The sequence below is a fragment of the Gopherus evgoodei genome, chromosome 4 (assembly GCF_007399415.2).
Source record: "Gopherus evgoodei ecotype Sinaloan lineage chromosome 4, rGopEvg1_v1.p, whole genome shotgun sequence".
Taxonomy (NCBI): domain Eukaryota; kingdom Metazoa; phylum Chordata; order Testudines; family Testudinidae; genus Gopherus; species Gopherus evgoodei.
Window position 1 is genome coordinate 150,217,977 of NC_044325.1, and position 68,404 is coordinate 150,286,380.

The following is a 68,404-nucleotide window of genomic DNA, read 5'->3' on the forward strand; positions in this document are numbered from 1 at the left end:
AGGGGGCTGTGGGTTGGGATTGAGAGGTATCACCTGGGCTTTCCGCAGTTCATCACTGGTGGTAGAGGGTGCATCCAAGAGGAATGGGATGGGCTGGCTCTGAGGTGTGGTGCTGAGCTGGAGGAGGGAGGGACTGGGACTGAGGGGCATTATGTGTGCAGTGTGGGACCCTGACCCTGGGATCTAACTCCAGACCTGGTGTCCCTGGTGTTCTGGGCAGGGAGCAGCAGTGGCTGTGGGCCCCTGCCATGGGTGATGCCATGGACTGTAGAGGATGGTCCGAATCGACCCTTCAGTCTTAAACCCTACAGCCCTGTGACCTGACCTGGAGCCACTCAGGAACCAGCCCCGGCACAGCAGCAGCCTCTGCCCAAGGTACTGGGTGCCCAGCTGTGGAGGGGAATGTCACAACTCATCACAGCAACTCAGTGGGACCCGCCCCATTGGGAGGTTGGGGTCAATAGAGCTAAAGATGCTTTACACCAGCTGGGATCCGGCCCATTGACCCCAGCTGGGCGATGCCCCATTTTGTCAGATGCAGGATTCTGGGGCTGACACGTATTTTACAGTGTCAGTGTAGTTTGTGATTTGGCCAATTCCACGGCCTGAAGGATGGGGAGGGACTGTCTTCTCTGGGGGCCTCAACACACTTCCCCCCCCTCGGGAAACTCCCCCAGCAGGCAGAGTGCCACACTGGTTAGCAGGGCAGGACCCTGCCTGGTACCAGGCAGCATGGCACAGCGGGCAGTGGGCTGGAAGGACCCAGCTCATTGACCTGGCAGTTCCTCAGTGCCCAATGCCCCTGGGTGCTGCATGTCAGAGGCACTTCGGCAAAGCTGTGGGGTCGGGGAGGCCAGGGCTGCGGGTCAGGACTGAGAAGCGCTGCTGTCCGTTGCATGCCCCTGCTCTCCTCTCCCCACACACATCCCCCGCCCCTGCCCCTCCCCCTAGGACCAGCTGCGCACTGGCTCAGGGCGTCCCTGCAGATAAGCATCTCCCCACCGAGCTGGGCAGGTTTCACAAGGGCATTTCACACAGTAACGGCTGCGCTGGGACCCCACACCTGGGCTGTTCTGATAACCCTGGAGCCGTTTCACCGCAGGCCACAGCGCTGGGTTTCTGGCCAGGGAACGGGGCAGTAGCCAATGGGCTGGTGCCATCTACTCTCTGAGTGCCAGCGTTGGGGTTCCCTCCCCTGCCCCTTGGGGGCAACCCCTCAGAGCCAGGGATCCCCACACTGCCATGGGACCCCGCCCAGTGGGGCTGAGACTGAAGTGGGGCGATCACCCAGAGCCTGGCGCGTGGCCCTTCCTTGTCTGCGGTGAACAGGGGTGCTGGGACCCCTCAGCCTGGGGGGGACTGGCCACTGCTGAGCCCTGGGGCACAAATGTGCTTCCTCCACTTCCCATAGTGTCCCCCAGCACACACACACTTGGCACTGATGCCCATGGCAGAGTTCATCTGGCCCTGTGAGCCCCATTTCCAACTCTCTGGAGAATGTGGAGGCATGGGGGCACCAAGTGGGGCTAAGTGGGGCCTCTGCTGTGGAGCTGCTGTTAGTCCAAGCAGAGCTTCATAGACTCCAAGAGCAGGCAATTCATTGTGCCCTCTGTCTGTGCTCCTGTGTCACACTGGGCACCGGCCCTGCCCAGGGGCTCCTGCCTCCCGCCCCAACCGAGCCAGGGCACAGCCTCTGGAGAGAGACCCCAGACTGGACTGAAAGTATCTGAGTGACGGAGCATCTCCCTGTCCCCCCCAGGGGAGTTGTCCCCAGGGCTGTGAGTGCCGGGGTTACCCCTGCACCTCCTAGGACCTGCCCAGTGAGTAGCCTGATCAGGCCGGGCCTTGGCCTGGTGCATCCTGGGAGAATCGTCAAGCGGGGAGGTTAAGATGGGGTTTAGCTGGCTCAGTGGGCAGTACAGCAAGTGGGAGCCAGGACACCTGGGTTCTTCACCTGGTTTGCACCCACCTGTGATGTCACCATGGGTCAGTCACATCCCAGCCCTGTGTCTCAGTTTCCCCTGCCCACCGTTCTCCATATAGACTGTGAACTCTTTCGCGTAGGGGCTCTTTCTTGCTTGTTGTATATGCAGCACCCAGCACAATGGGGCCTGATCTCGGCTGCTATCTGGGCAGCACCTGGCACAATGGGGCCTGATCTCGGTCAGGGTCTGGGCAGTACCCAGCACCTGGCAGTTACAGCTCTCCATGGGGTCCTGTGTCCAGGCTCCTGGCAGTGCCCCTGTTCCTTGCCAGGTCCCAGGCCTAGCTTTTCCCCAGGGCAAGTTCTGCAGCTCTCTGACTCTGAGCCGGCGCCTTCAGGCTGCAGCACCCCACCCCCTCCCCATTTCACCCTGTGGTGCAACACTGAGTGAAAATGCTGCCTCTGTTTAGAGCTTCCTGCCCCTTCCTGGCACGCTGCAAGCTGAGGGGCTCTGCAGTGACGCACCCCAGCCCACTCGGACAGGCTGAGATTGAGTAGTCACTGGTCCATGGCCTCTGAGGGGTCGTAGGTCGGCCTGGGAAAGCCAGGCTAAAGGCGGAGGCAATTCGCTGACAATCAACGCCCAGTGACCTCTTCCTGGTGGGAGCTTGGGCCTGTCCAGAACAGCCAGTTCAGCCAAACTTAAATATTAGAAAATCAGGAGCTACAGTGTGAAGATAAATGTCCACGTAACCTTAGCTCTGCCCTCTGGAGCTGGCTGGAATCACTGGCAATTCTCTGCCAGGCGCTCCAGCTGTAGTCACTGGGCAGGTGTCACTGTACTGAATGGAGGAGAGCTTGGCTGCAACTGCTTGGCAGAGCTGTGATGGTGACATGAGGTGCCCTGAGGAGCAGTGCCCCTGTAAGGTATATGTGAGCCCCTCTCCCTGTTCCCGCCTCCGTGCCCCATGATCCACCAAACAGCCATCACGTGGTGTGGGCTTGGAGTTCCAAGCCTGGCTGGATTTGAACCTGCAGTCTAGAGGCCAAAAGTCTTCTATGCCCATTAGTAACTGTGGACTCTTTGGTTTGAAGGCTGTTATGTTCGCCAGTGAGACCTGGTCTACACCTAAAACTTAGGTCGACTGAAATCACGTTGCTCAGAGGTGTGAAAAATTCACATGCCTGAGACACATGGTTAAGGCAGCCTGACTCCTGGGTGTAGATACAGGGAGGCTGGTGGAAGAATTCTTCCAGCGATCTAGCTACCACCTCTCAGAGAGGCGGATTAACTCCAGCAACAGAAAAAGCCCTTCCATCCTTGTAGCAAGTGTCTACACTACAACACTACAGCAGCAGAGTGTCTGGATCAGACTGTACCGGCCCAATCAGTCTCGCCTCTGTCACCTGGACAGGGGCAATACTGTGACAGCGTTCAAGTCAGTCAGGAGTAATGAAGGGCGTGGGTTTTATTAGCTAAGCTCAGAGGTCGTTGTTCCTACATTGCTTGTTACTAAAACATTCTCAGAAGCATTATACAATCCCAGGGATTTACCCACACCCCTACCCCAGTCACCTTTCAGTTTTAGAAACCAATTGCTAACAGTGCGGAGAGGCAGGGCCCCCCCTCCTGCCATCTGACAAGAGAAGGGAGAAGGGGGACAATTGTACCAGAGCCCCGTGCTCAGGCAGCCCCCCAGAACATGTGGTGGGGAAACACCCATGTTAACACCCTCAACAGTATCACAGCTCGGAGCCCATATGAGCCCCAGGCAGGAGCAGCCTAGAGGGCCCTGGTTCCCATGTGGGCGGGGGGGAGGAGGGCAGTTGGAGACAGGCATCTCTGCAGCCTCCCTTATGAGCCCCGTGGCCCAGCCCCTGCTGCACTGCACCCCATGAGCCACTCTGGCCCCAACACACCCCATCATCTCTATGTTCCAGTCCCGACCCGACCTGTGGAGGGGAGATGCTCTCTCCACACACACACATAGTCTCTGTGGTCCGAGCTAAGCCGCTGACAAACCACAGAGACTAGGTGAGTGTGGATCGGCGCCTCACTCCCACTGCCCTTTGGGTCTCCCTGTTTCCCTGGGAGATTCAAGCTCTATGAGAAGGCACCAGGAATCTTCCAGGGATAAAGATCCACTCGGTCTCCCCAGCCTATGCCACACTGCCTGTTGCCGGTGGCCAGAGTTTCTCCCTAAACACATCACAAACACCCTCCCACAGCCCACCCTACACTGCACACCACCACCATTAGTGTCCAGTTAAGAGTAGATCGTCTGGGGACTCCAGCTTCTGCACGATTATGCTTGGCAGGTGTTGGGTCTGGCAGCTCTGATCCTGGGCTGGGTCCTGGAGTTGGGTTTCAGAGAACTTCCCTTTGGAGCCCAGTTTATGCAGTGAGTGAAACTTGAGTCCTGCTTAGCTGTACCTCATCCAGTCATTGTAAACGGAAGTCCTACAGAACGGTATTTTTCACCGATCCCAGCCCATTACGAAACAATTCTTTACCCAATGAAACCCCACCACCTTAGTTGATTTAAATCTTGAAAAATTAGTTATGCAACAGACAGAAACAATCAAAGAACCAGACAGACCCTACAGATAAACAATAGAGAAGTGGGGACCACAATGGCAAAACAAGAGACTTATCGATCTCACAACCACAACGGCTGATAAGTGATTTCTTGCCAGACAGAACGTGTCGAACAAGGTTTTCTTCAGAGATCTGATGAGCTGTTTCTTTAGCTGGTGATGGTGGGTGCTATTAGGACAGGAGCCTTCTTAACAGCCTGATACATCGCTGTTTTGATGTGATTTAGATGGAAGGGGATGATGTGATGTTCTGCTTCTTACAGACCTTACAACACAACCAACACCCCCCACACCCAGTGTACTCCCCCGTCATCTACAGCCCCACGCACTCCCTAAAGCCTCCAACCTCCAAACACCCAACGCCCCACACACCCAGTGTATTCCCCCATCATCTACAGCCCCCTGCACTCCCTAAAGCCTCCCACCTCCAAACACCCAACACCCCCTACACACACACCTCACACACACCCTCCCCTGCATTGCCCCTGGCTCCCATCTCTCAGACAGATGCTCCCACCTTTGGGTGAAGCTGCTAGAGCCAGTGCAGAGGCTGACAGGCAGCCCTTAGGGACCCAGCCCTCTCTCCCCAGCCTGGTCATGTCCTTCCCCACTTCCCTCTGGTTCAGCCCCATGGAGAGTGCAGGGTCCTCATTGTCTAGTGCAGGGCTGTTTTATTGTGGGGAGTCACAAGCAATGACAAAGAGCAGGGGATGGGGGCTGCCCCTCCTGGGGAGATGGGGCAAGGCTGGGAGCAAAGCCAAGTCCAGGGAGCAGGGGCGCCTCCGGCAGGGTGGAGCAAGGAGTCCCAGCAATTGCAGTGTGGGCAGCAGGACCCCGTGGGGGGAGCAGCCCCCTCAGTACTCGCAGATAAAGGGAAGGCGAGTCTGGCAGCTGACATTTCTCCAATGTCCACCTGGCAGAGAGAGAGGGGTTAGTGCCCGCCCAGCTGGCACCTGGCACCAAGCAAACCCCAGCTCCCCTCGGCCCCAGATCCCGGGACTCCACCTAGGCCTGGCTCCCCCGGCCCCAGACCCCGGGGCTCCACCTATCCCCGGCTCCCCCCAGCTCCAGACCCCAGGGCTCCACCTAGGCCTGGCTCCCCCTGGCCCCAGACCCCGGGGCCCCACCTAACCCCAGCTCCCCCCGCCCCAGATACCGGGGCTCCACCTAGGCCCAGCTCCCCCCAGCCCCAGACCCTGGGGCCCCACCTATCCCCAGTTCCCCCCCAGCCCAAGGTCCCACCTAGCCCTGTTCCACACACCCCCTCTCTGCCCCAACCCCCAGGGCCCCACCTAACCCAGGCTCCCCTCGCCACTCCAGCCCCCAGGGCCCCCCCAACCCGGGCTCCCCCCTCCACCCCAGCCCCCAGGGCTGCACTTAACTCGGGCTCCCTCCTCCACCCCAGCCCCCAGGGCTGCACTTAACCCGGGCTCCCCCCACCACCCCAGCCCCCAGGGCCCCACCTAGCCCAGCAGTCCCTGACCTGCAGTGCACAGGGCAACACAGGTTTGCCCAGAGCGGCTGGGGTTCCCCCTGGCCCAGTTGGAGAAGTCCCAAGGGGTGTCGTCCATCCAGCGGGAGAATGTTCGTCCGCCCTGCAAGGCGGGGGGGCTGGGTAGGATCAGTGTTGCCCCATTTGCAGGGCACCCCGGGGACCTTCCCAAGCCAGCAGCCAGCGGAGTCCAGGGGCTAGAGCGGGGGGCTATGGGCTCACTGGGTCGGGGGCAGAACCCTCACTTGGTGGGGGGCACAGGCCCCAGGCACCTCATGGGCAGCCAAGGTCAATGGGCCCCAAGGAGACTCCCGGGCATGGAGAGGGCTGGGACAAAGCCCCGAACTTCCAGAGACCCCCAGGGCTGGCTCACGGCAGGCGGGCAGGGCTTGGCCTGGGGCTGCCTGGAGCTGGGTCCTGGCTGGAGATACAGAGCTGCAGTGGGGGATGGGTCATCCTCCCAAAATAGGGAGTTTGGGGAGCCCTGGGCTGGGCCCAGGCCGGGGTGGGTGGAGCAGCAGGGCCAGACGATCACTTTACCGAGGAGGAGGTGATGCCCCCGACCCACACCTGGCCCTGGTTGGTGTGGGCGCGTGCTACTGTGCGCAGTTGCTCATTGGCCGAGTTGCTGTGGATGGAGGCCAGGTGGCCGCGGAAGATCCTACTGCACTCGCTCTGTGGGGAGAGAGAGGGTGGGGCGCAGCCACAGACTGGCCCACGGCTGCTGCTACATGCACCATCGACTGCCCCCCATCCTCCAGCCCCACGCACCATCTGCTACCCCCCTTCCTCCAGCCCCACATATCATCCGCTGCCCCCTGTCCTCCAGCCCCATGCATCATCCGCTACCCCCTTCCTCCAGCCCCACACATCATCTGCTGACCCCATCCTCCAGCCCCACACATCATCCGCTACCCCCCATCCTCCAGCCCCACACATCATCCGCTGCCTCTCCTCCTCCAGCCCCACGCAACATCCACTGCCCCCGTCCTCCAGCCCCACACACCATCCGCTGCCCCATATCCTCCAGCCCCACACACCATCCGCTGACCCCATCCTCCAGCCCCACACATCATCCGCTACCCCCCATCCTCCAGCCCCACACATCATCCGCTACCCCCCATCCTCCAGCCCCACACATCATCCGCTGCCTCTCCTCCTCCAGCCCCACGCAACATCCACTGCCCCCATCCTCCAGCCCCACACACCATCCGCTGCCCCCCATCCTCCAGCCCCATGCACTGCTCCAACACCTCATGAGTCAGCCCCATGCACCATCCAGTGCCCGTCACACCCCATCCTCCAGGACCACGCACCATCCACCACCCCACACACCATGAGCCAACCCCATGCATCATCCTCTGCCCCCACACCCTATCCTTCAGCCTCATGCACCATCCACTGCCCCTGTCAGCCATGCCACACACCCTCCACCACCCACACACACGAGCCAGATCTATGTATCTTCTGCTGCCCCCCATGCTCCATGCACCAGCCCCACACATCCTCCACCACCCACATGCACCATGAGCCAGATCCATGTATCATCTGCTGCCCCCCATGCTCCATCCGCCAGCCCCACACACCCTCCACCACCCATACACACCATGAGCCAGCCTCATGGCACATTCACAGCCCCGTGCATCCCATCCACCAGCCCCACATCCTATCCACCTCTCCCATGCACCATCTGTCAGCCCTATAGATCATCCACTGGCCCCATGCACCACCTTTCCCTGCCCCCTTTCCCCTCTACTCACCATGGCCCCATAAAAGGTCTGGTCCTGTATCACCACTGAGTAACGAAGCCTCTTGCCCAGTGCACCTCTCCCCATGAAGCTCTTGTTCTCCCCAGATCCCAGTGGCTCCAGCTCCCCGGGCTCCTCCTCCAGATCAGAGCTGCCCTGCTCGGTTGATACCTCCTGCTCCAGGGCACCCTCAGCTAGGTGGTGAGAGAGACCAATGGGCCCTTCCAGCCCCATGGTGCACCCCAGACCGCAAATGACTGGGGAGAGGAGAGATGCCCCCATGGCTGCAGGGACCAGGCGGTACAATGGCAGGGGTTGGGGGGCATGTACACAGGGTCTGGGTCACCCAGGTGCCAGGACAGAAAAGGGTGGGGGTTGGAGGACCTAGTGTCCAGAATGCAGCAGGGTTGGGGGTCAGTGAGAGCACACGTCTGGGAATAACTGAGCCCTGTACTGTCTGGGCTGGGATCTCACCCAAGCCCATGGGGCCCATGCAGTAGCCCTCTGTAGGGGGTCCCCTTTGGGGGCAGTGGCCTGTGGGTCAGGGTCCCCCCAGGGCTGAGTGAGGGGCTCCATCCAGGGGGCACCAGGACTTACAGAGACGGTGACTAGAGACGGTCCCCAGCAGGGTGAGCGCCAGAAACAGCTTCATCTCAGGCAGACCTTAAGGGAGACACCAAGAGACAGAGACAGATTAACACCCCCCAACACACATACAGCTAGGCGCTGCCTAGAGCTACCCGCCATGGAGCCCACACTGACCCCCAGCCTGGAGCTCCCTGCCATCGTCATCAAGCCCAGACTAACCCCCTGCACTTAACGCCCCTCCCCTCCTCACCTCTCATCTTTGACTTCCTCCTCCAGCCATCACCTCCCCTTATATTGGGCTGGAGCAGGAAGCTGGGGATGGGGAAAGAGTCACTATCAGCTCCCAGCCCCTTGTGCTTCCCCCCCCCTGCATGACTTGTGACCCCCCCACCCCCAGTCTGGGCTATGACCCACAAACTGCCTCACGTCTCCTCCTAGGGGCCATCACAGACTATTAGGGTTGGAAGGACCTCAGGAGATCACCTAGTCCAACCCCCTGCTCAAAGCAGGACCAATTCCCAGACAAATTTTTACTCCAGTTCCCTAAATGGGCCCCTCAAGGACTGAACTCACAGCCCTGGGTTTAGCAGGCCAATGCTCAGACCACTGAGCTATCCCTCCTCATTGGGGGTGGGGGGCGGTGGGGGTCTTTAAAACTGGCAGTCTACAAAGAGCCCCCAACTCCACATAGACCATATGGGGTTCTGGGTTCACTTCCCTCCTAATGGTAGCAGAGAACTGGATTCCCAGCCACTCGGGGACCTGCTTTAGAGAGGCTCAGGATGTAAGGCTGGTCTAGCAGGGGGCTGTGTGGCAGGACTGAGGGGCACCAGCAGAGCTATGATCAGGGGACCCAGGGCTGGGCTAACGGGGCTGCGGTTTGGGATTGAAGGGAACCGGCAGAGCTGGAGGGGGAGCTTAGGACTGGGCTAGCAGAGGGTTGCAGTTCAGAATTGAGGGGCACCAGCAGAGCTGTGGTCAGGGGACCCAAGGGCTGGGCTAGCAGGGGGCGGCGGATTGGAATTGAGGGACATCACCTGGGTTCTCTGCAGTTCACCGCTGGTGGTAAAGGGTGCATCCAAGAGGTATGGGATGGGCTGGCTCTGAGGTGTGGCACTGAGCTGGGGGTGGGGGGGACTGGGACTGAGGGGCATTGTGTGAGCCGTGTGGGAACCTTGGTCCTGGGATCTGACTCCAGACCTGGTGTCCCCAGTGTTCTGGATAGGAGGCAGCAGTGGCTGGGCGCCCCTGCCATGGGTGATGCCAGGGACTGTAGCGGATGGTTCAAATCGACCCTTCTGGTCTTAAACCCTACAGCCCTGTGACCTGACCTGGAACCACTCAGGAACCAGCCCCGGCACAGCAGCAGCCTCTGCCCAATGCACTGGGTGCCCAGCTGTGGTGGGGAATGTCACAACTCATCACAGCAACTCAGTGGGACCCGCCCCATTGGGAGGTTGGGGTCAATAGAGCTAAAGATGCTTTACACCAGCTGAGATCTGGCCCATTAACTTGCTGGCAAGTTGACAAAACAAGGAGTAATGGTCTCAAGTTGCAGTGGGGGAGGTTTAGGTTGGATATTAGGAAACACTATTTCACTAGGAGGGTGGTGAAGCACTGGAATGGGTTACCTAGGGAGGTGGTGGAATCTCCACCCTTAGACATTTTTAAGGTCAGGCTTGACAAACCCTGGCTGGGATGATTTAGTTGGAGTTAGTCCTGCTTTGAGCAGGGAGTTGGACTAGATACCTCCTGAGGTCTCTTCCAACCCTGATATTCTATGATTCTTCTATTATTCTGTGATAATGGAGCTATGGCCGATTGACACCAAGCAGGATCCGGCTCATTGACTCCAGCTGGGCCGATGTCCCATGTTGTCAGGTGAGGGATTATGGGGCTGAGATGTCCCTTAAAGCACCAGTGTAGTTTGTGATTTGGCCAGTTCCACAGCCTGAAGGATGAGGGGACTTCCTTCTCTGGGGGCTTCAACACACTCCCACCCTTCCCAACCTCAGGAACCTCCCCCAGTTCACTCTACACCAAGTAGAGTGCCACATTGGTCAGTGGGGTAGGATCCTGCCAGGTAGTGGGTAGCATGGTGTGATGGAGTAGGGATTGTCTGTGTGGGGGATGGGAGAGCGGGCGATTACTTTAGGTGAGGGACCAGGACCTAAGCCTGTAACCTGAGCTAGGGAGCAGGGAGGTATGTCAGCACCTTTGCCCGGGAAGCTGGACAAAGGAAGGGGCCGGATGGAGGGAGCTGAGTTTAGTTTCGGTTTTGGGCTGGGTGATTGGAATTCAGGGGACTAAGCTTCCTGAGCCCCAGAAGGACTTGATTGAGGGGTCCTGGCTGTGCCTACAAGCTCTGCTGTAACCTGTATTCCTGTTGTCCAATAAACCTTGTGTTTTACTGGCTGGCTGAGAGTCACTGTGAGTCCCAGGAAGAGGGGTGCAGGGCCGGACTCCCCCACACTTTATGACACATGGCACAGTGGGCAGTGGGCTGGAAGGACCCAACTCACTGACTTCTGGCAATTCCTCAGAACCCAGTGCCGCAGGGTGCTGCGTGTCAGAGGTGCGCCAGCAGAGCTGTGGGGTGGGGGAGGCCAGAGCTGGGCTAGCAAGGGCTGCAGGTCAGGGCTGAGAAGCGCTGCTGTTATTGCATGCACCTGCTTTCCCGTCCTCACACACATCCCGTCTGCCCTCGCCCCCCAGGACTAGCCATGCCCTGACTAGATAAGCATCTCCGCGCCACGCTGGGCAGGTTTCACAAGAGCATTTCACACATTAGCGGTCATGTTGGGACCCTGTGTCTGGGCCACCCCGATAACCCCAGGGCTGTTTCACCACAGGCCACTGCGCTGGGCACCCGGCCACAGAGAATGGGGCAGTCCCCTCCCTTCCTCCACTGTCACTCTCAGAGTCAGGCCCCCCTCTCACTGCCACGGGACCCTTCCCAGTGGGGCTGGGACTAGAGTGGGATGATCACCCAGAGCCTGGCGCGTTGCTCTTCCCTGCCTGCAGTGAGCACGGGCCCTGGGATCCCTGAACCTGGGGGAGACTGGCCAGTGTCGAGCCCTGGAGCACAAATGGGCTCCCCTCACTTCTCATAGTGCCCCCCCACTGAAGCTCCTTGCAGAGTTCATCTGGCCCCATGAGCCCCACTTCCAACTCCCTAGAGAATGTGGGGGCTGAGAAGGGGGGTCTGCCACAGAGTTGCCTTTAGTCCAAGCAGAGTTTTATAGACTTGAAGAGCAGACAGGCGTCTGTCTGTGCTTCTGGGTCACTAGCCCTGCCCAGGGGTTCCTACCTCCCACCCCCACCGAGCCAGAGTGCAGCCTCTGGAGAGAGACCCCAGTCTGGACTGAAAGTATCTGAGTGACGGTGCATCTCCCTGTCCCCCCCCAGGGGAGTTGTCCCCAGGGCTGTGAGCGCTGGGGTAACCCCTGCACCTCCCAGCACCTGCCCAGTGAGTAGCCTGGTCAGGCCGGACTTTGGCCTGGTGCATCCTGGGAGAATCGTCAAGCGGGGAGGTTAAGATGGGGTTTAGCTGGCTCAGTGGGCAGTACAGCAAGTGTACAGAGACTCCCCCATCATCTACAGCCCCCCGCACTCCCTAAAGCCTCCAACCTCCAAACACCCAGCACTCCCCACACCCAGCGTGCTCCCCCATCATCTACAGCCCCTCGCACTCCCTAAAGCCTCCAACCTCCAAACACCCAACACCCCTCACACCCAGTGTAATCCCCATCATCTACAGCTCCCTGCACTCCCTAAAGCCTTTGACCTCCAAACACCCAACACCCCTCACACCCAGTGTAATCCCCATCATCTACAGCTCCCTGCACTCCCTAAGGTCTCCAACTGCCAAACACCTAACACCCCCCACACCCAGTGAACTCCCTTGTCATCTACAGCCCCCACACTCCCTAAAGCCTCCAACCTCCAAACACCCAACACCCACCACACCCAGTGTATTCCCCCATCATCTACAGCCCCTCGCACTCCCTAAAGCCTCCAACCTCCAAACACCCAACACCCCTCACACCCAGTGTAATCCCCATCATCTACAGCTCCCTGCACTCCCTAAAGCCTTTGACCTCCAAACACCCAACACCCCTCACACCCAGTGTAATCCCCATCATCTACAGCTCCCTGCACTCCCTAAAGCAGCTGTCCTCTAACTGCGTGTCGGGACCACATTTTAATGGTGTCACCAGGGCTGATGTTAGACTTGCTGGGCCAAAGCCGAAGCCAGAGGGCTTCAGCCCTGGGTGGCAGGGCTCAGGTTACAGGCCCTTCACCTAGGGCTGAAGCCTTTAGGCTTGGGCTTTGGCTTTGGCCCCCAGCCAAGGGCGATGGGGCTTAGGCGGGCTCAGGCTTTGGTCCCAGTCTTGGGGTCTTGAGTTAATTTTCGTTGTCAGAAGGGGGTCGCGGTGCCATCAAGTTTGAGAACCCCTGCCCCTAAAACTTCCAACCTCCAACCACCCAACACCCCCCCACACACACACCTGCATTGCCCCTGGCTCCCCTCTCTCAAACACATGCCCCCACCTTGGGGTGAAGCTGCTAGAGACAGTGCAGAGGCTGACAGGCAGCCCTTAGGGACCCAGCCCTCTCTCCCCAGCCTGGTCACGTCCTTCCCCACTTCCCTCTGGTTCAGCCCCATGAAGCATGCAGGGACCTCAGTGTCTGGGAGCAGGAAGGAGCGACACCCGGGGTGATGAGTGAATGGCTGTTTTATTGTGGGGAGTCACAGGCAATGACTGAGAGCAGGGGATGGGAGCTGCCTCTCCTGGGGCAAGGCTGGGAACAGAGCCTAGTCCAGGGAGCAGGGGCGCCAAGGTATGCAGGGACATGCCTATGGCCAGAACGCTAAGATTTTTCCATGCCATTTGATGGATAGCTTGTCTTTAAAACAAAGAAAGCAGAGGCCACATGGCAAGAGATTATAAAAGGTTGATGCCTCATCTCCATCTTGTCTTCAATCCTGCTTCTGATCTCTGTAGGGACTTTGCTACAAACCGAAGCTCTGAACAAAGGACTGAATGACCCATCCCAGCAGGGGATGTACTCCAGAGACTTGATTTGAACCTGCAGTTTACTCCATCACTGTTACAAGCCTGAACTAAGAACTTTGCCATTACTGTATGTAACTGATTCCATTTAACCAATTCTAGCTCTCATCTGGATTGTCTGAGGGAATTGCGTGTATGACTTGTGGTTAGCCAGTGGGGTAAAACCGAAGTCCTCTCTGTTTGGCTGGTTTGGTTTGCCTTGGTGTGCAAAGGAGCCCCAGCCCTGGGCTGTAACTGCCCTGTTCTGAGCAATTTGTCCTGAATTAACTCTCTCAGAAGGGTCCCACCAAGGGTAGCATCATTACAGTCCCTCAGTCAGAAAATGCCAAGTACAGTTCTACTGTCCTTGATTCACATAACCAGGATAATAACCCTTCATTACTCCTGCCCCAACAACAAAGAGACTGGGGATCCCACAGCAGACAAAGAGGCTATTTGGGCAAGCAGCTAGACAGGATGAGTGTGCCCATGCAAACGAGATCAGCCCCTGAAGTCCTTTTCCACAGCTCACCACCAGCTGTCAGGGGAGAGCTCGTTTTGACTCTGCTTACACATTTTTACAGTGCAAATATTTGGAGTAAAGATAATACACACTTTGATTTCAGTTATAACACAGAATACAATATCTATGAAAATATAGAAGAACACCCAAAATTTTTAATACATTTGCACTGGTATTCTATTGTTAAAGAGTGCGATTAAAACTGCTGTTAATTTCGATTACTTTTTAAATCGCGATTCATTTTTTTGAGTTCATCGCATGAGTTAGCTGGGATTAATCGCCTGCCCTAGTTTATACTCCAGGGCGGTGGGGAGAGCCTGTGAAGATGGGAAATAGGCTATCTGCCCTTGAGTGTGTCAAGGCTGATTCCACACTCTGGCACTCAGAAAAGGTAAATTTTATTAAAAACTAAAAGACAGAAAATACATCTGGAATTTAGGCTTTTGCTAGATTTTGAAAGAGCAACATTAAGCACCAAGAATAGCTTTTTTGGGGTGCAGCTTAAAAGTCACAAGCAACCAAAAGCAGCTGGGGATTAGCACAGAGGACTCCACAAGCCAGAATAAAGAAATAAACCTGATTGCATCCAGCTAAACATTCCCTATCCCAAATATTCCTTCTAGGTCTGGAAGATGAATTTTCATACCTGGTTCAAACTTTACACAGCATTCCTGCTTACAGCATTGCTGCTCCATGTCTCCTTCTGCGGAGAACAACAAAGGGAAAGTCCCTTTTCCAGTTTTAAAAAGTTCTACCTTCCCATTGGCACTTTTGGTCAGGTGCCCACTTCCTTTTCTTTATCTGGGGGACTTTTTTACCCTTTACAGGTAAAGCAAGCAGAGAACAGCTACCAAGAGGGATTTTCCAAATAACTGGCTGGCTAGGTGTCCATAAAAGGGAACTCCCCCCCACACACACACACTTAATTTATCACCCCCCAAATCACAGACGGTGCTGGCCAGCCTGGTTCAGGTCAGGTCCACACCAGTGGGGATTTCATCCTGGAGGTTTAGGAAACAGTGTTAATAAGTTCCATGCACCTCTAATTTCACTAATAATTACATGAAGAACTATACTGTACTTTTTACATTTCAAGGACTACAATGACTTAGAATGAAGGGACATTTTTACATGGCTGTTTCTGGGAAACTTTCCCGGGAGAGTACACCAGCCACTTTGTTAGAGGCTCCTGAAATGTGTTATATCTCAAAATCAAAGTCCTGAAGAGCTAAACTCCACCGAAGAAGTCTTTTGTTAGTCTCTTTGACTGTGTGAAGCCACTTTAGTGCAGCATGGTCAGTTGAAATGAAACCTCAGTGATGTGGACTGGCCAGAGAGGGGCCTTGACCTAGTCTTGGGGCTTGCGCATTGTGACATCATTGACACAAGCTGGGGCCGTATAGATCAGTGGCTCTCAAATGTTTGTACTGGGGACCCCTTTCACATAGGAAGCCGCTGAGTGTGATCCCCCCCCTTATAAATTAAAAATACTTTTTTATATATTTAACTCTATTATAAATGCTGGAGGCAAAGTGGGTTTTGAGGTGGAGGTTGATAGCTTGCGACTCTCCCATGTAGTAACCCCGTGACCCCCGAGGGGTCCCAACCCCCAGTTTGAGAACCCCTGAACTCAGCAGTGTGAGAAAAGGGCCAGTCTAGCTGGGCGTCTTACAGAGGCACAGCGGTTCCCACAGCTCCCAGACTGCACCCAGGGTGACAACCTGTCACAGAAGGTAAGTGGCAGATGGCATCATGAGTATCAGGGTCTGTACAAAGGGGTGCTAAACAGAAGAGCCTCTGCTGTGAGAAATCTCCTCTCCCCAACAAGGCGCACAGACCAGGGGCAAGTCCCCACAAAGCTGCTCTTAGCTGAGCGAAATGGCTGGCACTTCCTGGTGGAGCGGCCTATGGCAGGGGTGTGACATTGACATAAACTGTGACCATATAGACCATTGTTGCAACCAGTGTTATATATTTGCAGCAAAGGTAGTTGTGTGAGGTGTCTAAGACAAGGCTATGATTTGCTGGTTATGATTATGCTGTCTGTGTGCATGTATCATTTTTGTATTTAAAATTATAAGTATTGGCTCTTTACTGTCTGTATTTCAAACTTGTGCTATGCTTCTGGGTGACACCCCAGACAGTTTAGCATCAGCACTGCCCAGCCTGTTTGATGGCCCATTAAGGACCATCGGCCATACGACTGACCCATTGAGAGACAGCAGATATGCCTTGTGACTCAGCAAGGTATGCAGAGACATGCCTATGATCAGAACGCTAAGGTTTTTCCATGCCATGTGCTGGATAGCTTGTCTTTAAAACAAAGAAAGCAGAGGCCACGTGGCAAGAGATTATAAAAGGCTGCTGCAGCTCCTCCATCTTGTCTTCAATCCTGCTCGTGAGCTCTGGATTGACTTTGCTACAAACTGAAGCTCTGAACAAAGGACTGAATGACCCATCCCAGCGGGGGATGTACTCCAGAGACTTGATTTGAACCTGCAGTTTATTCCATCACTACTACAAGCCTGAACCAAGAACTTTGCCATTACTGTATGTAATTGATTCCATTTAACCAGTCTTAACTCTCATTTATATTTCTTTTTTTAATGAATAAATCTTTAGATTTTAGATTCTAAAGGATTGGCAACAGCGTGATTTGTGGATAAGATCTGATTAGTATATTGACCTGGGTCTGGGGCTTGGTCCTTTGGGATCGAGAGAAACTTTTTTCTTTTACTGGAGCATTGGTTTTCATAACCATTCATCCCCTTTACGAGTGGCACTGGTGGTGATACTGGGAAACTGGAGTGTCTTTGGTGTGTCTTAGAGGTGGAGAACCACCAGACTGGGGCTGTGACTGCCCTGCTCTAAGCAATTTGTCCTGAATTAATGCTTTGAGAAGTGTCCCATCAAAGACAGCATCATTACACGGAGGCTGCAGCTCTCAGTTCGTTCTGGTTGGGCGTTTCTTAGCCCTTTGCTTGCTGGGAATGTCCCAGGCGCAGGGGAACCCCAGAACTGGACCTGGTCCCCACTAGTGGGCTCTGTAATAGCATCAACTCCCCTTCCTGATTCCATCCCTGGGTGCAGGTAACCCCAACCCCCTCCCCCCTGGCCACCTTTTGTCTGCCCCCCCACACCCGTCACTGGCCCAGCCTAGCGGAGCGTGCAGGGCTCTCTGTCCTGGGGCAGGAAGGAGCGACACCTGGGGGTGATGAGTGAAGCACTTTTTATTAATGAGCAAGGGTGAGGGGCACAGACTTGCCCCTGGGGAGCTGGGGCAGGACCAGGAGCAGAGTCGAGTCCAGGGAGCAGGGGCGCCTCCAGCAGGGCAGAGCAGGGAGTCCCAGGCCTGCAGAGCGGAGGGGGCAGCAGGGCCCCGTAGGGGAAGCAGCCCCCTCAGTATGCACAGATAAAGGGCAGGCGAGCCTGGCAGTTCACACTTCTCCATCTACCACCTGGCAGAGAGAGAGAGGTTAGTGCCCTCCCAGCTGGCACCTGGAACGCAACCCCAGGAAACCCTGGATCCCTTGTCCCAGACCCCCATATCCCCACTAATGCCTGATCCCCTGCCCACACCTACAGCCCCACCTACCCTCAGATCCCCTGCCCCACACCCTACAGGCCCACCTACTCTTGGATCTGCTGTTCCCTGGCCCCATGAACCCTGGATCCACTGCCCACAGATCCCCCGTTCCCCTGCCCCAGGGCTCTTGTTCCCTGAGCAGTGAATAGATCCCCATCTCAGCCCTGTCCTGCCCCAGAGAGCTGCTCACCTGTGGTGCACAGGGCGACACACATTTGTGAAGCATGGCTGGGGTTCCCGCTGGCCCAGTTGGAGTAGTTCCAGAGACTGTGGTCGATCCAATGGGAACGCAGACACCGGTGCTGTGAGGGAAGGGGCTTGGTTAGGATCGGTGCTGTCCCATCGACAGGGTGCACCGGGGAACCTCCTTCGCACCCCCCACCTCTGAGGGGCTGGGACCATTGCTTGGGCTGGGGCCAGGAGCCCTTCATGCATTGGAGTCGGGCGGTGGCTGGGGGTCATAGGAAGGAGTTGGGATTCGCTGGGATCAGAGTCAGGCACTAGGGCTGGATGCACCCAGCATGTGCTGGCAAGAGGTCCCAAGAAGACTCCCAGCCATCTAGGGTCAGCTGGACCCACACCTGAGCCGCACAGGCCCACCTCCCAGGGAGCAAGGGGGGCGTGGCCTGGGGCTGCCCTGAGCGGGGTCCCGGCTGGGGACACACCGAGCCACAGCGGGGGATGGATCCCCCTGTCCGGGCTGCATTGGAGGGGAGGCCAGCCTCAGAGCTGGTAGGGCCCTGATAAGAAGGGGGGTTCTGGGCCAGGCCCAGGCAGTGGGGGAATGGGGGCAGCAGGGCCGGACACTCTCCTTACCCAGCGGGAGGTGTAGCCGCCAATCCACACCTGGCCCCGGTTGGTGCGGGCACGTGCCGTGCAGCGCAGGCGCTGGTTGGTCGCATAGTTGTGGATGGAGGCCAGGTGGCCGTGGTAGCAGCGGGCACACAGGCGCTGTGGGGAGAGGGTGAGGGGGACATGGGGCATCCACCAACAACCACCCCATGCACCATCCCCTACCTCTATGCCCCCTATGTCACCCCTTCATCCCTTCCACGGCCCCTATGCTGCCTCCACCACCCCCACGCCTCCTCCACTGCCTCCACCCTCGGAGGTGAGCCTGTGCCCCCCATTACCCCATGCCACCCTCCACCACCCCCATATCTCCTCCACCGCCCCATGCCTCCTCCACTGCCTCCATGGGCTCCCCATCATACTTATGCCACCCCTCCACCGCCCCATGCCCCTCCACCACCCCCATATCTCCTCTACTGCCAGCATGGGCTCCCTATCACCCCTATGCCACCCCTCCACCACCCCATGCCCCCTTCACTGCCCCCATGTGCCATCCACTGCCCTTACAGCCCTCTACTGTCCCACTGCTTACAGCCCTCTACTGTCCCTCCTCCACTGCCCCCATGGGCCCCCCATCACCTGTGTGCCCCCTCTACTGCCCCCATGCCACCCCTCCACCGCCCCATGCCCCCTCCACCACCCCCACGTCTCCTCCACTGACCCCATGGACCCCCGTCACCTATGTGCTCCCTCCACTGCCCCCATGGGCCATTCACCAGCTCCATGGACTTCTCACCCCACTTCCTGACCCATCTGTGAGTCCTCCCCACCGCCCGTCCCCTTGCTCCAGTCACCTGGGCTGTCCAAAATGGCTGGCAATTGTTCACAAACACATAGCGACAGGTGTGGCCCCCCTGGCCAGGTACTATCATCCTGAAGCTCTCGCTCTCCATGGGGCACGGTGGCTCTGGCTCCCCAGGCTCCTCCTCACCCTGTTCAGCTGGTACCTCCTGCTCCGGGGTGCCCTCATCTGAGGGTGGGTGCGAAAGACACCAGTTGGCCCTTCCAGCTGCAAGATGCAGCCCAGAGCCCAAACAATCCTTTGAGGTGGGAACAGATCTAGCGGCTGGGGACACAGGTGTCCGGGATAGAGGGTCAGGGTGTCTCTGGTGGGTCAGGGGACCCTGGTGTCTGGGACAGAGAGGCTCAGAGAATCATTGCAGGGCCAGGGGACCCTGGTGTCCGGGCTGCAGAGAGGCAGAAGGTTATTGGGGGCAGGGGCCCCAGGTGGCCGGAACAGAGTGGGGCTGGGGGCTAGTGAGAGCACAGGTCTGGGGTAACGGAGCCCTGTACTGTGCTTGCTGGGGTCTGACCCAAGCCCATGGGGTCCGTGCAATGTCTGCTGGCGGGGGCGGGAAGGTTCCCATTGGGGGCAGTGGCCTGCGGGTCAGGATCCCCACAGGTTGTGGGAGGGGCTGTAGCCATAGTGACTTGGGCCCCAAGACTTACGGAGCTGGCGAGCAGAGACGGCTCCCAGCAGGGCAAGTGCCAGGACCAGGACCAGCTTCATCTCGGGCAGATCTGGGGTGGCAAATCTCTGTGAGACAGAGACAGATTAACCTCCCCATCCAGCCCCCCCCAGTCACTAAGCCCATACTGACCCCCCCCGCGACCTAGAGCCCATCCTCCTCCCTCCACTTAGCTCGCACTGACCCCCCTGCACCTAGGGACCTCCTGCCACTGCACCCTACCCTACCACCAAACTCCCATGGGCTGATGACCACCTTCCAACCAACTCAGCCTTTCCCAACTAAGGTGGGGCTGGGCCAAGCAAGGGTGAAGAAGAGAGCCCAGGGCCTTGGGTCAGCTGGGGGGAGACAGGTGAACTGTCACTCACCTGCTCTATAACACAAGGACAACAGGCTATGGGCATCCATTGACTGTGGACAGACGGTGGCAGAGAGAACCCAGCATGTGCTGTTGGCCTGTGGAACTCCCTGCCACAGGATACAAGGGGCTGAGAGTGCTGAGCAGTGCCAGACCTTTCTGGGCATCAAAGCAGCCTCAGGAGCCAGCAGTGAGGCCTCATGACCTCAGGGTCCAGGGCAGGAGCTGAACAGCCCCCAGGGTCAGGCAGGGATCTGCCCCTGCCACAGAGAGGTGAATTAGGGCAGTCACTTTCCCAAGGCATCCAGAACTGGCTACTGTAAGAGTCAGGCCCAGACCAAGTGACCCCACTCTGAAGCAGCTCCCCATCACCACCCATAGCCCCTGGGGTCACCAGAGAACCTCCCCACCTCTATGATGGCTGTGAGTCCTCAGCGAGCTCCAATGGATCCAGCCATCCCAGCCCCTTATATAGGGCTGGAGCAGGAAGCTGGGGATGGGGGAAGAGCCATTATCAGCTCCCAGCCCCTTGTGCCCCCCTCCCCTCTGCAACGGAAAGCTTGCGACATCCCCACACCCAGCCTGGGCTCTGATCCACCAGCTGCCTCATGTCACCCTCTAGGACCATCAGAGGAGTTTACAAACAAGCGGTCTACAAAGTACGCATAGACCATAGGGGGTTCTGGATTCACCTCCCTGCTAATGGTAGCAGAGAGCTGGGCTCCCAGCCACTCAGGGACCCACTTTAGAAAGACCCTGACTGTAAGGCTGGGCTAGCATGTGCTGTGGGTCAGGAGAGAGGGGCACTGGCAGAGCTGAGGCAGAGGGGAGCCAGTGCTGGGCAAGCAGGGGCTGTGGGTTGGGATTGAGGAGCACTGCTGTCAGCTCCCCCCATCACCAGCCCACTCTCGCTGGCTCAGGGCATCCCTGCAGATAAGCATCTCCCCACAAGGGCTAGGCAGGTTTCACAAGAGGATTTCACACAGTAACGGCTGCGCTGGGACCTCTGAGCCAGGGGAGCCGGGGGGGGAGGACTTGCCTATGCTGAGCCCTGGGGCACAAATGGGCTCCCCCCACTTTCTATAGTGCCCCCCCCACACACACAGCTGGCACTGATGCCCCTTGCAGAGTTCACCTGCACCTGAACCCCACTTCCAACCCCCTGGAGAATCTGGGGCTCTGGGGTCCCCTAATGGAGGCTGAGCTGGGGGCTCTGCCATGGAGCTGCCTTTAGTCCCAGCAGAGCTTCATAGACTCCAAGAGCCAACAGCCCATTGTGCCCTCTGTCTGCGCTTCCGTGTCACACCGGGCACTGGTTCTGCCCTGGGGCTCCTGCCTCCCGCCCCGATAGAGCCAGAGCACAGCCTCTGGAGAGAGGCTGGAAGGGAAGACTCCGAATTATGGCTTTTTTCTGGGGGGGAGGGGGCGCCCTGTATCTCAGCAACCCCTCAGGCCAACAACGCCAAATTTGAGTTGCTCACCCTACCCTATGCGCCTATAAGGCCCAGCACATTTCAAGCCAATCCACGCCCCAGGTGGATTTTGGAGTACTGAGAAGATTCACAGAGTCAGCCTTTAACTGACAACAGCGTCCTGCTGCAAACTACAGCCTGTCTGGCAGAAGGCTGACAGGAGCGCCCCACTCAAGGGGCTGTACTGTGAGATCAGAGCGGTGGGACGGGGCCCATCTCCCAAGGGGACGCTCTCAGCTGAAGAACACCCCGCGGAGATGAAAACAGCCCGAAACAATAGCTCTTAGAGGTCTCAGCTGCTCCCTTCATGTTTGCGGGTGTTCCCATCCCTCTGGCCCAGGGCTGCAGAGCCTGTGATACGCATCAAACGTGTCCAGTCTCAGCTCCTCAGCACTGCGTCCTCGGAGCATGCACCAAAATGGCAGAGCTTAGACCAATTTACACCCGCTATGGCTCATTGATGTCAGCTGGAGGTCTGGCTGTTTGACACCAGCTGGGAGCCTGCCCATTGGCTCCCCCAAGGGAGGCCTCCATTCTGCCAGGTGGGGTGATTCTGGTGCTGTCACTGTCCTTAAAGGGTCGGCGAAGCCTGTGATGGGGCCGATTCCAAAACCTGAGTCCTGGGGCACCCAGGAATTGTTGCATCCCTCCCCATATGGCATCAGGGAAAACTCCTGCTGAAAGGGCAACTACCCCATTGACCTGTGGGCTAGAGTCTTGCCTGGTACTGGTTTCAGAGAGGTAGCTATCTGTATCAGCAAAAACAACAAGGAATCCTTGTGGCACGTTAGAGACTAACATTTATTTGGGCCTAAGCTTTCATGGGCTAAAACCCACTTCATCAGATGCATGGAGTAGAAAATACAGTAGGAAGATATATGTACAGAGTACATGAAAAGATCAGGGTCGCCTTACCAATTATAACAAGACAATTCAATTTAGGTGGGCTCTTTACAGCAGGAGCAAAAAATCACTTTTGTAGTGGTATTCAGAGTAGCCCATTTCAAACAGTATATCTCTTCCTACTGTATGTTCCACTCCATGCATCTGATGAAGTGGGTTTTGGCCCACGAAAACTTGTGCCCAAATAAATTTGTCAGTCTCTAAGGTGCCACAAGGATTCCTTTTTTTTCTGCCTGGTCCTGGGCACAATGGGACAGCGGGCACTGGGATTGCTGGCATGCTGACATCTGGCAAATACTCTGCTCCCAACACCACAGGGTGCTTGCGCATGGGAGAGGGAGTGAGGGACCATGGCACACCTGGGTGTGGGGGGAGCTCAGGGCTGAGCTAGCAGGGGGCTGTGGGTCAGGGCTGAAGACAGTCTGCAGGGCTTGGTGTGTATGGAGCTTAGGGCAAGGTTAGCAGGGAGCTGTGGGTCGGGGTTGAGGAAAGTCGGCAGGTTGGGTGTGTGTGGAGCTTAGGGCCAGGTTACCAAGGGGCCATGGGTTAGGACTGAAGGAAGGTGCAGGTAGGGTTTGTGGGGAGCTCAGGGCTGGTCTATCAGGGGCCATGGGTTGTGGTTGAGGGAAGTCTCTGGGGCTGGGTGTGTGAGGAACTCAGAGCTGGGCTAACAGGGGGATGAGGGTTGGGGATTGAAGGAAGTTGGTGGGGCTGGGTGTTGTGGGGAGCTCAGGGCTGGTCTAGCAGGGTCCTTTGGTCCAGGCTGAAGGCAGTTGATGGGGCAGAGCACGTTAGGAGCTCAGGACTGGTCTATCGAGGCTCTGGGTTGGGGTTGAGGGAAGTCTTTGGGGCTGGGTGAGCAGGGAGCTCAGAACTGGGCTAGCAGGGGGCGTGGGTTAGGTTTGAGGGAAGTCCACAGGGCTGGCTGTGCGAGGGAGCGTGACAAACATGAGAATTTTCTGTAATAGTTTTCTCAGGAGCAGGCATCTCCATTCCCCCGTTGGCCTTGGCACGGCCACCTGCTGAGTGCCAAGGGGTTCTCATTCTTCTCCTGTCACAGAGCCATAGTCACAAGGCCTTTGACTTGGTAGCTGGCTGTGGTGGTAAGAATATGCCATGACGAGCTGGCTGCAACTATCACTTGCCAACACAGACAATGACCACAGCCAATGACTGACTGTACCAGCCGGCGGCCCCAGCAGGAGGAACGGGTGTAAAACCCAAGTGCCTCTGGCTATGATCCAGGCAATCATAAAGGGGCCCAAGGCAGCGAGGGGTCCCCTGAAAGCCAGATCTGGCTCGCCTGGCATCAGCTGCTCCATCCTGCTCACTGTCCTCCGTACAGTGTGACCTGGCAGGTAACATATGTGGGAGCTCACTGGTAGGGGCCCTGGAGTTCCTGTTGGAGTCCCCCGGGACAAACACCATCACTGTACCTAGATGGATAGAATTTGTCTCCCTAGCCATGTCTACACTGGGGGTTAGGTTGGCCTAGTTGTGGCGCCCGGGGATGCGTGCTTTTCTCACACACACACACACAAAGACACACACACACACAGGCATGGCTGGGGAATCTAAATTTGGGGTGTAGGCCTGGGTGAGCTCAGCAGGGGGCCCTGGACTGGAGGGGTCAGGAACCAGCATTATCAGGACAAGGTTCCCAGACAAACAGGAGCTCAGCTCGGGGCAGAGGCTGTGTCTATACTACCTAATCTGTGCCAGCACAGCTCCCAGGGTAGACATAGCATAGGCCAGCGGAGGAGCCTTTCCTACTGCTGTAGGAATGCCATCTCCCTGAATGGCATTCGCTGGGCCAACGGCAACACCCATCCATCGACGTAGCTGAGTCCACTCTGGGGGTTGTGCCAGCATAGCTGTGCCAGTATTTTAAGACTAGACCAGGCCTGACTGGCAAAGGGACGTAGCGAGTCAGAGCCACAGCATGAATTCAGTCTCTGTGCCAAGTGAAGCTGGGGCAAGGCTGCCCGGTGCTGATGCAAACACAGGATGCGGTGAAAAGCCTCTGAACCGGCGGGGAGAAGGAGGCTGGAGCCATATGGCCTGTCCATGGGGAAAAGCACGACCCCTTGAGGGGGCTGGGCAGGAAGAGGCAGACCCAGGAGACCGGGGATGGGGCATAACATATACCTTGTGAATCTGTGACACGGAGCCCAGGGCTGGGGGGTGCGGGCTGGGATTGAGGGGCACCGGCAGAGCTGGGTGTGTGCCTAGGGACGGGCTAGCAGGGACTGCGGGTCAGGACTGAGAAGCACTGCTGCCAGGCACAACCTCCATCCCACCCTCATCACTGCCAGGCTCTCCGGTAGCACTGGCTCAGGGCGTCCCTGCAGATAAGCATCTCCCCGCCGTGCTGGGCAGGTTTCACAAGGGCATTTCACACAGTAACGGCTGCGCTGGGACCCCACACCTGGGCTGTCCTGATAACCCCGGGGCCGTTTCACCGCAGGCCTCAGCGCTGAGCACCAGGTCACATGCCCCCTGAGTGTCAGCATTAGCGTCCCCTCCCCTGCCAGCACTCCCTCGTAGTGTTGCCAAGCCTCCAGGATTGTCCTGGAGTTCCCAGGAATTAAAGATTAATCTTTAATTAAAGATTATGTCCTGTGATGAAATCTCTAGGAATTCATCCAACCAAAGTTGGCAACCCTGCTCTCTGGGGGTCCCTGCCTGGTGGGGCTGGGACTCAGGAGCTGTAAACATGCCCCTCAGACACTAGCGGACCCGGGATCAAGCTGCCCAGTGCCCTGGCACCAGCCCTGTGCAATGCTCCTATCAGTGCCCAGACCAGGCTGTGGATTGTGCTATGACCTGGCCTGTCCTGACCCTGTCCTGTGCATTCCCACCACTGCCAGCTCCAGCTTGCCCCAGCCATGGCACAACCTGCCCATGCCGCTGTCTCTGCCCTGGTCCCCACTCTGCTCCCTGGCTCTCGCCTGGCGCAGATGAGCTGTGAGAACAAGGGCAAGCAGAGAGCAGCGCCTGGGGCCCATCCTGGGATATAGGGGATGGGAGGACAGTCCCAGGCAGGGACTAGGGGGGCAGTGGGGCTGGCCATTGTGGGGGATGGGAACACAGTTCCACTCATGGCTGGGGGGGCATAGGAGCTTGCCATGGTGGAGGATGGGGGGACAGTCCCACGCCAGCCTGTGGGGGGGGGGGGCAATGTGGCTAGCCATTGTGGGGGATGGGGGCACAGTTCCAAGCAGGGCTGGGGGCACAGTGGGGCTGGCCATTGTGGGAGACAGGGGCATTGTCCCACACAGGGCTGGGGGGAAGTGGCGCTGGCCATTGTGGAGGATGGGGGGACAGTCCCACGCAGGGCTGGAGGGGGCAGTGGGGCTGGCCATGGTGGAGGATGGGGGATAGTCCCAAGCAGGGCTGGAGGGCAGTGGGGCTGGCCATGGTGGAGGATGGGGGATAGTCCCAAGCAGGGCTGGGTGGCAGTGGGGCTGGCCATGGTGGAGGATGGGGGCAGAGTCCCACGCAGGGCTAGGGGGGCAGTGGGGCTGGCCATTGTAAGGGACAGGGGCACAGTCCCACGCAGGGCTGGGGAGACAGTGGGGCTGGCCATTGTGGGGGATGAGGGCACAGTCCCGCGCAGGGCTGGGAGGATAGTGAGGCCAGCTGTGGTAGAGGATGGGGGGACAGTCCCATGCAGGGCTGCGGGGTGGGGGGGGCAGTGGGTCAGCTGTGGTGGGACCCTGGTTAGTTTTAGTAGCATCCTTAGACCCACAAGCAGCTGAACACCCTCAGTAGCCCCCTGTGGGTGTCCAGCGTGTAACCCTGCCCAGCCCCCTCCATCAGGAGTGTCTCCCCCAGAGATGGCCCCAGGCCTCAGCACCTGTTCCCACCTGCACCCCTCCCCAGACTGTCCCTCAGGGATCCGGCTCAGAGCTCTCTAGCCAGCAATGTCCTGCCAGCCCATCTCACTGGGCCCCTGCCAGCTCCCAACCAGCCCACGGAGCCCAGCCACAGACGCTCCCCCCAGCTCATGGGCAGCTGGAGTGGGGCCCAGCTGCTTTCACCCACAAGGAGTCACAGGGAGCCCCAAGAATCACATGGAGGGCTGAGATCCCACGAGGCCTTTGACTCAGAGGCAGAGGCCCTAGGCACTGTCATGGCAACAGGAGCTGGTGTCCAGCCACTCAACTCTCCCAGCCCCACGCGCCCTGGAGCAGGAACTCGAGCTGGGGGATCATCTCCTCCCAGCCCTGGGTTCTCACATATCAGTTACCGAGATCAGGGTCCCATTGTGCCAGACACTGCACAGACCCCCACTGAGATCAGGGCCCCCGTTGCAGGCCTGCCGACAGAAATTCTGGGCCCCAGGGCAGAATGGTCAATGGCCCCCCTAGAAAGGGATGGCCCAGCATGGCATTGCCACGTGGGCACGGAGCTGGACCACGTGGAGCAACTGGTGCACACACACACAAGCAATGCCCATGTAGATGCTGTCCGCCTGACATTTGAGCGGTGCTGCACCTGTACTGGCTGCTGCCCAGTGAGCTGCTGCCGGCTGTACTGCTGGGCGCACTCCTGGCATGACCAGGGCTTTCGCATGCCCACCTGGCTGCCTTCGCCACTGCCGGTATCACCCCACATGTGCCTAGGAGCCCGCCCAGGTGATTGCCCCCTTTGCTCCCCGACCCGTCGGCAGTCCTGCCCCATTGTGCCAGCTGCTGTTCAGATGCGAACTGAGATTGTGAGTGTGCTGTGCCAGGCGATGCCCAGAGGGAAAGGCCTGGTTACCTGAGCTCTCTGTTGACATGACATTAGCTGGCAGGTGCCCTGCTAGCTTCCTGCACCTGCCGGGGAGGTCGAATGGAACAGAAAGGCCTGAGACCCAGTGGCATTGCTCCCCCAGCAGGTCCCTTGCCTGAGAGGCCCTGAGAGCTGGGGCTAACCCAGAGAGGCCTCTGTCCTGCCCAAAAGGGGTTGCCTCCATGGGAGACAGATGCTCTGCTTCGTATCCCAGCTGGGGCTGCTGGCTGAGCCTGCCAGCGGAGGGGCTTGGGGCTGAGGGCGAACAGGGCATGCACTAGGCAGAGGCCACCAAGCCCTCTCCGGAGGCTGCACCGAGGCCAGGGGATGAGGAAGGCCTGAGCTCTGGCACAGAGGATGGAGATGCAGAGGGAGCCGGGATACATCCAGCTGAGCCAGGGGTCTTGGGGCAGTTGCTTTTGCCCACAGTCGCATCTGCCCTGAGCTTGGCATTGCCTGGCCAATGATGGACGCCTCTCTGCTGATTCAGTCCATGCTGCCATGCGTGGAAAGGGCCCTGCTGTGTTACTGCAGGACCTCCCAGCCCGCCATGTCTCCCTGATGGGGCAACACCTCTGCCCTGGGGGTCAGGAGCCAGCTGGACCTGCTGCCAAGACAAGGAGAGAACCAAAGGCAGGAGGGCCTGTCTTGGAGGTGCGTAAAGAGTGAAGCTGTGGGCCTCGTCAGCATCACGGGTGCTCCAAGAGAGACAGATCACAGCCTGGACGGGGCTGGAGGGGGGTAGTGAGCCAACCCTGCCCCAAGGGAGCGGATTTCTGAGACAAGGTGGTTCCAGGCTGCAGTGGCCAAAGCCCAAGTGAGACCCGATAGCCAGAGATGGAAGCTAGAGAGATTCAGGGCAAACCTAAGGGGCAGGTTTGAACAGTGAAGGGGATTCTCCCTGGAGACAACTTGCCCAGGTGGTGGCAGATGCTCCCTCACTCAGAGTCTTTCAGGGCAGGGTGGGGTCTCTCTCCAGAGTCTGTGCTCTGGCTCCATCGGGGCAGGAGGCAGGAGCCCCTGGGCAGGGCTGGTGCCTGGTGTGACACAGGAGAGCAGACAGAGGGCACAATGGGCTGCCTGCTCTTGGAGTCTACGAAGTTCTGCTGGGACTAAGGGCAGCTCCATGGCAGAGCCCTCCACTCAGCTCCCACATGGGGTCCCCCACATTCTCCAGGCGGTTGGAAGCAGGCATCAGTGCCAGCTGTGTGTGTAAGGGGCACTATGGGAAGTGGAGGAAACACATTTGTGCCTCAGGGCTCAGCACTGGCCAGTCCCCCCCAGGCTGTGGGGTCCCAGCACCCCTGCCCACTGCAGGTAGGGAAGGGCCATGTGCCAGGATCTGGGTGATTGCCCCACTCCAGTCCCAGCCCCATTGTGCACCAGCCCATGGCAGTGGGGAGGGTTCTTGGCTCTGAAGGGCTGCCCCCCAGGGAGTGCTGGCAGGGGAGGGAATCCCAACACTGGCACTAGGGGAGTAGATGGCACCAGCCCATTGGCTACTGGCCCGTTCCCTGTGGCCAGGCACCCAGCTCTGCAACCTGCGGTGAAACGGCCCCAGGCTTATCAGGACGGCCCAGGTGTGGGGTCCCAGCGTGGCCGTTATTGTGTGAAATGTCCTTGTGAAACCTGCCCAGCACAGCGGGGAGATGCTTATCTGCAGGGATGCCCTGAGCCAGTGCGGCCGGAGAGCAGGGCAGTGATGGGGAGTGGGATGGAGGTTGTGACTGGCAGCAGCTCTCCTCAGTCCCGACCCACAGCCCCTGCTTGTCCAGCACTGGCTACCCTCTCTGTCTCAGCTCTGCCGGTGCCCCTCTCTCCTGACCCACAGCACATGCTAGCCCAGCATTATATTCAGGGTCTTTCTAAAGTGGGTCCCCGAGTGGCTGGGAGTCCAGTTCCCTGCTACCATCAGCACGGGGGTGAATCCAGGACCCCCTATGGTCTATGGGGAGTTGGGAGCACTTTGTAGACAGCTCGTTTATAAACTCTGCCAATGGCCCCTAGCTGGCAATATGGGGCAGCTTGTAGGTTGGAGCCCAGGCTGAGTATAGGGATGTCACAAGCTGTGGGGTGCGGGTGCTGGGGGTGGAACACAAGGGGCTGGGAGCTGATAGTGACTCTTTCCCCATCACCCAGCTTCCTGTTCCAGACCAATATAAGGGGCTGGGATGGCTGGAGCTGTCGGAGCTCACTGAGGACCCACAGCCATCATAGAGGTGGCGGGGGATCTTTGGTTGACCCCAAGGGATATGGGAGCTAATGGGGACCTTCTCCAGAGTGGGGTCACTCGGTTGGGGCCTGGCTCTTACAGCAGCCAGTGCTGGTTGCCCTTGGGAGGTGCCTGCCATTATTCACCTCTCTGTGGCAGGGGCAGATCCCTGCCTGACCCCAGGGGCTGTTCAGCTCCTCCCTTGGAGCCTGAGATCATGAGACCTCACTGTTGGCTCCCGAACCTGCTGTGATGCCCAGAAAGGCCTGGCACTGCTCAGCACTCTCAGCCCCTTGTATCCTGTGGCAGGGAGTTCCACAGGCTAGCAGCACGTTAGAATTTTCCTGGCTGCTTCTGTCCATAGCCCATGTGTGCATGTACCCCTTGTCCTTGTGAGTGAGAGCCCCTCTGATCGCATATAGAGGCAAGGCCCCGGGTTTCCTCTGTCCCCCTTGGCTGGCCCAGCCCTACCATAGTTGGGAAAGGTTGCCTTGGTTGTGGGGTGGTCATCTACCCAGGGGAGCTTGGTGGTAGGTTATGGCTCAGTGATTGGGGGGTCCCTAGATGGGAGGTCAGTCTGAGCTACATGGAGGGAGGGGGTGGACTCTAGGCAGGGAGGTCAGTCTGCGCTCAGTGATTGGGGGGTCCTGGTGGAGGGGTCAATCTCTCTCTGTCTCACAGCCCCCCCAGATCTGCCAGAGATGAAGCTGGTCCTGGTCCTGGCACTTGCCCTCCTGGGGGCCGTCTCTGCTCACCAGCTCCGTAAGTCCTGGGACCCAAGTCACTATGGCTACAGCCCCTCCCCCACCCTATAGGGAGCCTGATCTACAGCCACTGCCCCCAATGGGAACCTCCAGCCCCCCCCCAGCAGACACTACACGGACCCCATGGGCTTGGGTCAGACCCCAGCAAGCACAGTACAGGGCTCCGTTACCCCAGACCTGTGCTCTCACTAGCCCCCAGCCCCACTCTGTTCCGGCCACCTGAGGCCTCTGCCCCCAATAACCTTCTGCCTCACTGTAGCCCGGACACCAGGGTCCCCTGGTCCTGCAATGACCCTCTGAGCTTCTCCGTCCCTGACACCAGGGTCCCTAACCCCTCAGTGACACCCTGACCCTCTATCCCGGACACCTGTGTCCCCGGCCGCTAGATCTGCTCCCACCTCCAAGGATTGTTTGGGCTCTGGGCTGCGACTTGCAGCTGGAAGGGCCAATTGGTGTCTCTTGCACCCAGCCTCAGATAAGGGCACCCCGGAGCAGGAGGTACCAGCCAAACAGGGCGAGGAGGAGCCTGCGGAGCCAGAGCCACCGTGCCCCATGGAAAGCGAGAGCTTCAGGATGATAGTACCTGGCCAGGGGGGCCACACCTGTCGCTATGTGTTTGTGAACAATTGCCAGCCATTTTGGACAGCCCAGGTGAGTAGGTCAGGGGCACAGGTGGTGAGGAGGACTCGCAGATAGGTCAGGAAGTGGAGTGAGAAACCCATGGAGCTGGTGAATGGCCCATGAGGGGAAGTGGAGGGGGCATGAGGTGGTGGAGAGGTGACATAGGTGCAATGGGGGGCCCATGGATGCAGTCGAGGAGGTGTGGAGGTGGTGGAGGGGGCATGGGCTCTTGAAGGGGTGGCATAGGTGCAATGGGGGGCCCATGGATGCAGTTGAGGAGGTGTGGAGGCAGTGGAGGAGGCATGATGGTAGTGAAGGGGACATGAGGTATTGAAGGGGTGGCATAAGGATGATGGGGAGAGCCATGTAGGCAGTGAAGGAGGCATGAGGACAGTGGAGGAGTTGAAGGGGTGACATGGGGGGCATAGGGACAGTGGATGGTGCACGGGGGGGGTGTGGCGGGTGGACGTGACTCTGTGCCTGGGCCCTTACTGCCCCATGTCCCCCTCACCCTCTCCCCACAGAAACTATGTGCCCGCTGCTACCACGGCCACCTGGCCTCCATCCACAACTATGCAACCAACCAGCGCCTGAGCTGCATGGCGCATGCCCGCACCAACCAGGGCCAGGTGTGGATTGGCGGCTACACCTCCCGCTGGGTAAGGAGAGTGTCCGGCCCTGCTGCCCCCATTCACCCACTGCCTGGGCCTGGCCCAGAATCCCCCTTCCCCCCCCCCATCAGGGCCCTGCCAGCTCTGAGGCTGGCCTCCCCTCCAGTGCAGCGCGCGGACAGGGGGATCCATTCCCCACTGCTGCTCAGTGTGTCCTCAGCTGGGACCCTACTCAGGGCTGTCCCAGACCATCCCATTTGCACCCTGGGAGGTGGGCCTGGGTAGCTCAGGTGTGGGTCCCAGCTGACCCCCAGATGGCTGGCAGTCTCCCTGGGGCCCAATGACCTTGGTTGCCCATGAGGTGCCAGGGCTGGTGCCAGGGCAGAGACTGGTGCCAGCAAGTCCCAGGTACTTCCCAGCAAATCCAGAGCCCCTCACTGTGGCCCCGGGCTGGCTCCAATGCAGGAGCAGCTCCTGCCCCAGCCCAACCGATGGCCCCATCCCCTTGGGGGCTGGAAGGGAGGGGATTTCCTGGGGCACCCTGCAGATGGGACAGCACGAATCCAACCCCAGCCATTTCCCCCAGTTCTTGCATGTGCACCCCCGCTGGGTCGACCACAGTTCCTGGAACTACTCCAACTGGGCCAGAGGGAACCCTTGGCAGTTTTGGAAATCGTGTGTCGCCATGTGCACTGTAGGTGAGGAGCCCCCTGGGGCAGGACAGGGCGGAGATGGGGATCTATTCACTGCTTGTGGGAACAAGAGCCCTTAGGCAAGGGAACCGCGGATCTGTGGGACAGGGGTCCGAGGGTAGGTGGGGCTGTGGGGTGTAGGGCAGGAGATGAGGGTAGGTTGGGTCATGGGGTGTAGGGGAGGTGGGGCTTTAGGGCGTGGGGAAGGGAATCCAAGGGCAGGTGGGGCCATGGGACAGGGCATCTGAGGATAGGTGGGGCCGGGGTTTTGGTGCAGGGGATCTGGAGTTAGTGGTACTATGGAGGTCTGGGGCAAGGGAGCTGGGATTTGCTGTGGGCTGGGTGCCAGGTGCCAGCTGGGAGGGCACTAATCCCTCTCTTTCGGCCAGGTGGTCAATGGAGAAGCGTCAGCTGCGGGACTCGCCTGCCCTTTATTTGCGAGTACTGAGGAGGCTGCTCTCTAAATGGGGTCCCGTTGCCCCCACTGCTCTCCTGGCCTGGGACCCCCACTCTGCCCTGCCGGAGGTGCCCCAGCTTCCTGGACTCGGCTCTGCTCCCAGCCTTGCCCCAGCTCCCTGGGGGGGCAGCCTCCACCCTTCGCTTATTGCCTGTGACTCCCTGCAATAAAACAGCGCTAGACTCATCATCCTTGGGTATTGCTCCTTCCTGCACCGGGACACCGAGGACCCTCCCTGGGGCTGGACCCGGGCAGAGAGAGGGCAAGAGGTGGCCTGCGGGGAGAGGGGCTGGGGGTTACCCCCACCCAGGGATTGAGTCAGGAGTGGGAGTTACCACTGTACCGGGCATTAGGGAGCCCACTAGTGGGAACTGCGTCCAGTTCAGGGGTACCCCCGCCCCCGGGACATTCCCAGCAAGCAAAGGGCTCAGAAACGCCCAGGCTGCAACCCTGCCATAGGCCGCGCAGTCAGAAAGTGCCAGCCATTTCATTCAGCCAAGAGAAGCTTTTGGGGGGACTTGCACCTGGTCTGTGCGCGCCGTCGCTGGGAGGAGATTTCTCACAGCAGAAGCTCTTCAGTCTGGCAGGCGCTGGGCATGGGCATGCATCAGATTCAGACCAGGAACAGGGGGCATGTTTTTTACATGGAGGGTTCTAACTCCTACGTCCTCTTCCCCTGGGATGGTGGGTTCTCCAGTGCCTGGGGCCACCAAATTAAAACCTGACTTCTGTCTCAGACAATAAGCCATGCTGGAGCCCCTTGGGGGGCGCTGGGGGAGGTTCAGGCAGTCAGACAAGATGGGGACAAGCCAGGCAGAGCAGGCCAGGGGCCTCTGGTGACCTCTGGAGAAGGCTAAGTGCTGAGCTGGGTTAGTTCCTCGTTAGCGTTTATGTGATTTCAGGAAGGAAGGCCCCAGGGTGTCCCATTCCCTCACTTTTACAAAGAAGCACAGAAATAAAATCTCTGCAGTAAAAGAGAAGGAAATGAGGGGATTGAAATAAACCCTGCCGATAACGGGAACTATAATACACTTCCTGCCCCCACTCCCCCTGCCATGCACGCTGGGCGCAGGGAGAGGAAAAGGCTGGATTTATACTGATCGGGCTATACAAAAACCTAGAAAATCAAGTATCTGTAAAAATAACCCAACATGACCCACCACCCTGCCGCTGGAGAGAAGCGAGTGCCTGGCTGGAGCTGATGGTGACAATGCTGGGCTGGAGGGACACAGCTGGGGATTGGCTGGGGCTCAGCCTGCACTCCTAATTCTCTTTCCTCATTCCCTTTTCGGGGGGAGCAGCCCCTGAAGATCCCTGCTGGGGGTGGTCAGATGGAGGACTCCACCCCAGCCTTTGTCAGGGTCAGGGAGGGTGAGTCAACATGTTGCTTTTCCTGCTCACTCTCCCGGCGCTGGCACTCCCGCAGCACCACCAGCGGACTGACGAAGGCCAGGAGGATGACGATGATGAGGCCAATGTTCACCTGAATGGGAAAATCAGGTTCTGAACAGCACAGAAAGTGGGGGTCAACAAAGTTCCCCCAAGTCTGGTATGGGGCATCCCCTGTCTTTCACTGCAGGGTGTCAATAAAGTTCCTCAGGACCCGTATGGGCACCCCATCTCTCACTGCAGAATGGCAATAAAGTTCTCTAGGCCCCAGATGGGGCACTCCTTGTCTCTCACTGTGGGGTGTCGATAAAGTTCCTCAGGCTCTGGATGGCGCACTCTCCATCTCTCACTGCTAGATGTTAATAAAGTTCCCCACCAGGCCCTGTAAGGGGCACCCCTCGTCTCTCACTACGGGGTGTCAATAAAGTTCCCCCTCACCCCAGATGGGGCACTTCCTGTCTCTCACTGCGGGGTGTCAATAAGGTTCCCCCTCACCCCAGACGGGGTACTCCCTGTCTCTCACTGTGGGGTGTCAATAAAGTCCCCCCCCGGCCCTGTAAGAGGCACCCCCCATCTCTCACTGCAGGGTGTTGATGAAGCTCCCCAGGCCCCAGATGGGACAGGACACTCACATAGAAGGGGTCGTCGCTGAGCGGTCCCTTGATGAGTGCAAAGCAGGGGTACTGGAGGAGTGACACCATGGCTGACAGGCCCATCACCAGCCCATAAAGCTTCCCGAAATGTTCCAGCGGGAACCTGTGGAGAGCCGACCCAGTGGGGGGGGCAGTGTTACAGATGAGGGGGGAGGGCACTGCTGTGAGACAGGCCAGAGGCGTACCCTCCCACTGTCCATTGCAGGGCATCTCTGTGCCCTGCCAACCCTCCCCTCTGTGCCCTGCCAACCCTCCCCTCCAGCCCAGCTCTGAACCCCTGCCCCACTGGTAGCCCCCTGCCCCCTCCATGTCTAGGATCTTCCCTCCCCCAGCCTGTGCCCCCGGGTGACTCACGCGATGGCCAGGAAGGCGGCGTTGCCCCCATACAGGAAGGAGCGGCTCAGCACCTGCAGGATGAAGGTGGCGTACTGCACGGGTAGCACTGGCACAGAGGCGCACACCGAGAAGGCTACACACTGCAGCACTGTCACAGCCAGCGACAGGACGCAGGAGCGCAGGTCGGCCAGGGAGTCCGAGCCACCTGACAGACAGGAGAGACACTGGCAAGAGGGAAGGGAGAGGTATGGGGCACTGCTGCAGGGAAGCTCACAGCACCAGGGTCCCGGATGGGCACCGGCAGGAGCAGCAGCGGGCAGAGCTGGGTCCAGCAACTGGTGACAGACGGGGTGATTACCTTTGGCACTGCCATCCTTGCTCCTCCCACGCTTGTGTCGGTCTAAGATGAGCCCATTCCAGGGGGCGCACAGGACCCCACAGAGCTGGGTAAAGGCGAAGGCATTGGTGTAGGTGCTTACTGGGGACAGAGACAGAGAGCAAGGCATAATGCTTGAGACTTCACCCCACACCTCCTGTTCACTTCCTGATCCACTGGACGAGAGGGTGGCCTGCATTGGCCAGGCACTCCTGGGTCCCGCACCCAGCCCTGGGTGACCTTGGCCAAGCTACTGCCCCTCCCCCTGCCTCAGTTTCCCATGGGTGACAATAGTACCAACCTCGTCAGGTCATTTGAGATGCTTGGCAGGAAGGGCCAAGGGTTTGTACTTATTCCAGCCTCCCTCCCCTCCTCTGGAGCCTGCCCCATTCCGCCCTTCAGTTCTCCTCACTCCATCCACACCAATAAGTACAATCCCTTCATCAGACAGCAGGGGGCAGAACAGCCCAGCTCAGAGACACCGCTGCCTACTCCAGCTCCATCCCACCCCTAACCTTACCAACAAAATCTCTCCATCCCTGCCTGCTCCATTCCCTCTGTCCTTCCCTCCATCATCTCTCTCCATCCCCACCTGCTCCATTCCCCTGTTCTTCCCTCCATCATCTTTCTCCATCCCCTCCTGCTCCATTCCTCTGTTCTTCCCTCTATCATCTTTCTCCATCCCCGCCTGCTCCATTCCCTCTGTCCTTCCCTCCATCATCTCTCTCCATCCCCACCTGCTCCATTCCCCTGTTCTTCCCTCCATCACCTCTCTCCATCCCCACCTGCTCCATTCCCTCTGATCTTCCTTTGATCATCTCTCTCCACTCTCGCCTGCTTCCTTCCGTTCATCTTTCCCTTGATCATCTCTCTCCATCCCCACCTGCTCCATTCCCCTGTTCTTCCCTCCATCATCTCTCTCCATCCCCTCCTGCTCGATTCCCCTGTTCTTCCCTCCATCATCTTTCTCCATCCCCTCCTGCTCCATTCCTCTGTTCTTCCCTCTATCATCTTTCTCCATCCCCTCCTGCTCCATTCCTCTGTTCTTCCCTCTATCATCTTTCTCCATCCCCGCCTGCTCCATTCCCTCTGTCCTTCCCTCCATCATCTCTCTCCATCCCCACCTGCTCCATTCCCCTGTTCTTCCCTCCATCACCTCTCTCCATCCCCACCTGCTCCATTCCCTCTGATCTTCCTTTGATCATCTCTCTCCACTCTCGCCTGCTTCCTTCCTTTCATCTTTCCCTTGATCATCTCTCTCCATCCCCACCTGCTCCATTCCCCTGTTCTTCCCTCCATCATCTCTCTCCATCCCCACCTGCTCCATTCCCCTGTTCTTCCCTCCATCATCTCTCTCCATCCCCGCCTGCTCCATTCCCCTGTTCCCTTCATCATCTCTCTCCATCCTCACTTGCTCCATTCCCCTGTTCTTCCCTCCATCACCTCTCTCCATCCCCACTTGCTCCATTCCCCTGTTCCCTTCATCATCTCTCTCCATCCTCACTTGCTCCATTCCCCTGTTCTTCTCTCCATCATCTCTCTCCATCCCCACCTGCTCCATTCCCTCTGACCTTCCCTTGATCATCTCTCTCCACCCCCGCCTGCTTCCTTCCTTCCATCCTTCCCTCGATCATCTCTCTCCATCCTCTCCTGCTCCATTCCCTCTGTCCTTCCCTAGACCATCTCTCTTCTCCTCTGCCTGCCCTATTCTTCCGTTCTCCTCCTTCCCCCATACCCCCAGCTGTGGTAGGCTGGGTGCCCCGTACCTAGCGCGGTGTCGCGGGCAGCCAGGTGCTCCAGCGTGGGGTTGAGGGTGCCGATGAAGAGGTAGTGCCGCAGCTGCATCACCGATAGCCACATGAGGTGCCAGAAGAAGAGCTTGGAGAAGACACAGGCCCGGAAAGACATGCCAGGGGGCTCTCCATGGCCTGGCCCGGCCCCTGACTCTCCTGGGGATGGACACAGTGCACTCAGGATTAGCCCTAGGTCTGGAGGGGGTGGGGTGGGAGAGGGGTGTAGTTTCAGAGTGGAGGCTTGTGCCCAGGCGATCCAGAGAGACAGGGTTAAATGTGGGAGCTGGAGTCTCTCCTGGACTGGGCCAAGAGCAGGGTCGGAGGGCTGGGGCTGCTCAAGCTGGCTCCTGCGTTAACTTTCCATTCTCTTCAGATGTTGCAGCGCAGGCTAGTCCCTGCAGAGGCTGGGGAGGCTGCCCTGCTCCCCTTGGGGGCACAGGGCTCTCCTTGCATCCATCGCAGGTGGAGTCACCGAAGGGAGCCCGTGGCCTGCAGCAGGGGTGCTGGAGGCGCTGAGGTTTGCGCCCCAGAGGCAGTGGGGCTGAGTGGCTTACCCCAGTGACAGAGTGGGAGCCTAAAAGGGGGCGGGGTCCTCCAGGGACTCTCCCAAAGCACCAGACCTGTGGATCTGTGAGGGGCTCACTGAAGGCCATGGGGCACTTTGGAGGTGGAGGGGCATTTGGGGGGGGGCTCACCGGAAGTCATGGGGCGATTCAAGGGTGGGGGAGAATTTGAGGGGCTCACTGGAGGTCATGAGTGCTGCAGGGATAGAGGGGGATTTGGGGGGCTTGCTCGGTGGGGCCCCAGGAGGCAGAGGAGGAATTCGGTGAGGGGACTTGGCCAGCCCTACCTTTGCCCATGGGGGCTTTGCCGGCATCGGCGCCTCTCAGGCCTGGCTCCGAGCACGGGTCGCTGGGCTCGTGGGTTCCATCGCCCAGGCCTGGCCACTGCTCCTCGTGGGTACGGTAGGAGCACCCCTGCCTCCGGCACCTCAGCCTGTGGACACAGCGAGCCAATCACCGCCCACCACAGCCCGGGGCAGGGCCAGAGACAGCATCCACCCAGGCCCACCACTAGGACCAGCAACCCCCATGCAAGAGCCCAGGGCCGGTACAAGGATGTTTCGCGCCCTAGGCGAAACTTCCACCTTGCAGCCTCCCCCTGCACCGTGCCCTGCCCTGAGGTGCTCCCCAACCCCTACCCTCCGCCCTGAGGCACCCTCCCACCCCAGCTCACCCCTGCTCCGTGCACGAGCACGAGCACCCCGAGCACGCCATTGCTGCTTCACTTCTCCCACCTCCCAGGCTTGCGGCGCCAATCAGCTTAGGAGCAGGGGTGAGCTGGGGCACGGAGCGGTTCCCCTGCGTGCCGCGCCCCCCCTTACTAGCTGCAGGCGGCCCTCCCAGCGCTTCCCTGCCCCAGCTCCCTCCGCCTAAATGCCGACGGCGACCGGAGCAACCGAAGATCCGGCCGCCGCGGTCGCTGCCAAAGAAAATGGCACCCCCCAAATCCTAGTTCCCTAGGCGACCACCTAGGTCACCTAAATGGTTGCACCGGCCCTGCAAGAGCCGAGGCTTCCCAGCACCCACCGGTGCTCCCCTGCAGCACAGGAGCAGCCCCGAGGCAGCATGGCCTGGGGGCCATGGGAGAATCACTTCCAGGGGTCCGGCACCACCCAGTGCTGCCATGGGGCTGAGCCCCATTTACCCAGCAGAGCCTGTTCCCTGAGAGAGGGCAGCAAGGGTGCAGTGGGGTTACGAGACAGACTGCGATGGCAGCATCCATGGGAAGCAGATGGGGGGGCAGAGAGCCCAAACGGGGGATGGAGAGATCCACAAGAGGCAGATGTGGGGTGGAGGGGCCCATGGGAGGCAGATGTGGGGACAAAGAGGCACATGGGACACAGATGGGGGATGGACAGGGCAAAGACACCTATTGGAGGCAGACGAGGGGTGATGGGGCCCATGGGGAGCAGAGAGCCCCACAGGAGGCAGATTGGGGATGGAGGGACCCATGGGGGCAGGGGGCCCATGGGAGGCAGATGGGGAACTGGAGGGTGGGGGCGGAGGATGACTCACCCGTATGCGTATCCTGGGGGCAGCGGGTAGGGGATGTGCCACCTAGGCATCAGGCAGAAGGTGCGGGTCAGGTGCCAGGCACTGCAGGCTGAGAGGAAGAGGAACGTGGCTCGCAGGGTCAGGCCTTGCTCGTACAGCAGCTGGGGGTGAAGGATGTTGTCAGTGGGTGCATACGGGGCCAACCTGGATTCAGTGACCTGTATTGTTCTTAGGGTGGCTCCCAGAGGCTGCAGCCAGGATCGGGGCCCCCATTGTGCCAGGCCCTGCACAGACCCCCACCGAGACCCAGGCCCCTGTTGTGCCAGGCCCTGCACAGACCCCCACCGAGACCCAGGCCCCTGTTGTGCCAGACCCTGCACAGACCCCCACCGAGACCCAGGCCCCTGTTGTGCCAGGCCCTGCACAGACCCCCACTGAGATCAGGCCCGACGCAGACACATAGCAAGGGACATCCCGTGCCTTGAAAAACTCACAGTCTAAACAGAGAAGTGGAAACTGAGGTACAGGGAGGGGAACTGACTCAACCTGCCCCTGCCCCTCGTGTGTCAGTGACAAGGCCAGGAATAGCACCCACATGGCCTGATTTCCAAACCTGTGGTTTAACCACACCCACACTTCATCCTGCCCTCATGCCAACAGCCCAGCAATGACTGCCCCCCGAGTGGCTCAGGCTCTCTTCATACGTCTCAGCACAGGGCTGGAAGATCATCACAGGATTATTTCTCTCAGCAGGCCCTCGCTGCAGAGACACAACCTTAGGTTGGTTGTTCCCATGCAACACATAAACCCTGTGACAGCACATGGCCTGGAGGGGAGATGTGAGAAGAGGAACAACTCACAGCCAAAGCCAAGGGAAAGAACATGGAAGCAGTGGGAATCTCCACAGCTAGGATCTATGAAGTGCCCAGCCCCACAGGGCCCTGATCTCAGCTGGAGCAGAGCCTGTCTGTCACTGTGTGTCTATGCAGCCCTCGGCACAATGGGGCCCTGATCTCAGCTGGGCCAGGCCTGTCGCTCACTGTGTGTGTGTGCAGTGCCTGGCACAACAGGACCCTGATCTCAGCTGGGGCAGGGCCTGTTTCTCGCTCTGTGTGTGTGTGTGTGTGTGCAAAGCCTGGCACAATGGGGCCCAGATCTCAGCTGGGGCTGGGTGCTGACTGAGCTCTATCCTGCACAAGTAAGGCCAGTCTGGGGGGGATCGGAACGCAGTGCGAATCCCAGGGGAGTGCAGGAAGGGTGAGAAGAACCTGAACATTTGCGTGTCACAAGGTTTAGGAGGTGGCTATATCTAAGGAAATCCTTGCTTAATGGACCCTAAACCTGCACCTTTAATCCTGCCCTCAGCCACCATGGAGCAGAGCTGGGGTTTCCAGGAAGTGGTCTGCCCCACCCTTCCCACCCTCCCTATTGCTGTCTCCTCCAGCCACCTCCTCTCTCCCCGGATCCCGGAGCTAGGGCCCAGGGGCTCACCTTGACCACAAGGAAGACAGCGGAGGACGAGTCGAAGGCTCCATTGTAGAGGGTGATGATGGTTGAACGGTGCTTCCCAAACAGGTTCCCCACCTGGAGGAAGGATACCCCCCCAACACACCCAATCATCATAGAATCATGGACTATCAGGGTTGGAAGGGACCTCAGGAGGTCATCTAGTCCAACTCCCTGCTCAAAGCAGGACCAATCCCCAACTAAATCATCCCAGCCAGGGCTTTGTCAAGCCTGACCTTAAAAACCTCTAAGGAAGGAGATTCCACCACCTCCCTAGGTAACCACCTCTGTCACCTGGTACCACTGAGAACAGTCTAGATCCATCCTCTTTGGAACCCCCTTTCAAGTAGTTGAAAGCAGCTATCAAATCCCCCCTCATTCTTCTCTTCTGCAGACTAAACAATCCCAGTTTGCTCAGCCTCTCCTCATAAGTCATGTGCTCCAGCCCCCTAATCATCTTTTTTGCCCTCTGCTGGACTCTTTCCAATTTTTTCACATCCTTCTTGTAATGTGGGGCCCAAAACTGGACACAGTACTCCAGATGTGGCCTCCCCAATGTCAAATAGAGGGTAATGATCACATCCCTTGATCTGCTGGCAAGGTTCCCATTTATACAGCCCAAAATGCCATTAGCATTCTTGGCAACAAAGTCACACTGTCGACTCATATCATCAACATCGCCCAGGGCACCCCAATCCTGCCAGGCCACAGGGAGCATGGGCTGGGGGCTGATTGAGCACTAGGGGGCCTGGGACCCACAGGGAGCTGGATTGGGGAGGGTGGCACCATGTGGCCTGGGTTGCCTGGGGAGCTGAGATGCAAGCTCCTGGGGGACTCTGCGGGGTCAGGTTTGTTCCAAGAGGCTGGGAGGTGGGACTGGCACTATGGGATATGGTGTCCCTGCGGAGTTTGGCTGAGGGGGTACTGTGGGGTTGAAGATCCCCCAGGGAGCCAGGCTGGGGGTGCTATGGGGGCTAAGGTCTCTAGGGAGCTAGGCTAAAGGAGGGCCTGTTCTCTGCCTCCATTACTCAACTGGCAGCAGTTCTGGCAGGGCAGCTGGAGCTGGGGCACCTGCTCCCATGAGGATGCCCTCAACCCCAGCTCTCTGCTTTTCTGCAGGGGAATCTGATTCTATACATTATATATAAGTGGGTTTTTTATCGGATTCGTGCTAACACAAAAAAGAACAAAACAATCATTGGTTGCCTCTGCTGACACTGATTTTGTCTCTATTTCTGAAGCTTTCACACTTCAAGTTTAATTAATTGTTTTCAGACTTTCAGTTGCTGGAGACAGGGGTGTGAATTGGTGGCACTAGTCGCTGGTTTCTGGCTGCTAATGGTAGCACTGCACGGTGGAGGTCACGTCTGAGAAGGAACGCTAAGTTAGAAAGAGCGAACACTGTAAGCAAGCTACCCAAATGTACACAACTATTTCTCTGCTAGTACGGCTTCAAAATCATCTTCCAAAGATGCTGGACCAGCTTGCTCCAAAAATGATAATCACAGTGAAGCTATGGCTATGAACTTGCTCCCTCAGGAGAGGTCAAAAGAAAAGACAAGCGTTCCTGAAATCCAGGACAAATGTCATGATGAAAGAGAAGATCCACTTTTCCTACCACCTGTCCGAACAGAAGGCGGAGAGACAAGTCGTGATAAGGCGAATAACTTGGCCATTAAGATAAAAGAAGATCTGGATAAACAGCCTTTGATAATGGAGGAGTTTTGCAGGCAGCGTATGGAGGAAGGTCGGTGCTATTTTTGAACTGCATCCTGGAGGGAAGTTTTAAGGCTTGTTGTGACAATTAAGCGTCTCACTGAAAGTGGTTTAACATTTGGAGGAAGGAGGGACATTATCGGCTCTCCTGAAAATGGAACGTATCGAGGTATTCTTGAAGCTTTTGCCCAAATATGATCTGTGTCTACATGAGTGAGTTAAACGCTATGGAAACATTCTACTTGTTGAAAACAGTCTGCAATGAGTTCATTGAGCCAACGGGATGTCAGGTTTTGAAATTCATTGTAAGTGAAGTCAAAGAAGCCAAATACTCCTCTTTGATCACAGGTTCAACTCCTGCTATCACTCACGTTGAACAGTTATCTGTCATTGTCCGATACAGCTTACACGGTGCCAGATATAAGCATCTTGTTGGGTTTATACCCGTCAAAAGCCACATAGCAAAGTCACTCTTCCAGCCCGTGGAGTCTTTATTGGACACAAACAACACTGCTATTGAAAACTGCAGAGGTCAAGCCAAAGATAATGCAAGTTACAGGTCTGAAAAGTATGAAGGTCTTCAAGCTCAGATCAAAAGATTAAGCCCACTAGTTGGGTAGGTGCCACACACAGCTCATTCTCTGAACATAGTTGGAACGTGTAGCATTGATGCTTGCATGAGAGCCATAAACTTTCTCTGTTTTGTTCAGAAATTAAATGTTCTTTGTTTTTTTGCAGCATCGCCCAAGCAATGGCAGCATCTGTGCAAGAAGCTTACTAAGAGTGACCAAATAATTCTCCTTGTCCTCAAAACCCTGCCAAAAACAAGCTGGTCCTGTCAGGCTGAATCTTGTAAAGCAGTGTAGTGGACCCTGAGGACATTCAATGTTGTTTCAAAGAACAATGGACAACACCGAGGAAAACAGTGGAACTCAAAGGGAAGTGCAACCATCTGCACCTTATGAGTACCCTGTGGAATGGGATATTAGAAAGGTTAGACAAAACTAGCCTAAGGATTCAAAACCAAGGCCTGGGTCTTGTCATTGCTGTTCATTTGCTGCCTTCCTTGCAAGAATTTGCCACAAGCTTCCGATCTCAGTTTGACTATTTTGAGATGCAAGCGAAAAGAAATGGGAAGTGAAGGTGATGAGTCCTTCATGAAAACCACAAATGCACTGTAACACAAATACTTCCCGATGGCAAAAGTGAGGAAGGAGGAAATCGGAAGTTGAGTGCTTTCTCCTCTCCTCCACAAGCTAAGCTGGGAACTGAAAAGAAGAAGTCAACGTTATGCTGAACTGTCATGCATGCCAGCCCTGCTCGACACTGACACAAATGATCTACAGCCTCAGCTTGTCCACGAAATGGAGCATTCAGCGTTTGTAAGATACTGTGAAGTGCAGGAGGAGTATGCTCCTGAAATCATCACATTTTTGCACGAGCAAGGCCTGAGTAACATCTTCCCGACTGTTTGCATTATGTTGAGGCTGTATTGGGCTGTGCCCATTGCCAGCTGCAGAGCAGAGCGAGCGTTCTCGACGCTTGCCTTCATAGAAAATCATCTTCTGCCAACGATGGCAGAAGCAAAGCCCAGAGCTCTCGCTATGGTGGCAGCTGAATGGAATGCATTTTGCACGCTGCCGTCTGAAGGTACAATCGCTGAATTTTGCGGCACCTAAAGCTCGCAAGATGTCAGTTGAAATGTTCAGCCTTTCATTTGACTCGCTTTGTTCTGTGTTTATCCAGGTGGCATGTACCCTGCTCAGCATCTTCGCTTTTCTTTCTGTGTCACGACTGGGTGGCCCTTTCTCTGGAACCATCTCAGTGTCCCCTCCTTTTCCAAAGTTCTCCCTCCACTTGGGAACCATACTCCAGCTTTCCTGAATTCTCCCCTGTGGGGGTCTCCCACTTCAGGGGACGTTCAGTCTCTGAGGCTCTTTATAAAGGTCTGATTAATAGATGAGGGTCTTGTGGTGATGAGCTTACTCTGGATTTCCTACATCCCAGTGGGCAGCAGAAGCTTGTCAGCTGTTCCCTCTCTCCGCTCTGTAGCAAGAGAAAGCTACTTTTCCTCTTGGCTGCAGCCCCGTCTGTGCCAAGCTCCCCTTTTAACCTTGCTGCCTCGGGCTCTGCAGCTGGGCCGATCCAATAGCACGTGAGGCCAGAGGAGCTCCTGAACCTCGCCCAGATCGGGGTGGGTGCATGTCCCATCCCAGCCCTTATTCAGTCATGTACAGGACTTGTTGATTGCCTCTAAAATCCATTAGCCCTGGGCCGCCAATCTCATCAATCCAGCCTTGCTCTCCCCAGGGGGACCAATAGGAGGCAGCAAACCCGCCCCCTCTCAGTAGGCCCCTTCCTCAGTGCCCAGCTAGAGATCACTCGGCCATTGCCTGGGGCAGTTCTCACCCCATGGCTGGCACCCCCAGGAGAGCCCAGACGGAGGGCGTGGGAGGGTCAGACCTGCATGTTGGTGAGGATGAGGAGAATCCCGCCAATGGAGAGCAGACACATAGCTGGGAAAAGGATCAGCGCCGTGGCTGCAGGGGACACACAAGCACCGCATGTCAGGGAGCGGCACGCCGTAGACGCACCATATACCATACACGCCAAGGCACTGGACATGCACACAGACAGCGAGTGCAACATGCACACACACAAGGACATACACTATCCGGCTTCTTAACAAACTCCAGTGAGTGTAACACACGCACAAACATGAGATATAACAATTCCTAGCAAGTGTAGCACACACACACACCCATCTGGCCTCATAACAAACCCCAGTGAATGTCCACACACACACACACACACACACACACACACACACACACACACACACACACACACACTGTCGGGCCTCGTAACAAGCCCCAGCAAATGTCACACATACACACACACACACAAGGTAGGTGCCCAGCCACACTCGCCCAGAGGGGTCTCCAAGCCATGGTGGATCAGGACTGGCTCTCTCTGCCCAGCAGGAGGCAGAGCTGTGCCCAGTCACAAGCAGAGGCAGAGTTCCCAGCCCAGTGGGGGTGCTTCCGCACAGAAGGGCTGGGTCCCCCCAGTGCTACCATGAGGGGCAGAGCCCCACCCTGCTTGGTGCCCCAACCCCAGCCCAGGCCATCAGGAGGTGCCCTGCCCCATCGCGCCCACAGGCAGAGGCCTCACCTGCCGTGGAGAAGGCAATAAGCAGTGTGCCGCCGGTGTAGAAGGATCTGAAACACATAAACACAGGGCCATGCTGGGGGAGCAACCAAGGGGGGCAGCGAACACCCCCTCTCCACTGTGGCTTCTGTCCCACATGGGGGAGTTGCAACTCCAGGGGTGGGGGGAGCAAGGGAGGGGCTAGTGGAACGCAGCGGTGGGGTAGACAGTGGGGAGCTAGACACTTGGGGTGCAATGGGGGGCAGAGAGGGGGAGTGGAAGGAAGGAGGAGGATGGGGAGGGGGTGATGGTGGGAGAGGGATGCAGGGGAAGTCAGGAAGGGAGGGGGAGGAGGAGAGTGGGCAGGGAAGGATGTGGGACAGAGGCAGGATTTAACCCCACAGTCAAGGTGGTGGAGGGCAGGAGACAGGGCTGGGAGAAGGGCCCAAGCCGAGCCAGGAGCTGCAGATCGGACACCACAAACACTGGTTGCACTCCAGGGAATGCTGGGAGCAGTAAGAGTGGGTTGGGGGAGCACGGCAAGGCACGCTGGTGCAAGGGATGGAACAGGCGACACTGCAAGGTGGTCGGGGCAGAGCTGGGTTGGGGGCAGGGGGCTACTGCTGGGTGTTGGCAGCCAGGGCACAAAAGGCCACAGCATGGTCCTGAACACTGGGGCTCGGGCCAGCCAGCTCGTCTGCACTGGGAGACTGACTCCAGTACTGCACCACTCTAAAGAGTGAAGAACCAGATCCCCCAGGGAGTTACCCCCATCTAAGCACAGCACCAGGATTAGAATGATAGAGCCTGACTGGTTAATATACCTGGGCAGATCTGCCCTCAGTTAGTGCCCTTCCTGGATTGGATAGATAGATGGATCGATAGATGGGGTGTATGCAGATCGATTGATCAATGGAGGCTATGTCGATGGATGGATGGATGGATGGATGGATGGATGGGTGAGGTGTAGTCAATAGATGGATGTATTGGGTGTATGTAGATGCATGGATAGATGGATGGTGAGGGTGTAAGTGGGTGGATGGATGGATGGAGTGTATGGAGATCGATCGATCAATTGATGGAGGATATGTCGATGGATGAATTGGGTGTAAGTGGATGGATGGGGTGTATGTGGAGGAAGGGAGGGAGGGAGGGATGGGGTGTATGTAGATGGATCGATGGAGGGTATGTGGATGGATTAATGGAAGGTATGTCGATGGATGGATGGATGGAGTGTATATCAATAGATGGATGTACGGATGGGGTGTATGTCAGCCCAGGCAGCAGGCTGCCATGGGCTGTGGGGCTGGCCCACAGAGTCCTGGTGAGGGAGCTCAGCTGAGCGGGAGGTACTGGAGCTGCAGAGCCCCGGAAGCAGCAGTCCCAGCTCTGCAGCAAGGATGGGAGGGAACAGCTTGCGGGAAGCAAGCAGCGAGCACTTCCTTCTGGGCTCTTGTGCAAACTCATCAGTAGCCTGCTGGCCATGCTCTGGGGTGCAGGGGAGTGAGCCCAAAGCCAGCTGCACCAGTGTCCCCTGGCCCAGCTGCATACAGGCTTAGCCCCTGGCCCGTTAACAGACACTAACTCAGCCAAGGAGAAACGAATGAGCTACAGGTGCCCTGGAGCCCTAAGGACAAGGGACAGCTGGCAACCACCAGTCCCAGCTGTGGGGAGGGGCCTGTGCTGAGGGGGCTGATCCTGTGAAAGTAGTGGTCGGGGGTTGTGCTGGGGGGTGTGGTCTGAGGGGCTGGCTGCTACAGGCACTGATCCGTGGGCCCAGGTAGGCTGCTGCCGGGAGAGGCGGATGAGTTCACTGGATAACCTGGGCCAGGCATGGTCCCTGCCTGGTGTCCCCCATTTTCACCACATTGTGGGGAGAGTGAGGAAGAGAAACAACCATAGAAAGAAAGAGTGGGGAGGGATGGGGGATCCTGTCCCAGGGGACCTCTCCCCTCCCTGTGATTCCATGGGGTTTATTCCCCACACACGCATGAGCCAAACCCATGGAAATAAGGTCTGGCTCCGAGGGGAGAGCATCCCATCCCCCACCTCCGGGTCCCCAGGGATCCTAGGGGAGGGGTCCCAGAGGGGATGCAGTTCAGGGGATTCAGGGAGGGATCCAAGAGGAGAGTCCCAGTGGAGGGGGGTAAGGGTCGCAGTGGGAGTGGGGTAGGGGGCCAGCGGGAGGGTCCCACTGGGGCCCCCCGCCCCCACACTCACATGGCCAGCAAGCGGGCCGGCATGGTGCCAAAGCGGTCAAAGATGTAGCCGGTGGGGAAGGTCATGAAGTTGTTCATGAAGGAGCCGATGGTGAAGACGAGTGACAGCTGCTCATCCTGTGCCCGGCAGTCTGGGGACAGCATGGCCTGAGACACTGAACTGACCAACCCACCTCCACAGCTCCCACATGCCCCTCACGGACTCTGACACCCATAGACCCCCCACCTGGATCCCAACACTCATATGGGACCCTAACATGGATTCACCCCCAGACATGGACCCCCTGCCCGACACCCCATCCCCTCCCATACACACATCCCCCAGCCCCAATACCCTCTCCTCACCTCATCCATGGCCCAAGAGGGTGTCTAGGGGAAATGGGTGGCACTGAGCCCGGGGGGAGCTCAAGGTAGGGAACCAGAAAGGGAAGAAATCTTAATTTAGGAATATGCAAATGAGACAATGCATAGTCCTGATATGCAAATAATGGTGTTGCATTATTTGCATATTTTCATTAGCCTTCTGGCCCTGGTGCAGCATCTGAGATGAGGCCATCCCCCATCCCCTTGGCCCTGCATTGCTGCTCCTCCTCCCTCCAGCACCCGCCCACTCCCCTGCAGCGCTCCCCGGTGCCACTCTAGTGCTGCCCCCCGCCATACCTGGGCCCTGCGTGCCATTGCCCGTGCCATTAGCCGCTGGCACACACAGCTCCTCGAAGTAGTGCATGTCCTTGAGCACGTACACCAGCGAGGCCCAGCCAAAGATGACGCCAGCAAAGCACATGCATTCCAGCAGGCCCGAGAGCAGTGTGCCCAGCCGCTTGGCCAGTCTCGCACCCTGCTTCTCCATGGCACCCTGCCCGCTTCCCTTCTGCTCCTGGGAGGGTCCCTTTCTGAGCCTGGAACCACAAAAAGACACTCCATGAGGTCAACGCTTTGCAGAGACAGCCCATGCCCGGTGCTGAGATGCAGCTGCTTCTAGGGAAGGGGGTGGACCAGATATTAATACAGAGTTCCCCCACCCAACACTGAGATGCAGCTGCCTCAGGGGGAAACCTATATCCTAATATGGAGGCGAGGAAAGAAGTTGGTAAATTCCAGATGAGGAACAATCAAATGTAAGCATCCCATTTAAACACAACACATGGAGGCAAGCAACTGCATATAGACAACATGCACAAATGCTTATACACAGATGCTAGATATCTAAACACTAAGCTGGGTGAACCTGAATGCCTGGCATTAAAGGAGGCTATTGATGTAACAGGCGCCACAGAAACTTGATGGAATGAGGCTAACCACTGGGACACAGAAATACCAGGGTACAAAATATACAGGAATGAGAGAGCTGGTCATGCTGGTGGGGGAGTAGCACTGTACGGGAAAGAAAGCACCAAGCCAAATAAAGTAAAAATCTTAAACAAATCAAACAGTTCTGCAGAATCTCTATGGCTAGAAACTCCGTGCTTAAACAATTGGAGTACGGCAGTAGGGATATACTACCCACCATATGGCTGTGAAATGTTCAGGGACATCAGGGAGGCTAAAATACCAGAAAACCCAATAGTAATGGGGGATTTCAACTTTCCCCATATTGACTGGGTACATGTCACCCAGGACAGGATGCAGAGATCAGGGGCAGCTCCAGGCCCCAGCACGCCAAGCGCGTGCTTGGGGCGGCATGCCGCGGGGGGCGCTCTGCCAGTCGCCAGGAGGGCGGCAGGCAGGCTGCCTTCAGCGGCATGCCTGCGGAGGGTCCACTGGTCCCGCAGCTCCACCGAAGCCGCAGGACCAGCAGACCCTCCGCAGGCATGCCTGCGGGAGGTTCACTGGAGCCGCGGGACCAGTGAGCGGCAGAGAGCCCCCTGCAGCATGACGCCGTGTTTGGGGTGGCAAAATGTCTAGAGCCACCCCTGGCAGAGATAAAGTTTATAGATACTATAAATGACAGCTTCTTGGAGCAGCTAGTCCTGGGATCCACAAGGGGAAAGAGGATTCTTGATTTAGTCCTCAGTGGCACACAAAATCTGACCCCGGGGTGAATATGGCTGAACCACTTGGTAATAGTGACCATAACATGGTTAAATGTAGTAGCCTTGTAGGGGAGAAAATACCAAAAAACCCACCATACTCATACGTAACTTTACAAAGGGGAACAACGTAACTTTACAAAGGATGGTAGTTAGATGGAAATTGAAAAGAGCAGTGCCAAGGGTAAAACGCCTGCAAGCTGCATGGAGATACTTACAAACACCATCCTCGAGGCTCAGACAAAATGCCCCCCCAGATCCAAACAGATGGCAGGAGGGCTAAACAGCAGAGTAATGGAGACTTCTAGCGGCAAAAGTAAGGAGCATAAACTTTGGCAAAGAAAATGTGAAAGTCTAACAGGACGGGCCAAAAAAGGATTTAAGAAGCAGCTTGCTAAAGATGCAACAACTAACAGTAAAAAGTTTTAAGTACGCCAGAAGCAGGAAGCCTGCCAAACAGTCAATGGGGCCACTGGACAACAGAGGGGTTCAAGGAGCACTCAACGAAGACGAGGTCATTGCAGAGAAGCTAAATGAATTCTCTGCATCAGTCTTCACTACAGGGGATGTGGGGGAGATTCCCACACCTGGGCCATGCTTCTTAGGTGACAAATCTGAGAAACTGCCCCAAATTGAGATGTCAATAGAGAAGGTTTGGGAACAAATTGATAAATTAAAAAGTAATGGCCCCGGGGCCAGATAGGATTCACCCAAGAGTTCTGGAGGAGTTTAAATATGAAACTGCAGAACTCCTAACTACGGTATGTAACCTACTGCTTAAATCGTCCTCTGTCCCAGATCACTGGAGGATAGCTAATGTAACACTGATTTTTAAAAAGGGCTCCAGAGCACTCCTGGCAATTACAGGCCACTAAACCTAACTTCAGTACCAGGGTAAAATAGTTGAAACTTTAGTAAAGAACAGAATTACCAGACACACAGATGAACACAATTTGTTGGGGAGGAGTCAACACAGCTTTTGTAAAGGAAAATCATGCCTCACCAATCTACTACAATTATTTGAGGGGAGCAGCAAACACGTGGGGAAGGGTGACCCAGACAATATAGTGTACGTGGATTTTCAGTTTACCTTTGATAAGGTAACCAGAGACTAAGAGGGAAGGTCCCCTCATGGATCAATAACTGGGGTGAACAGAGAGGTGGCAACGTTTGCAGATGCTACGAAAACAGTCAAGATAGTTCCATCCAACACTGACTGTGAAGAATTACAAAGGGGTCTCCCAAAACTGGGTGACTGGACCACAAAATAGCAGATGAAATTCAACGTTGATAAGTGCAAAGTAATACACATTGGAAAATGTAATCCCACCTATACCTACAACAAGAGGGGGTCTAAATTAGCTGTTACCACCTAAGAAAGAGATCCTGGAGTCATCATGGATAGTTCTCTGAAAATGTCCACTCAGTGGACCGCAGGGATCAAAACGGCCAACAGAATGTTAGGAACTATGAGGAAAGGGATAGATAATAAGACAGAAAATATCATAATGCCACTGTATAACCCAGGGCGTGCTCACAGCTTGAATACTGTGTCCAGGTCTTGTGGCCTCACTCAAAAGGAATGCATGGAACTGGCAAAGGTTCAAGGAAGGGCAACAAAGATGATCATGGAACAGCTTCCATACAAAGACTGGGGCTGTTCAACTTAGAAGAAACAACTCAGAGGGGATATGAGAGAGGTCTATAAAATCATGAATGGTGCACTGTTAATTAACCCTTTACACATACAGAAACCAGGGTCACCCAGTGAAATTAGCAGGCAATAGTGTGACTCTGTACCTTAGGAGAACACCCTGCACCCCCATGTTCACCTTTATAAAATGATTGTGTGGTATCCAATGCAAAGTTTGTCATGTTGGGTGTCTTCGAAAGGCTCATGATGCACTCAGCATGGTCATTATAAAGATGTTATAGTAATAGTTACAGTAATGTTATAGCAATGTTATAGGTTATAATTTCATGTATATAGTTATGAGGCTGAAAATGTGTCCTCATGGCTTAAAGCAGGCCCAGGCAAAAACTCTCCAAGAACAGAGGGGCAGGTCACACCTCATCAGGGCAGGTATGGGACAAACCTACGCAGACTCACAGGAACATAGGACGCTGGCCTAGGCAGCAACAAAAGAATTTGTTGGACTCTCAAGTGAGAAGCCCCCCTTCCTTTGGCCAGGTTGGGACTTCGATGAGGAAATGCTTACCTAACTCTGAAGGGAGCGGGGGGAAAGCCAAGGAGGAAGAAAGGACAGGATAAAAGGAAGAGACATTTGCCATGCACTCTCTCTCTTCCACCTACCTCTACAGACACCACACCAAGCAATTGAAGCACTGATCAAAGGAGAGAGCCTGGCTGAAGAGAAACCAGCCAGCCTGTGGTGAGAAGCATCTAAGTTTGTAAGGGCCCTGAGAGTGTTAAGATCAGCTTAGAATGCGTTTTGCTTTTATTTCATTTGACCATATCTGACTTGTTATGTTTTGACTTATAATCATGTAAAATCTATCTTTATAGTTAATAAATATGTTTTGTCTATTCTACCTGAAGCAGCGTGTTTGGTTTGAAGCGTGTCAGTGACTCTCCTTGGGATAACAAGCCTGGTACATATCAATTTCTTTGTTAAATTGATGAACTCATATAAGCTCACAGCGTCCAATGGGCAGAACTGGACACTTCGGGTTCCTAGGGTTGTGTCTGGGACCAGAGATATTGGCTCGTGTCATTCGGTTGCACAATCCAAGGAGCAGCTTACTTGCCAGAGGTTATGCGTGAACAGCCCAGGAGCGGGGGTTCTCACAGCAGAGCAGGGTGAGGCTGGCTCCCAGAGTCCAGGATTGGAGTGACCTAGCAGATCACCGGTCCAGATAACACCTGAAGGGAACATCACAAACAGGTTTAATAAAAACAAGAGGCAGGACCTTTTCACGCAGTGCACAACTAACCTGTGGGATGCAGTGAAGGCCAAAAATACACTTGCCTTCAGAAAAGAAAAGCTAAGTTCACAGAGGATAGATCCATCAATGGCTATTAGCCAAGATGGTCAGGAACGCCAGCCCATGCTCTCAGTGTCCCTAAACTTCTGACTGCCAGAAGCTAGGTGTGGAAGACAGGGGTGGATCACTCAGTCTTTGCTGCTTTCTGTACAATCCCCCTGCAGCTCTAGCATGGGCCACTGTCAGAGACAGGACACTGGCAATATGGACCATGGTCTGACCCAGTGTGTCAGCTCTTATGTTCTCTTATATTCTTATGGAGCATAACAGCTGTTTACAGATGGAGCCACCACCCAACACTGAGATGTTGCTACCACTGGGGTGGAGTGTAGCAGCTATTTGTAGATGACTTTCTTGACCAGTGCTGAGATATGGCTGCCTATGGGGTGAGCAGTGGCAGCTGTTTACCAGCCACAGCACATCACCACGCAGGGATCACTCACCGAGCACTGCAAAGCAGCCACCTCTGGGGTGGGGAGTAGCAGATGCTTATACAGAGATCCCTTACCCATCACTGCAGGGATACCACATCTGGGGTGGGGTACATCAGCTCTTTATGCAGGGGTTCCTTGCCCAATGCAGCGGTGCAGCTGCCTCTGGGGTGGGATGCAGAAGCTGCACTGAAACAGCGCAGAAGAGCTGAAGGCTGGATGCATCCAGCTGGAACCACAGGGAAATTGAATATGGCAAATTAGAATTAACCCTGTGGGAAACAGGCCAGTGCATGGGGGAGGTCTTGTGAAAAATGCCACTGGATCCTCCATGCCCTTGAAAAGTTCAAGAGACCTTGGTAGCATTGGGATTAACACTGTGTGAGGACAGCACCCGCTACTGATCCTCTGCCCTGCTCCCTTCAGTACAGCACCCCCTAGTGCCACACTAGGGCATTGGGGTCAGCACAGACTGTGTGAGGACAGCACACCGCACTGAGCCCCTGACATGCTCACTGCAGCACAGCGCCCCCTAGCACCGCACTGGGGCACTGGAGTCAGCACTGACTGTGCATTGACAGCTCCCCCTAGTGAGACCCTGCCCTGCTCCCTCAAGCCCAGCGCCCCCTAGCTCTCAGGTCTGCACTGACTCTGAGGGGAGTGCGCCCCCTACTGAACCATTTGGGTTTCTCCCAGTCCCCCATCCCAGAGCTCCCCCCACTTAGTGGGAGGCCTGAGGGGGTCAGAGCAAATGTCACTTCCCCAGCAGGGACGGCTGCATTAGCTGCCACCTGCACAGAGCCAGGGACTCAGTAGGGGACACGTGCTGAGCTCAGCACAGATGATTGGGGAGGTGGGGAAAATGTGGGATATGGATCAGGGAACCAATAAAAGCCTCCCTCTCTATCTCCCACGCTCCTCCCCCCTCCTTCTCGCTGTGCTTCTTTGCCCATCCTGGGCTGTGTTGGGGGCTCTGGCACTGTGCCCAGGCTGAGGGGTAGCCAGTCGGGTTACTCCCTGCCCCCCAGTGCCAAGAATCGGCGCCTCGCCCTGAGCAGGCTGTGCTCTGGGGGCAATAAGGGCCTGGCCGGTGCTGGCCGGGTGTGGGAGCCAGCACCTTGAGTACTGGCAAGAACAATCCTGTCAGCAGAATTTTAATGCTGAGCTAGGAAGGACGCGGGGTAACTCTGGGACAGGGCCACGGGCAGTGATTTATGGCATCCCCAAGGGACCAGTTCCCACAGAGCGCTGCAGGCCTGGAGCCCCTTGGCAGGGTGACTCGGACTCAACACTCCAGGACTCCGGTGGGATCGTAGAGACAGAGCTGGGGGTTAGAGGCAGAACAGCCCAGGGTCTAAATCACTAGCCTGCTGCTCAGGAGATTGGGTTCTAGTCCTGCCTCTGCTGGGTGACTGTGAGCAAGTCACTGCCCTGCTCTGTACCTTGGTTTCCCCATCTGCCTTGGCTATTTGGAGTGTGAGCTCTTTAGGGCAGACCCTGACTCTCACTGTGTCTGGGCAGCTCCTGGTTCAAAGGGGCCCTGATCTCAGCTGGGGCAAAGCCTGTCTCTCACTGTGTGTTGGTGCAGCACCTGGCACAACAGGGCCCTGATCTCACCTGGGGCAGCACCTGTCTCTCGCTGTGTGTCTGGGCAGCGCCTGGCATAACAGGGCTGTGATCTCACCTGGGGCAGGGTCTGACTCTCATTGTGTTTGTGCAGTGCAGTGCCTGGCACGACGGGGCGATCTCAGCTGGAGCAGGGCTTGACTCTCACTGTGTGTTGGTGCAGCACCTGGCACGACGGGGCTGTGATCTCACCTGGGGCAGGGCAGGACTCTCACTGTGTCTGTGCAGTGCCTGGCACAATGGGGCTGTGATCTCAGCTGGAGCAGGGCCTGTCTCTCGCTGTGTGTCGGTGCAGCATCTGGCACAATGGGACTCTGATATCTGGGTGCTACTGATATAGAAACAGCAGCCAAGTGGCGGATGCCCTCAGGTCCCAACAATTTGTTCCCACTGAATTGTTTACCCTGAGCATTTCCATCAGCCCCAATCACGGGGAATCCATGTGCAGGGCTGTGACCAGGAGGCTGGTGGGAATCCAGGCAGGGGCACCCACACAGTGCGGTTTGTGATCTCTGCTTGAGGGCTCATGTGATGTAGCGACGCGGCACGAACACAGAGATCATCAATGCCAGGAGGACGGGGCCCGGCGGAAAACCAGCTGTTTCTGCCAGCAGAGCTCCTGGCGACTCAAAGGGACCGGAGCAGGGCAGGGCTGGAATGTGCTTCCATAGTGCCAGGGAGAGGGGTCACAGGATGCCCTGCTACCCACCCACCCATCGCCTCACCCTCTATCCCATATGCACCCGCTAGCCTTCCACCTTTCTTTCGTCTATTGCATCCATAGCTTCCAACCCCACACTCTGCACCTGTCCCGTACTCACTCTCTATCCATCCAGCCCCACACACACCCTCTTTCTTCCCATCTGTCTCCCTCCCTTCATATGAGACCCATCACCACAGTGTCTGACCACAGTATATACACTAGGGGGTAGGAAGAGATAGATAGATAGATAGATAGATAGATAGATAGATAGATAGATAGATAGATAGATAGATAGATAGATAGATAGATAGATAGATAGATAGATGGGGCGGCTGGAGATAGATAGATAGATAGATAGATAGATAGATAGATAGATAGATAGATAGATAGATAGATAGATGTCCCAGCCCCTAGGTGACAGTCTTCCCCAGCTCTGGCCTCTAGACTGGGGGTGCACGGGTGACTCACTAATGGCACGTTGTTGTACTGAAGCCTGTTCCTCTCAGCTGTGGGTGGTGGGAAATGTTATAAATAATCATCTGCATTTCTATGGCAGCGCCACATGCCACTCGCCAGGCGCTCCCCCTTCCCCCATGCATGAAGCCACATCCCCTGGGAATGTGCCTGCTCCCCAACTTCCCGAAGGGGAAACTGAGGCACAATCAAGGGCTGTCTCACTCCAGGCTACACACCCTGGAGTGAAGACCAGATCCCTCTCAGCCTTGACCCCCCTATGCACCCTGTGTGAGTTGTCATGCACATGTGACACAACTGCCATGCAGCCTGTGTGAGATGTCACATATGTGTGTGATACAACTGCCATGCAGTGGGTGTGCGGTGTCATGCATGTGTCAGACACACATGCCATGCAGCACCTGTCAGGTGTTACACATGACTCCCGTGCAGCATGTGAGATGTCACATGTGTGTGATATGACTGACATGCAGTATGTGCGTGAGGTGTCACACATGTGCAATGAGACCCTATGCAGCATGTGTGCGACACAACAGCTGTGCAATGTGTGTGTGACATGTCACATGGATGTGTGTGACATGACAACCAGGCAGTGTGTGTGACATTCCCCCTGGCAGTATGTGCAATACAACCCTATGAAATGTGTATGTGCAATGTCACGTGAATGTGTAACATGACAAGTGTGCAGCCTGTGTGCGACACAACAGCTGTGCAAAGCGTGTAGAGATTAGATAGATAGATAGATAGATAGATAGATAGATAGATAGATAGATAGATAGATAGATAGATAGATAGATCCTGTCAAGGGTCAGGGTGGATTCTCCATCACTGACGATTTTTCAGCCAAGAGGAGCTGGTTTCTAATGATTTGGGTGCAGGTCTCTGGCCTGTGTTATCCAGGTCAGACTAGATGATCACAATGGTCCTGTCTCGCTTTGGAATCTCTATGTGTAACACAGCAGCCACGTACAGTGCCTAATACCAACCCATGCAGCATACATGTGACATGTCGCTTGTGTAACCCGACCTCTCTGCAGTATGTGCTCCCGGGATTCTGCCTTGCTGTCACTACCAGGGGCCCTGCTTTGCCCCAGGGCGAATGCCCACCCAACTCGCAACCCCCAGCTTTCCCTGAAAGGAGCAGCCTTCCGCCCTGGCACAGCCCAAGAGACACAGCATGCATTGCCCTGCGGGAGGAATGGCAGTGTCGGGACCAGCTGGCTGCCAGCCCCCCACTCCCTAGGTGGGTCACTAGGCATCACTGCTCTCTGCCCTTGCATGTGCTCCGAGCTAGACAGACACAAACCCCGGGGTGTCCTCTCCACTTCCCAGGGAGTCTGAGTTCCCACACATGGGGCAGGGACACAAGGGCCAACTGCCCCTCCCCATCTGCCCTGGCTGGGGCACAGGGTCAGCAAGCATCCCAGTGGTGGGGGCTGGGAGGATGATGGCACCAAGGCACTGACCAACGTGTGGCCTGGCTGCCCTGCTCCACCTGCAACCCAGCCCTCCCTTGGTGTCTCTGCCACTTACCTGCTCATCTACCAACTCCATACATTCCCCTCCATCTAGCCATGCATCTGCAATACCCCAGCTATCCATTCGCAACACCCCATCTATCCATTCATCCATCTGCAACACCCCATCTACCCATCCGCAACACCCCATCTATCTATCCAGAACACCCCATCAATCCATTCGTTCATCTGCAACACCCCGTCTACCCAACCGCAACACCCCATCTATCCATTCATCCATCTGCAACACCCCATCTACCCATCCGCAACACCCCATCTATCTATCCAGAACACTCCATCAATCCATTCGTTCATCTGCAACACCCTGTCTACCCATCCGCAACACCCCATCTATCCATTCATCCATCTGCAACACCCCATCTATCCATTCGCAACACTCCATCTTCTATCCAGAACACCCCATCAATCCATTCATTCATCTGCAACACCCCATCTACCCATCCGCAACACCCCATCTATCCATTCATCCATCTGCAACACCCCATCTATCCATTCGCAACACTCCATCTATCCATTCATCCATCTGCAACACCCCATCTACCCATCCGCAACACCCCATCTATCTATCCAGAACACCCCATCAATCCATTCGTTCATCTGCAACACCCCATCTACCCATCCGCAACACTCCATCTATCCATTCATCCATCTGCAACACCCCATCTACCCATCCGCAACACCCCATCTATCTATCCAGAACACTCCATCAATCCATTCGTTCATCTGCAACACCCTGTCTACCCATCCGCAACACCCCATCTATCCATTCATCCATCTGCAACACCCCATCTATCCATTCGCAACACTCCATCTTCTATCCAGAACACCCCATCAATCCATTCATTCATCTGCAACACCCCATCTACCCATCCGCAACACCCCATCTATCCATTCATCCATCTGCAACACCCCATCTATCCATTCGCAACACTCCATCTATCCATTCATCCATCTGCAACACCCCATCTACCCATCCGCAACACCCCATCTATCTATCCAGAACACTCCATCAATCCATTCATTTATCTGCAACACCCCATCTACCCATCCGCAACACCCCATCTATCCATTCATCCATCTGCAACACCCCATCTACCCATCCGCAACACCCCATCTATCCATCTGCAATACTCCATCTATCCATTCATCCATCCGCAACACCTCAGCTATCTATCCTCAACACCCCATCTATCCATCTGCAACACCCCATCTACCCATCCATCCATCCATCCATCCATCCACAACACCCCGTCTATCCACCCTTCCGCAGCACCCCATCTATCCATCCATCCATCTGAAACAACCTATCTATCCATTCGTCCATCTGCAACACCCCATCTACCCATCCGCAACACCCTATCTATCCATCCGCAACACCCCATCTATCCATCCTTCCATCTTCAACACCCCATCTATCCACCCTTCTGCAACACCCTATCTACCCATCCACCTGCAACACTCCATCATCCAGCCATCTGCATACACACATATCTATCTGCATATACTCCTCTATCGAACAATCTGCATGCACCCATGTATCTATGAGCAGATATCTCTATCAATCTATCTGCATACACCTTATCTATCTCATGCACACTCTTTTCTTTCTTTCTTTCTTTCTTTCTTTCTTTCTTTCTTTCTTTCTTTCTTTCTTTCTTTCTTTCTTATCTGGGAACCTCCTGAGCAGTAATGCCTCCCCCCTCTCCCCCCTTAACTCTCCATGTCCTTCCCCCACTGTCTGAGTCACTCATCCTTAGCAGCAGCCACAGCCACCCACCCCTCCCCCTACATCGCTCACAATGCATCTGTTTTCTCTGAGGCTATGTACACACTAGCATTTTTGTCCGTAAAACTTTGTTACTCAGGTGTGTGAAAAATCACACCCTTGATCGACATATGTTTCACCGGTGCCGCGGGAAGGTCCATAGTGTAGACATGGAGACATAGCCTAAGCCACGTCATCAGCTAAGTATTTCCAAAGCCCCCCACTCCCCTGCCCCTCCCCGCATCCACCCCGCCCTGTGTTGTGCCCCAGGTGCCTGGCTGGGCACTTGTGAGATCTGGGGTGGAGGGTGTCAGGCGAAAGGGCAGCAGTGCCAGAGGGACACAGCCTACCTGACCCCTGCACAACCAGCAGCCCCCTCCTCTACTCTTGCCCCTCCTTCTGCAAACCTCTGGCAGGCTCAGTGTGGGGGTGGGCCCCTCACAGAGCAGGTGCATGGGGAGACTCACCGTGGGTCACCAGCTCAGGAGTGGGGGTGTTGGCACTGGACTACCAACAGCACGAGAGCGCAGCCAAGAAACTCCAGGGCACACCCTCTCCTTCCTCCCTCCTCTGTCCCTCTCCCCAGCTCCACCCCTGCCTCTGCCCCCCCCCAGGAAACAGATGTTGGAATGAGCACTCACTGCTCCCACGCACACATGCTCATGCATGTACACAACATGCACACACTGCACACACACAATTTGTATGTGCACACACAGCACACATGCACACACACATACATACACCCAGAATGTACACACATACACGTCACTCATACATGCACACACATACATACACCCAGCATGTACACACATACACGTCACTCATACATGCACACACATACATACACCCAGCATGTACACACATACACTTCACTCATACATGCACACACACACACACATACATGCTGCATTCACACACAACACATGCACTCACACACAAACACACACACTGTTGCAGATCCCTGCAATCCCCACCCCCAATGCCCAGTTGCTCTCAGGGGCTGTCACAGGGCGCAGTATGAAAAAAGGAGTTGTCCCTTTTGCATGTCATGACATTGTATCAGACACTGAACTGTCTCTTCTTGCATGGCCATCAGGTGCCAAAAAGTCCTCAGTACCGCCCTTGGTCACCTGCTGTTGCTTTGGCAGGGCCGGTGTATAGCCCAGGGGTCGGCAACCTTTCAGAAGTGCTGTGCCGAGTCTTCATTTATTCACTCTAATTTAAGGTTTCACGTGCCAGTCATACATCTTAACATTTTAGAAGGTCTCTTTCTATAAGTCTATAATATAGAACTAAACTATTGTTGTATGTACAGTAAATAAGGTTTTTAAAATGTTTAAGAAGCTTCATTTAAAATTAAATTAAAAGGCAGAGCCCCCTGGACCAGTGGCCAGGACCCGGGCAGTGTGAGTGCCACTGACAATCAGCTCGCATGCTGCCTTTGGCACCTGTGCCATAGATTGCCTAGCCTTGGTATAGCCCTTGGCCTCCTGGCTAGGGCTGACAATAGCAGTCTGGGCAGGGGAAAACAGTCTATATCAATGATCCTCAGCTGTAAAGCCTAGTGGCTAGCACAGGGTGAGTGTAGGGGAACCCGGATCCACCCTACTCCACTGGGTTCTGACCAGTGTTTAATTTGTGCCAGGGCTTGGCAGTGCTGAGACCCAGCACATCTGGGCCTGGCAGTTCATAGCCCCAGCACCTCTGGGCCTGGCAGTTCGTAGCCCCAGCACCTCTGGGCTTGGCAAAAAATTGCTTGAGCCTTGGCACAGGGCCACCCAGAGGGGAGGGCAAGTGGGGCAATTTTCCCCTGGGGCCCCCACAGGAATTTTTCAGGGGCCCTGGAGTGGGGCCCTTCACTCGCTCCGGGGTCCCTGGTAAACTCTTGTGGGGCCCGGGCCCCCAGAGCTTCTTCCACTCTGGGTCTTCAGCAACAATTCGGCAGCCCAGAAGACCTGCGGTGGGGGCTCCTTTCACCCTGGGACCCACCGCCGAAGACTCCAGACCCCCTGAATCCTCTGGGTGGCCCTGCCCCAGCATATAATTGCTTATGCCCCAGCACCTCTTTAATTACAAATTAAGCACTGGTTCCGACTCAGGATCCTGTAACCTCCTTATTAAGTATTCAAGTGTCAGCTCCCAATGCATTCTCTGGGTCATTTCTTACCCTTGAGCCTCCCACAGGTTTGTCTTCCCTGGGCAGCGGCTTGGCGTCTCCGTTGGGCTCCATAGCTGGTGGATCCTCTGAGGGGTAATCTAGGATATCCTCCTGGGCAGTCTGGAGAGCTGACAGTTCTTCAGCAGGAGCCTGCGGCATGTCCATCCTTCTCCTCAGCCAGCCCCGACTGAACTGACCAGTTGCCTTTTATTTGTTCCCTCCACCAGAAGCACGTGGCCTTCTCCGCCCAAAGTGATTTGTTACCTCCCCCCCGACCAGTGCTGAGTTTATACACCCTGTCACACATCCTTCCCCCCAAGTTAGGGCCCGGTGTCACCCCCTCTCACTCAGGAGAAGAAGTCGGCATTCACACGAGCCCTACCCAGATGATAAAGGACCTAGAACTTGTAGGGCTGGAGAGAGAGGTACCACCTCATAACCCTGGCGTCGGTGTCCTTTGTGGATGGTCGGTGATGAGTTGGAAAGGGTTCCCCAGCAGGTAATACTATAGGGCTTTAACTGCCCTCTTGGCTGCCAGGGCCTCTTTTTCGATTGTAGAATATTTCGTTTCAAGGGGGACTAATTTCCTGCTTAAGTAAAGTGTGGGGTGCGCCTCCCCATCCCGCTACTGGGATGGAATAGGACTGGTTCCTGACTCAGCTGGCCCTTTAGGGCCTGGACGGCCTGTTCACACTCCTTTAACCACTGCACTTTTCATGGCCAGGAGTTTTTCATCTTATCTGTAAGGGGCGCAGCTAGGGTGGTGAACTCGGGCACAAAGTGCCTGTAGTAGCTAGTCAGCCAGAAGAACTGCCTTACCTGCCTTGTGGTCATGCGCAGTCTCTCAAGGCTTGGATCTGACCCCTCCTACCACGTACCCTAGGTATGTCATCTCCCTTTGCCCTAGGTGACATTTAGCTGGGTTTGCAGTTAGCCCGGCTTCCTGGAGTGTTTGCAGCCTTGCGGTGAGGTGTCGTAGATGATCTTCCCAGCTAGTACGCTAAATTACAAAATCAGCAACATAAGCTGCTGTGTACTGGTTATGAGGTTGCAGCAGCTGGTCCGTTAGCTATTGGAAGTTCACTGAGGTCCCATGGACTCTAAACAGCATGGTTATAACCTGGAAAAGGAGTGGCAAAGGCTGTTTTCTCCTATGTTGTTGGGGTCAGGAGAATTTGCCTGTATCCCTTTGTCCAGTTCAGCATGGATATAAATTCCCTGGAGGTTTGAGCAGCTTGGGGCACTGGGTAAGCATCAAAATGCAAGACAGCACCAACTTTCCGACAGTCGATGCAGAATCTCATTGACCCAAATACAGTGGGCCTCCTCCACTCCCTTCAAGACTCTTCTATAACCCCCAGGGCCAGCATTGCTTTGAGCTACTCTTGGATGACTACCCACATCTTCTGGTGTATTGGCTTATGATAGTCTTCGACCTTCTGCCCTGGGCTGGTGGCTATGTGATGGTATGTTAGGATCATGCATCCAGGGCAGGACGATAGCATGGCTGGAAAGGATTGGACCAGCTGTCGCATCTATTGCTGCTGCTCTCCACTGAGATCATATATGATTGACACAGGAGTCGAATCGGATGAGCCTAATGCTATTGGCGCCCATTCTTGTTCGAAGTACTTGTTGCCATACAAACCATAACCAGACTAGTCAATTCAGGTGGGCTATTATCAGCAGGAGAAAAAAAACTTTTGTAGTGATAATCAGGATGGCCCATTTCCAACAGTTGATAAGAAGGTGTGAGTAACAGTAGTGGGGAAATTAGCATGGGGAAATAGTTTTTACTTTGTGTAATGACCAATCCACTCCCAGTCTTTATTCAAGCCTAATTTAATAGTGTCCAGGTTGCAAATTAATTCCAATTCTGCTGTTTCTCGTTGGAGTCTGTTTTTTGAAGGGTTTTGTTGGAGTATTGAGACTTTTAGGTCTGTAATTGAGTGATCAGGGAGACTGAAGTGTTCTCCAACTGGTTTTTGAATGTTATAATTCTTGATGTCTGATTTGTGTCCATTTATTCGTTTGCGTAGAGACTATCCGGTATGGCCAATGTACATGGCAGAGGGGCATTGCTGGCACATGATGGCATACATCACATTGGTAGATGTGCAGGTGAACAAACCCCTGATGGCATGGCTGTTGTGATTAGGTCCTAAGATGGTGTCCCCTGAATAGATATGTGGACAGAGTTGGCAACAGGCTGTGTTGCAAGGATAGGTTCCCGGATTAGTGTTTTTGTTGTGTGGTTGCTGGTAAGTATTTGCTTCAGGAGGGTGTCTGTAAGCGATGACTGGCCTGTCTCCCAAGATCTGTTAGAGTGAGGGATCACTCTTCAGAATAGGTTGTAGATCCTTGATGATGCGCTGGAGATGTTTTAGTGAGGGGCTGAGGATGATGGCTGGTGGCATTCTGTTACTTTCTTTGTTGGGCCTGTCCTGGACTAGATGACTTCTGGATACTCATCTGGCTCTGTCAATCTGTTTCTTCACTTCAGCAGGTGGGTATTGTAGTTTTAAGAATGCTTGATAGAGATCTTGTAGGTGTTTGTCTCTGTCTGAGGAATTGGAGCAAATGCGATTGTATCTTAGAGCTTGGCTGTAGACAATAGATCGTGTGATGTGGTCTGGATGGAAGCTGGAGGCATGTAGATAAGTATAGCGGTCAGTAGGTTTCTGGTATAGTAAGGTGTTTATGTGACCACTGCTTATTAGCACTACAGTGTCCAGGAAGTGGATCTCTTGTGTGGACCAGTCTAGGCTGAGGTTGATTCCTCAAGGGCTTCTTTTCCACGGGTCCAGATGATGAAGATGTCATCAATATAGTGCAAGTAAAGTAGGAGTGTTAGGGGCCAAGAGCTGAGGAAACGTTGTTCTAAGTCAGCCATAAAGAAGTCAGTGGTGTCTCAAAGATAGCTAGGAGTGCTGGTAGATTAGGGTCTGAGGAGAGAGTCTCTTTATAGTTGGTATGGCAACACTCATTTCTTCATGTTCTCTGTGTATATATATCTTCCTACTGTATTTTCCACTGCATGCATCCAATGAAGTGGGTTTTAGTCCACGAAAGATTATGCCCAAATAGATTTGTTAATCTCTAAGGCCTGGTCTACACTACAGGGTTAGGTTGAATTTGGCTGCGTTAGTCAATTTAAAAATGACTGTGTCCACACAACCTAGCCCACTCAGTTGACCTAAAGGGCTCTTGAAATCAACTTCTGTACTTCTCCCCTGTGAGGGGAGTAGCACTAAAATTGACTTTGCTGGGTTGAATTTGGGGTAGTGTGGACGCAAATCAACGGTATTGGCCTCCGAGAGCTACCCCAGAGGGCTCCATTGTGACCACTCTGGACAGCACTTTGAACTCCGATGTACTAGCCAGGTACACAGGACAAGCCCCGGGAACTTTTGAATTTCATTTTCTGTTTGGTCAGCGTGGCGAACTCAGCAGCAGAGGTGATCATGCAGCCCCTCCCCTTATCATCTCCGTCCCTGAGGTTATCACAGATTAGAAGGCAAAACAAAAAAACCCACTCGTGATGACATGTTTTCCGAGCTCATGCAGTCCTCCCGCACCGACAGGGCACAGCTTAATGCATGGAGGCATTCAGCGGCAGAGGCCAGGAAAGAATTAAGTGAGTGCCACGAGTGGAGGCAGGATGTGATGCTGAGGCCAATAGGGGAGCAAACAGACATGATGAAGCATCTGTTGGGGGAGCAAATGGACATGATGAAGCCAGGCCCGGCTCCAGCTTTTCTGCCGCCCCAAGCAGCAAAAAAAACCAACAATCAGCAGCACTTCAGCGGCAGCTCAATCACACCCCTTCCTTCTTCAGCGGCCAGTTCTTCACTCCCTCTCTTCCTCTTCGGCAGCAGCTCAAAGAGGATGAGAAGGACTCAGGGACCCGCTGCCAAATTCCCGCCAAAGACCCAGAGGTGCCGCCCTGATACCCGACAGAGTGCCACCCCTTTGTACTGGCTGCCCCAAACACCTGCTTCCTTCGCTGGTGCCTGGAGCCGGTCCTGGATGAAGCGTCTGTTGGAGCTGCAGGAGAGCCAACAAGAGCACAGACCCCCGCTGCATCCATTGTGAAACTGCCTGCCCTCCTCCCCATGTTCCATAGCCTCCTCACCCAGACGCCCAAGAACACGGGAAGGGGAAGGATCCAGGCACCCAGTCACTCCACTCCAGAGGATGGCCCAAGCAACAGAAGGCTGTCATTCAAACAGTTTGATTTTTAGTGTGGCTACAATGAGTAATGTGGCCTTGTCCTTCCCTCCTCCCCCACACCCCCAAGGGCTACCTTGTCCATTATCTCATTTTAGTTTTAATTAATAAAGACAGAATGCATGGTTTCAAAACAATAGTTACTTTATTTCGAAGGGGGGTTGGCTTACAGGGAATTAAAATAAACTAAGGGGTCGGGTTTGCATCAAGGAGAAACACACACAACTGTCACACCGAAGCCTGGCCAGTCATGAAACTAGTTTTCAAAGCCTCTCTGATGCGCAGCGTGCCTAGCTGTGCTCTTCTAATAGCCCTGGTGTCTGGCGTGAAACGATTGTCTGCCGTTGCTTTCACGGAGGGAGGGGAGACTGACAACATGTACCCAAAACCACCTGCAACAATGTTTTTGCCCCATCAGGCAATGGGAGCTTAACCCAGAATTCCAATGGGTGGCGGAGACTGCGGGAACTGTGGGATAGCTACCCACAGTGCAACACTCTGAAAGTCAATGCTAGTCACGGAATTGAGAACGGACTTAATGCGCTTAGTGTGGACATACACAATCAACTGTATAAAATCGATTTCTAAACATCAACTTCTATAAAATTGACCTAATTTCGTAGTGTAGACATACTCTAAGGTGCCACAAGGACTCTTCCTTCTCTTTGCTGATACAGACTAACACGGCAACCACTCTGAAACCTGTCACCATGCAAGGCACTGAATTTAGCTGTATGAAGTGGAAATCCATCAACTTCATGGAAAAACTCGTTCAGATACAGACAGACATCATCTTCCTTTCCAAATGCAAACAGATGAACTGAAGGTAAAAAATTCGTTACAATCTACATACTACACAGACTACGCTGAGAGATTGTGCCACACGCTCAAAGAAACTGCGGAACCATCTGATCAACATCCTCTACAGAAAACAGGGAAAGATTAAGAATGAGCTCTCAAAACTGGAGACTCATAAAAAAACAACCTTCCACACAAACTTCCTAGTGGCTGGACTTTACAAAAACTAGACAAGCCATTTACAACACACACTTTGCTTCTCTACAAAGGAAAAAGGATGCTAAACTATCTAAACTACTACATGCCACAAAGGGCCACAACAGTGGTTCCCTTAACTCACCCAACAATATTGTTAATCTATCCAGCTACACTCTTAGCCCGGCAGAAGAGTCTGTCCTATCTCGGGGCTTCTCCTTCTACCCCTTCACCCCCATGAACATGATACTGTTTTGCGGTGACCTGGAATCCTACTTTTAACGTCTCCGACTCAAGGAATATTTCCAACACACCTCTGAACAGCACACTAATCCACAGAAACCTCCCTATCAACACTACAAAAGAAAAGATTCTGCATGGACTCCTCCTGAAGGTCAAAACAACAGACTGGACTTCTACATAGAGTGCTTCCGCCGAGGTGCACGGGCTGAAATTGTGGAAAAGCAGCATCACTTGCCCCATAACCTCAGCCATGCAGAACACAATGCCATCCACAGCCTCTGGAACAGCTCTGACATCATAATAAAAAGGCTGACAAAGGAGGTGCTGTCGTCATCATGAATAGGTCGGAATATGAACGAGAGGCTGCTAGACAGCTCTCTAACTCCACATTCTACAGGTCATTACCCTCTGATCTCACTGAGGTTGACCAAAATAAACTATACCATCTGCTCAAAAAACTCCCTGAAAAAGCACAGGAACAAATCTGCATAGACACACCCCTAGAACCAATCCATCCCCAAACACACCCCTCCATCCAACCATCCATCCCCATACACATCCCTCCATCCATCCCCAAACACACCCCTCCCGCCACCCTCCATCCCCACACACACTCCTCCTGCCACCCATCCGTCCCCAGACGCACACCTCCATCCATCCCCATACACACCCCTCCAGCCACTCATCCATTCATTCCCATACACACCCCTTCAGCCACTCATCCAGCCCCATATACACCCCTCCAACCACCCACCCATCCATCCTTTCCCTCCACACCCCTCCATCACCCATCACCATACACTCTCCGCCAGCCACACATCCTTCCATCCACCCATATACGCACCCCTCCCGCCACCCATCCATCTCCATACACACTGCTCCAGCCACCCATTCGTCCATCCCTATGCACATCCCTCCTGCCACTCATCCATCCATTCCCATACACATCCCTTCAGCCACTCATCCAGCCCCATATACACCCCTCCAACCAGCCACTCATCCATCCTTTCCCTCCACACCCCTCCATCACCATACACACCCCACCAGCCACACATCCTTCCATCCACCCATATACGTACCCCTCCTGCCACCCGTCCATTGCCATACATACTGCTCCAGCCACCCATTCATCCATCCCTATGCACATCCCTCCAGCCACATATCCATCTCCATACATACCCCTCCAACCACCTATCCATACCCATATACAGACAGACAGCCCCCTTCCATCCCCATACACATCCCTCCATCCACATATCCATCCATCAGCATACACACCCATCCAGCCACCCATCCTTCCATT

The 68,404-nt window shown here is 55.7% G+C and overlaps 4 protein-coding genes and 2 long non-coding RNA genes across 16 annotated transcripts; 3 read left to right on the plus strand and 3 right to left on the minus strand.

The window, feature by feature from the left end:
* The first annotated feature begins 5,224 nt into the window (after window positions 1-5,224).
* Window positions 5,225-17,283, plus strand: LOC115651032. Its single transcript, XR_004000297.1, has 3 exons — window positions 5,225-5,312; window positions 15,458-15,466; window positions 17,271-17,283. It is a non-coding gene; the product is annotated as an uncharacterized LOC115651032 (long non-coding RNA).
* LOC115651031 (bone marrow proteoglycan-like) lies at window positions 5,300-20,874 on the minus strand. Its single transcript, XM_030561839.1, has 10 exons — window positions 20,606-20,874; window positions 19,818-19,905; window positions 19,163-19,338; window positions 18,333-18,467; window positions 17,707-17,818; window positions 8,360-8,425; window positions 7,775-7,956; window positions 6,555-6,689; window positions 6,006-6,117; window positions 5,300-5,435 (listed from the first exon to the last, which is right to left on the minus strand). Exons 2-10 carry the CDS (start codon window positions 19,876-19,878, stop codon window positions 5,377-5,379), a joined length of 1,038 nt encoding a protein of 345 aa, XP_030417699.1. The 5' UTR covers window positions 19,879-19,905; window positions 20,606-20,874; the 3' UTR covers window positions 5,300-5,376.
* Window positions 20,875-25,964: 5,090 nt separating this feature from the next.
* LOC115651036 (bone marrow proteoglycan-like) lies at window positions 25,965-32,894 on the plus strand. Of its 2 annotated transcripts, XM_030561853.1 has the most exons (6): window positions 25,965-29,568; window positions 30,243-30,323; window positions 30,795-30,976; window positions 31,471-31,605; window positions 32,144-32,255; window positions 32,639-32,894. In XM_030561853.1, the coding sequence occupies exons 1-6, from the start codon at window positions 29,346-29,348 to the stop codon at window positions 32,695-32,697; spliced, it is 792 nt and encodes a 263-aa protein (XP_030417713.1). In that variant the 5' UTR covers window positions 25,965-29,345; the 3' UTR covers window positions 32,698-32,894. The 2 variants fall into 2 exon arrangements, with proteins under 2 accessions (XP_030417713.1, XP_030417712.1); XM_030561852.1 differs by having other exon boundaries at window positions 32,144-32,894.
* Window positions 32,895-33,576: 682 nt separating this feature from the next.
* Window positions 33,577-52,735, minus strand: SLC43A3 (solute carrier family 43 member 3). Of its 9 annotated transcripts, none has more exons than XM_030561841.1 (13): window positions 52,701-52,735; window positions 48,562-48,800; window positions 47,903-48,032; window positions 45,707-45,753; window positions 44,996-45,072; window positions 40,802-40,894; window positions 39,332-39,471; window positions 38,104-38,249; window positions 37,227-37,409; window positions 35,443-35,562; window positions 35,103-35,289; window positions 34,728-34,851; window positions 33,577-34,189 (listed from the first exon to the last, which is right to left on the minus strand). In XM_030561841.1, the coding sequence occupies exons 2-13, from the start codon at window positions 48,749-48,751 to the stop codon at window positions 34,034-34,036; spliced, it is 1,593 nt and encodes a 530-aa protein (XP_030417701.1). In that variant the 5' UTR covers window positions 48,752-48,800; window positions 52,701-52,735; the 3' UTR covers window positions 33,577-34,033. The 9 variants fall into 9 exon arrangements, with proteins under 9 accessions (XP_030417701.1, XP_030417704.1, XP_030417708.1 ...); XM_030561844.1 differs by having other exon boundaries at window positions 35,443-35,527; window positions 52,697-52,730; XM_030561848.1 differs by having other exon boundaries at window positions 35,103-35,155; window positions 52,697-52,730.
* Window positions 52,736-52,778: 43 nt separating this feature from the next.
* Window positions 52,779-60,037, minus strand: LOC115651037. The gene is made up of 3 exons (XR_004000298.1): window positions 59,942-60,037; window positions 53,446-53,597; window positions 52,779-52,815 (listed from the first exon to the last, which is right to left on the minus strand). It is a non-coding gene; the product is annotated as an uncharacterized LOC115651037 (long non-coding RNA).
* LOC115651035 (proline-rich 33 kDa extensin-related protein-like) lies at window positions 56,054-59,314 on the plus strand. 2 transcript variants are annotated; one of them, XM_030561850.1, is made up of 2 exons: window positions 56,054-58,520; window positions 58,772-59,314. In XM_030561850.1, exons 1-2 carry the CDS (start codon window positions 57,746-57,748, stop codon window positions 59,005-59,007), a joined length of 1,011 nt encoding a protein of 336 aa, XP_030417710.1. In that variant the 5' UTR covers window positions 56,054-57,745; the 3' UTR covers window positions 59,008-59,314. The 2 variants fall into 2 exon arrangements, with proteins under 2 accessions (XP_030417710.1, XP_030417711.1); XM_030561851.1 differs by having other exon boundaries at window positions 56,054-58,091; window positions 58,343-59,314.
* Window positions 60,038-68,404: the final 8,367 nt, after the last annotated feature.

What these genes read in the sequence shown, in the direction of transcription:
- LOC115651031 (XM_030561839.1), bottom strand. Translation starts at nt 19,878, where the DNA reads ATGAAGCTGGTCCTGGTCCTGGCACTTGCCCTGCTGGGAGCCGTCTCT. An exon ending in TGTCGCCCTGTGCACCACAG is followed by an intron (nt 8,426 to 17,706) that starts GTGAGCAGCTCT and finishes GTCTCCCTTAAG; the next exon opens with GTCTGCCTGAGATGAAGCTG. An exon ending in TGTTGCCCTGTGCACTGCAG is followed by an intron (nt 5,436 to 6,005) that starts GTCAGGGACTGC and finishes TCTCTCTGCCAG; the next exon opens with GTGGACATTGGAGAAATGTC.
- LOC115651036 (XM_030561852.1), top strand. Translation starts at nt 29,346, where the DNA reads ATGGCCCCTAGCTGGCAATATGGGGCAGCTTGTAGGTTGGAGCCCAGG. An exon ending in GACCCACAGCCATCATAGAG is followed by an intron (nt 29,569 to 30,242) that starts GTGGCGGGGGAT and finishes TCTGTCTCACAG; the next exon opens with CCCCCCCAGATCTGCCAGAG. An exon ending in GCGGCTACACCTCCCGCTGG is followed by an intron (nt 31,606 to 32,143) that starts GTAAGGAGAGTG and finishes CATTTCCCCCAG; the next exon opens with TTCTTGCATGTGCACCCCCG.
- SLC43A3 (XM_030561841.1), bottom strand. Translation starts at nt 48,751, where the DNA reads ATGGAGAAGCAGGGTGCGAGACTGGCCAAGCGGCTGGGCACACTGCTC. An exon ending in CCCCCAGGATACGCATACGG is followed by an intron (nt 38,250 to 39,331) that starts GTGAGTCATCCT and finishes CTGTGTCCACAG; the next exon opens with GCTGAGGTGCCGGAGGCAGG. An exon ending in GCCGCCTTCCTGGCCATCGC is followed by an intron (nt 34,852 to 35,102) that starts GTGAGTCACCCG and finishes GGCTCTCCACAG; the next exon opens with GTTCCCGCTGGAACATTTCG.
- LOC115651035 (XM_030561850.1), top strand. Translation starts at nt 57,746, where the DNA reads ATGCATCTGCAATACCCCAGCTATCCATTCGCAACACCCCATCTATCC. An exon ending in ATCCATTCGCAACACTCCAT is followed by an intron (nt 58,521 to 58,771) that starts CTTCTATCCAGA and finishes GCAACACCCCAT; the next exon opens with CTATCCATTCATCCATCTGC.